Source organism: Armigeres subalbatus, chromosome 1 (assembly GCF_024139115.2).
Source record: "Armigeres subalbatus isolate Guangzhou_Male chromosome 1, GZ_Asu_2, whole genome shotgun sequence".
Lineage (NCBI taxonomy): Eukaryota > Metazoa > Arthropoda > Insecta > Diptera > Culicidae > Armigeres > Armigeres subalbatus.
The window spans coordinates 226,951,469-227,023,557 of NC_085139.1; the positions used below are offsets into that span (position 1 = coordinate 226,951,469).

The window sequence follows — 72,089 nt, forward strand, 5'->3', positions numbered from 1 at the left end:
AGTCCGGTCCAGAATCAGGTTGATCCAGATCCCAGATCCAAGTCCAAGGTCGATCCAGTCAGGTACAGATCGGAGTCTAAAGATCCAGATCAATCCATTCAGTCAGGTCGGTCCAAATCGAAGTCCCATCCAGATCAGGTTCAGGTAATCAGATCCAAATCGAAGGCCAATAGAATTCTGGAAGTCCAAGTGATCATCGAGTCCCTGAAGTTCCAGGATCCATTCCAGGTTCAGTCTGGAAGTCGGTCAGATCCGTGGAGTCACAAATCCAGGTCCTTAGTCGAAGTCGATCGATCCAAGTTTGGGTCCAGATCGAATCAGGGTTCAAATCAGTCCAAAAGAGCCAGTCCAAGTCGGTCAAATTCCAGTCCAGGTCCAGTCAATCCAGGTCAGATCCAGTCCAGTCTAGGATCCGGAAATCCAGTCCAGTCCGATCAAGATCCGGTCAAGTCAGTCCAAGTCAGATCCGATCAGGGAATCAAGGCCTGTCAGAGTGCGGTCCAGATCCAGTCCAAGAGTCTGAATTCCACGTTCAAGCCGGTTGCGTCAGTCAAGTCTCTAGGTCCAAGTGCCAAGATCCAGGTGGATCGTCAGGTTCAAAGATCCAAAGTGCGGATCCAAAGATGGGTCCAGTTGGGTCCAGATCCAGTCCGTCAGGTCCGGAGTCAGTCAGATCAGTCCACGAATCCCAGTTAGAGAATCAGTTGGTGATCAGGTCGAGTCAGGATCCAGAGTAGAGGCCAGTCCCAGATCCCAGATCCGGCCCTGGGCCAATGAAGGAGTCCAGATCAGTTTAAGTGATCCAGTCCAGTGTCCAAGTGCAAGGCAAGTCGATGCGAATGCGGAGCCAAGTACAATCCCAGGATCAGGATCAAGTCCAGTCGGTTCAGAGTCCAGTCCAAGGTCTATGTGTCCAGGTACAGTCAATAGTCCACCGTCGGAAAGTACCAGATTCCCCTGGTTGGATCCAGAGTCAGGTCAAATGGAATCCAGTCCAGATTCCAGGCCAGGAGTCAGTTCAGAATTACCAGATTTCAAGGTCCGGTCCAGGTCAGTCAGGTCAGGCCAGGATCCGGTCCAGGAATTGGAGTCGAGATCGGTTCAAAGTTTGGGTTCAGAATCGATCTGGAAGTCTAATGGCTCACAGCTCCAGATCAGATCCAAATTCAACTTTGAGTCAGGTCAGTCCAGATCGAAGTCCAGATCCAGTTCCAGATCCAAGTCCAGGTCAGTCCCAATCCTCCCAAGTCCAGTCCAGATCCAGTCAGGTCAGGTCCAGGTCAAATGAGTCAGATCCAGATCCAGGTCGAGGTTGCAGGTAAGGTTCTAGCGATCCAGTCTTAATCTGGCGGTCAGATCCAGTCAGGTCCAAATCAGCCCAGAGTCCAGATCCAGGCCTGAGTCCAGATCCAATTCCAGGTCAGTCCAGAGAGTCAGTCAGGTCCAGTCGATCAGTCCAGATCCAGTCAGATCCAGTCCAGGTCAGTCAAAGATCCAGATCCCAAGTCAAGTCAGGTGAATCCCGATCAAGATTTCAGTCCCAGAATACCGAAGTCAGGTCAGATCCAAGTCAGTCAGGAGTCCAGTCCAGTCGAATCCAGATCCAGGCCAGATCCCAGGTCCAGAGTCCAGTCAGATCCAGATCAGTCCAAGATCCAGTCAAGGTCAGATCAGGTCGTTCAGGTCAGTCCCAAGTCAGTCCAAGTCAGTCCCAGTCAGGTCAGTCCAAGGTCAGGTTCAAGATTTCAGTCAGATCCAGATTCCAGGTCCAGAGATCAGGTCCAAATCAGTCCAGATCCAGATCAAGGTCAGGATCCGGGTCAATCAATCCAAGTCAATCCAGATCCAGTCTCAATCCAGTCCAAGATCAATCCACGATCAAGTCAAATCCATTCAAATCCAGGTCCAAATCAGAATCAAAATCAGTTCCAGATCCAAATCCAATCAATCCAGCCTATCAATCAGTCGGGGTCCATTCAAAATCTAATCCAATTCAAAGCCAATTCACATCCAATCTAAATCCAAATGCAAAACCAAATCCAATCCAAATCCAATCGAAATCCAATTAAAATGCAGTCCAAATCCAATCCAAATCCAATCCACATCCAATCAAAATCCAATCCAAATCCAATCCAAATCCAAATCCAACCCAAATCCAAATCCAGCCTAAACCCAATAAAAATCCAATCCAATTTAAAGCCAATCCAAATCCAATCTAGATCCAAATGCGAAACCAAATCCAACCCAAATCCAATAAAAATCTAATCCAATTCAAAGCCAATCCAATCTATATCCAAATGCAAAACCAAATCCTATCCAAATACAATCCAAATCGAATCCAAATCCAATCCAAATCCAATCCAAATCCAATCCAAATCCAATCCAAATCCAATCCAAATCCAATCCAAATCCAATCCAAATCCAATCCAGGTCCAATCCAAAATCCAATCCAAATCCAATCCAAATCCAATCCAAATCCAATCCAAATCCAATCCAAATCCAATCCAAATCCAATCCAAATCCAATCCAAATCCAATCCAAATCCAATCCAAATCCAATCCAAATCCAATTCAAATGCAAATTCAAATCCAATCTAAATCTAACCCAACTCCAATCCAAATCCAAATCCAACCCAAATCCAAATCCAATCCAAATCCAATCCAACTCCAATCCAAATCCAATCCAAATCCATATCCAAATCCAAATCCAATCCAAATCCAAATCCAAATCCAATCCAAATCCTAATCCAATCCAAATCCAATCCTATCCAAATCCAATGGAAGCGCCATCGGTAGCCGGTAGTCGGTAGCCGACCACCTATAAAAGAAAGAACTCACCGTTTAAAAGATGAACAATGGAACATGTACAGAGTGAGACGTCTGTTTCTCTGTGGCCCTAGACTTACCATTTTAAGAGGAATTTCTTTCAAGCCAAAATGAATACAAACTATTGTTTAAGTATTATTCATTGTTTCGAAGTTTATTCATTTTACATTATTTTCAGTCTTTTTACACAATGTACACAAGGATGATTGGTTTTAGTTTTTATTTATATTTTGTTTTCCTATTTTACACTTTTCATTCAACTTTGCCTCCAGTTTCTTTTTTTTTCTTGATTCTCCTAGTAACATTGATAAAACTTCCCTCCACTCTTCCTCGATTCTTTATTTTTTCTCTTTTTCTATCTGCTCTAACTATACAAACACATTTACTTCTAGTTAATAAAGACTCGACATCTTTTCGTTCTCTTTTCTCTTGCGCTCGCCTGACCTCTTATTATCCCTGTCAGTTTTTTTTTTCACATCACAGCACTTCATTCCATTCCTAAACCAGCTTCTTTGAATAGCATTCCCGTCGCACCGCTTTCACTCGTTCCCAAAGCAAACAAAAAGGACTAGTATCATTCTTTAATTTCTGCGATTAGTTTTAGTATTTTTTTCACCGTTTGTTTTCGGATGCCAATGTGACTGCTACTTCCTATTTGGATTATATTTTGTTTTCGTTTGATTCATGTTGTTCCGAGCGCGATAATATAATCAATTAGTTTCAGATGATTTTGTCTCGCCAATAAATTTGTGCCCGAGCGGATAACCTAATCCAGAAATTATCGGAATCGATAAAATCAATAATTTAGACCGTACCTAAGTAGAATAGGGATAGTAAAATGGGTTTTAAATTAGAGAGAAGCTTTCCCATTCTAAGATTTTTTTTTCGTTTCTAAGTAGGAGCATTGAAAAAGGTGAAGAAAGAAGCCTAATAAAAACAGCTATTTACAGAAAACACCCGCTGACTTCGTCGACGTTTTCGTCATCACTGGCGCCATCCGACTGGTCGCCCTATCAAACGTGCAAAATCTTCGGCAGAATTTCGCTCTCGATCAGCAGTTCCCGATCGTCGATTTGGTCGTGCTTCCGCCGGGCGAGAATGACGACCGTCAGCACGATCAGCACGAACGCCAATATCGCGACGAACACTCCGAGGATCAGCACCTCCTTGGAGTTCTCCGGCAAATCAACGGCGGCACTGTAGATCGGCCAGAGGTTGTGACCCGATGGGTTCGACCGGGATTTGGTTTGGTAGCTACGGCCGCCGGCGCTGTAGCTGTCCGCTTCGGCGACGACGTCATCGGTAGCGCTGTCGAATGCGGTTGCCTTCTGGACCACTTCAATTTCCTCGATCACCGAGTTGATCGCCAGTGGGCGGGGCGTCGTGCTGGTGGTGGTCGTGGTGGTGGTAGTAGTTGTACTGGTGGTGGTTGTTGTGCCATGGAGGCTGACCACTAGAGCTTCGCTGGTGTCGATCAGGAGCGGTGCCGAACGTATCAGTTGATCGGATTCCTAGTAATGGGAGAAACAAAAATCATGATTAGGGAAACATAATAAAGTACTTGTCATAACAGGAGTTCGTACAATTCCATTTAATTGAATCCAAAAATTACGCAACGTTTAGAGGGTTAAGTGAAGTGTGACGATCCATATGAAAATTCAACATGTTTTATGTACTGCGAACAAAAATTTAAAAAAACAAAACAATTCAACTTACCTTATTTCGACAGGTCACGTGCACATGGTACTTGGTGTTTGGCCACAGGGAGAGTTCAACTTTGGCGGTTTCGGTCAGCAGATTGCCGGTCAAGCCCCCGCCGGAAATCTCCCACGACACCAGACACTGGTGGAAGCTCTGTTCCGCACTGCCGGTGCTGCTGGTAACCGTTTTTGATTCCGGTCCCATCAGCGACGAGGCCTGACTGAGGGCCTGAATGATCTTCGACACCGACGATGGGGAGGTCCCGTTCGGGCCGCCATCCCGCGCAATCCGACTGAGCCGTTCCACGTTTTCGCTGGCTGCCAGCGGTGACGGAACGCCCGGATGCGGCTGGTGCTCCAACAGTTCCTCCGGCGTGGTCCACTCGATGTCGGCCGTCACTACGGACTCGTTGCGGATCATCCGGCTCAGGCTGAGCAGAAGCCGGTGGGCTAGTTCGTTCTCCTTGCGGATCTGGTGGTTGCGGTTGCACACGTCCCAGCACTCTAGAAAGAAGGACCGGTTAGAGAACTTCTGATGGAATGAGGGGGTGGAAGGAACAAGAGGGGGCGAATGGAGACTATTTTCTCCGAAATGACCAGTCATAAACGGGGAAGGGCAAAACATGGCAAGCGCTAGAAAACGAAACATTCTCAAGAATCATCATCGTCGTTGTCGTTTCCTTATCTGGCAAACGGCAAGACGTTATTTTTATCCATTTCGGCTTCTTCCCTTCGGCGGTGTGTTTCGGTTCCAGCCTCTCGGTCCCGCCCGGTCTCATTTATTTTTATGACATCGACCTAAGGTAGCGCGTGACGCAGTGGTGGACTTTCGAGCAAAATTGTGATCAAAACATGCTTGAGGATGATGAGAGAATTGGTTCTTGGACATCCGAGACCTCGGTTTAAAATCTGTCCTGTGTCATGCAATAACTCTGAGTTGTACAAAATTTGAGATCGATAGACAAACCCATCGTTGAGTTCTGAAATTAATTTGAAATCATTCTGATCGATTTGTTAGACACATCTCAGGTAAACGAAATTCATTGCCAATGTTCGAAGTCAATGTCAATATCGCCGTTCGAATATTCGATCCGGAATTCGAAATTTTCATAACATTCGGACCACTGCACGCCACGCAGTCGTCGTTTGTTTTAAAACAGATCGAGAGGAGGGAAATTCCTCCGGGCTAAGCCCTGCGGAGACATTCGTCTAATAAATTATCAATCCCTCCACTTTGTGTCCGCGGTGGACGGCGGCGGCAGCGCGCGGCATCTCGGTTTCGGTGCGCAGAAGATTTGTTTATTGGCTACCAAAATTAAAATCCAGTTTCGAACCTCGGGATCGGTTGCGTCGGCTGGACCACGGATGAACCCGTGCAGAGAGGGTGCACTATACGGCCGTAAATTACGAGCATGTTGTTTTTTTAGATAAGCAGGGCGCGTAGCAGGTGCACTCTAAATTCCATGAAACGTAGAAAAGAAGGAAAAAAAAGGTTGAGAAAGCGGCAGCTTGGAGATAGGAGGGCATGTCAACGGTTGCTGCTGACGCCATCTCCACCGACATTCCCTTTTGGAAGAAGCGAAGTGGGTTGAGCGTGATATCTAATGAAGCACATGTAACACGTAGTGCTATATTTGAAAATGGGTCAGTGTTGATCTGATGTTATGATTGCTGTTGAACGTGATTTAAAAAACGGCTTTCTCGAAGCAATTTATGAATTGGCCTTTACAAAAGACATTCTGATATCGAGATTCGGATTGTGTGAATCTTCATCAAGGATTCTGTTCTGATTATTGGACTCAAAATTTCGAATCCTGTCTCTAAGAAATTTTTTTCTGTTAAACGGGTTCTGAGGCTCCGATCCTGAGACATTCATTCAAAGCTTTTGGATCTGAAAATGTCATTCAAAGATTCTGACGTTGATATTCTAAGTCTGAGTTGAGGATTCCGAATGGAATCCGTTGAAGATTCCGAATGGAATCCGTTGAGAATTCCGAATGGAATCCGTTGAGGATTCCGAATGGATTCCAATTCCGAGTGAAATCCGTTGGAGATTCCGAGTGGAATCCTTCGAGGATTTCGAATGGATTCCGTTGAGGATTCCGAGTGGAATCCGTTGAGGATTCCGAGTGGAATCAGTTGAGGATTCCGAGTGGAATCCGTTGAGGATTCCGTGTGGAATCCGTTGAGGATTCTGAGTGGAATCCGTTGAGGATTCCGAATGGAATCCTTCGAGGATTCCGAGTGGAATCCTTCGAGGATTCCGAGTGGAATCCTTCGAGGATTCCGAGTGGAATCCTTCGAGGATTCCGAGTGGAATCCTTCGAGGATTCCGAGTGGAATCCTTCGAGGATTCCGAGTGGAATCCTTCGAGGATTCCGAGTGGAATCCTTCGAGGATTCCGAGTGGAATCCTTCGAGGATTCCGAGTGGAATCCTTCGAGGATTCCGAGTGGAATCCTTCGAGGATTCCGAGTGGCATCCTTCGAGGATTCCGAGTGGTATCCTTCGAGGATTCCGAGTGGAATCCTTCGAGGATTCCGAGTGGAATCCTTCGAGGATTCCGAGTGGAATCCGTTGAGGATTCCGAGTGCAATCCGTTGAGGTTTCCAAACGGAATCCGCTGAGGTTTCCGAACGGAATCCGTTGCGGATTCCGAACAAAATCTGATGAGAATTTGGAACAGAATCCTTTTTAGGATTCCGAACGAAATCCGAATCCGTTGAGGATTCCAAACGAAATCCGTTGAGGATTCCAAACGGAATCCGTTGAGGATTCCAAACGGAATCCGTTGAGGATTCCAAACGGAATCCTTTGAGGATTCCAAACGGAATCCGTTGAGGATTCCAAACGGAATCCGTTGAGGATTCCAAACGGAATCCATCGAGAATTTCGAATGGAATCCGTTGAGGATTCCGAATGGAATCTGTTGAGAATTCCGAATGGAATCCGTTGAGGATTCCGAGTGGAATCCGTTGAGGATTCCTAGTGGAATCCGTTGAGGATTCCGAGTGAAATCAGTTGAGGATTCCGAGTGGAATCCGTTGAGGATTCCGAGTGGAATCCGTTGAGGATTCCGAGTGGAATCCGTTGAGGATTCCGAGTGGAATCCGTTGAGGATTCCGAGTGGAATCCGTTGAGGATTCCGAGTGGAATCCGTTCAGGATTCCGTGTGGAATCTGTTGAGGATTCTGAGTGGAATCCGTTGAGGATTCCGAATGGAATCCTTCGAGGATTCCGAGTGGAATCCTTCGAGGATTCCGAGTGGAATCCTTCGAGGATTCCGAGTGGAATCCTTCGAGGATTCCGAGTGGAATCCTTCGAGGATTCTGAGTGGAATCCTTCGAGGATTCCAGTGGAATCCTTCGAGGATTCAGTGGCATCCTTCGAGGATTCCGAGTGGAATCCTTCGAGGATTCCGAGTGGAATCCTTCGAGGATTCCGAGTGGAATCCTTCGAGGATTCCGAGTGGAATCCGTTGAGGATTCCGAGTGCAATCCGTTGAGGTTTCCAAACGGAATCCGCTGAGGTTTCCGAACGGAATCCGTTGCGGATTCCGAACAAAATCTGATGAGAATTTGGAACGGAATCCTTTTTAGGATTCCGAACGAAATCCGAATCCGTTGAGGATTCCAAACGAAATCCGTTGAGGATTCCAAACGGAATCCGTTGAGGATTCCAAACGGAATCCGTTGAGGATTCCAAACGGAATCCGTTGAGGATTCCAAACGGAATCCGTTGAGGATTCCAAACGGAATCCATCGAGAATTTCGAATGGAATCCGTTGAGGATTCCGAATGGAATCCGTTGAGAATTCCGAATGGAATCCGTTGAGGATTTTGAATGGAATCCGTTGAGGATTTTGAATGGAATCCGTTGAGGTTTCCAAACGGAATCCGTTGCGGATTCCGAACGAAATCTGATGAGAATTTGGAACGTGATCCGCTGAGGATTCCAAACAGAATCCGTTGAGGATTCCAAACAGAATCCGTTGAGAATTCCAAACGAAATCCGTTGAGGACTCCAAACGGAATCCGTTGAGGATTCCAAACGGAGTCCGTTGAGGATTCCAAACGGAATCCGTTGAGGATTCCAAACGGAATCCGTTGAGGATTCCAAACGGAATCCGTTGAGGATTCCAAACGGAATCCGTTGATGATTTCAAACGGAATCCATCGAGGATTCCAAACGAAATCCATCGAGGATTCTAAACGGAATCCGTGGAGAATTTCGAATGGAATCCGTGGAGAATTTTGAATGAAATCTGTTGAGAATTCCGAATGGAATCCGTTGAGGATTCCGAATGAAATCAATTGAGGATTTCGAACGAAATCCGTTGAGGATTCCAAATGGAATCCATTGAGCATTCCGAATGGAATACGTTAGAGGATTCCGAATGGAATCCGTTAGAGGATTCCGAATGGAATCCGTTAGAGGATTCCGAATGGAATCCGTTAGAGGATTCCGAATGGAATCCGTTAGAGGATTCCGAATGGAATCCGTTGAGAATTTCGTATGGAATCCGTTGAGAGTTCCGAACGAAGCCTTTTGAGGACTCAGAACGGAATCCGTTGAGGATTTCGAACGGAATCCGATGAGGATTCCAAACGGAATACGTAAAGGATTCCAAACAGAATCCGTAGAGGATTCGAAATGGAATCCGAACGAAATCTGTTGAGCATTCCGAACGGAATCCTTTGCGGATTTCGAACGGAATCCGTGGAGGATTCCAAACGGAATCCGTTGAGGATTCCAAACGGAATCCGTGGAGGATTCCAAACGGAATCCGTGGAGGATTCCAAACGGAATCCGTTGAGGATTCCAAAAGGAATCCGTTGAGGGTCCCAAACGGAATTCGTTGAGGATTCCAAACGGAATCCTTTGAGTATTCCTAAAAAAATCCGTTTAGAATTCCAAGCGGAATTCATTAAGGATTCCAAGCGGATTACATTGAGGATTAAAGCGGAGTTCATTGAGGATTCTAAGCGTAATCCGTTGATGATTACGAATGGAATCCGTTGAGGTATCCGAACAAAATCCGTTGAGGATTTTGAACGGAATCCGTTGAGGCTTCCAAGCGGAATCGGTTGAGGATTCCGAACGGAATCCGTTGAGGATTCTGAAGGGAATCCGTTGAGGATTCCGAACGGAATCCGTTAAGGAATCCGAACGGAATCCGTTAAGGATTTCAAACGGAGTCCATTGAGGATTCCTAATGGAATCCGTTGAGAATTCCAAATGCAATCCGTTGAGGATTTCAAACGGAATCCGTTGAGGATTCCAAACGGAATCCGTTGAGGATTCCAAAGGGAATCCGTTAAGGATTCCAAACGGAATCCGTTAAGGATTCCAAACGGAATCCGTTAAGGATTCCAAACGGAATCCGTTAAGGATTCCAAACGGAATCCGTTAAGGATTCCAAACGGAATCCGTTAAGGATTCCAAACGGAATCCGTTAAGGATTCCAAACGGAATCCGTTAAGGATTCCAAACGGAATCCGTTAAGCATTCCAAACGGAATCCGTTAAGGATTCCAAACGGAATCCGTTAAGGATTCCAAACGGAATCCGTTAAGGATTCCAAACGGAATCCGTTAAGGATTCCAAACGGAATCCGTTAAGGATTCCAAACGGAATCCGTTAAGGATTCCAAACGGAATCCGTTAAGGATTCCAAACGGAATCCGTTAAAGTTAAACGGAATTCCGTTGAGGACTCAAGCGGAGATCCGTTAAGTTCCCGAGCACGGGAGCTTGGTTAAGGATTTCGAAGCAGGATCCCGTTCAAAGTTCCCAAACGGAATCCGTTAAGGATTCCAAACGGAATCCGTTAAGGATTCCAAACGGAATCCGTTAAGGTTCCAAACGGAATCCGTTAAGATTCCAAACGGAATCCGTTAAGGATTCCAAACGGAATCCGTTAAGGATTCAAACGGAATCCGTTAAGGATTCCAAACGGAATCCGTTAAGGATTCCAAACGGAATCCGTTAAGATTCCAAACGGAATCCGTTAAGGATTCCAAACGGAATCCGTTAAGATTCCAAACGGAATCCGTTAAGGATTCCAAACGGAATCCGTTAAGGATTCCAAACGGAATCCGTTAAGGATTCCAAACGGAATCGTTAAGGATTCAAACGAATCCGTTAAGGTTCCCCGAGCGGAATCCGTTAAAGTTGACGGAATCCGTTAAGGATTCCAAACGGAATCCGTTAAGGATTCCAAACGGAATCCGTTAAGGATTCCAAACGGAATCCGTTAAGGATTCCAAACGGAATCCGTTAAGGATTCCAAACGGAATCCGTTAAGGATTCCAAACGGAATCCGTTAAGGTTCGACTGAATCGTTGATCGTTAAGGTTTGAAGGCGGAATCGTTAAGGTTCAAACGGAATCCGTTAAGGATTCCAAACGGAATCCGTTAAGGATTCCAAACGGAATCCGTTAAGGATTCCAAACGGAATCCGTTAGGGATTCCAAACGGAATCCGTTAAGGATTCCAAACGGAATCCGTTGAGGATTACAAACGGAATCCGTTAAAGGATTCCAAACGGAATCCGTTAAGATTCCAAACGGAATCCGTTAAGGATTCCAAACGGAATCCGTTAAAGATTCCAAACGGAATCCGTTAAGGATTTATTCCAAACGGAATCCGTTAAGGATTCCAAACGGAATCCGTTAAGGATTCCAAACGGAATCCGTTAAAGATTCCAAACGGTATCCGTTAAGGATTCCAAACGGAATCCGTTATGATTCCAAACGGAATCCGTTAGGATTCAAACGGAATCCGTTAAGGATTCCAAACGGAATCCGTTAAGGATTCCAAACGGATTCCGTTAAGGATTCCAAGCGGAATCCGTTAGGGATTCCGAACGGAATCCGTTAAGATTTCCAATGGAATCCGTTAAGGATTCCAAACGGAATCCGTTAAGGATTCCAAACGGAATCCGTTAAGGATTCCAAACGGAATCCGTTAAGGATTCCAAACGGAATCCGTTAAGGATTCCAAACGGAATCCGTTAAGGATTCCAAACGGATTCCGTTAAGGATTCCAAGCGGAATCCGTTAGGGATTCCGAACGGAATCCGTTAAGATTTCCAATGGAATCCGTTTAGGATTCCAAACGGAATCCGTTGAGGATTCCAAACGGAATCCGTTGAGGATTCCAAACGGAATCCGTTGAGGATTCCAAACGGAATCCGTTGAGGATTCCAAACGGAATCCGTTGAGGATTCCAAACGGAATCCGTTGAGGATTCCAAACGGAATCCGTTGAGGATTCCAAACGGAATCCGTTGAGGATTCCAAACGGAATCCGTTGAGGATTCCAAACGGAATCCGTTGAGGATTCCAAACGGAATCCGTTGAGGATTCCAGACGGAATTCGTTGAGGATTCCAAGCGGAATCCATCCAGGATTCCAAACGGAATCCATCCAGGATTCCAAACGGAATCCATCCAGGATTCCAAACGGAATCCATCCAGGATTCCAAACGGAATCCATCCAGGATTCCAAACGGAATCCATCCAGGATTCCAAACGGAATCCATCGAGAATTCCAAACAGAATCCGTGGAGAATTTCGAATGGAATCCGTGGAGAATTTTGAATGAAATCTGTTGAGAATTCCGAATGGAATCCGTTGAGGATTCTGAATGGAATCCATCGAGGATTCCGAATAGAATCCGTTAAGGATTCCGAATGGAATTCGTTAAGGATTCCAAATGGAATCCGTTAAGGATTCAAAATGGAATCCGTTGAGGATTCCGAATGGAATCCGTTGAGGATTCTGATTGGAATCCGTTGAGGACTCTGAATAGAATCCGTTGAGGATTCCGAATGGAATCCGTTGAGGATTCCGAATGGAATCCGTTGAAAATTCCAAATGGAATCCGTTGAGGTTTCCGAATGGAATCCGTTGAGGATTCCGAATGGAATCCGTTGAGGATTCCGAATGGAATCCGTTGTGGATTCCGAATGGAATCCGTTGAGGATTCCGAATGGAATTCGTTGAGGATTCGGAATGGAATTCGTTGAGGATTCGGAATGGAATCCGTTGAGGATTCCAAATGGAATCCGTTGAGGATTCCGAATGGAATCCGTTGAGGATTCCGAATGGAATCCGTTGAGGATTTCGAATGGAGGAAGGCTTGATAGAATTGACATTCACATATTTTTTTTATCAATTTTATTGTCTCAGTCGGTTTCTTGTCTTATTGAATGTCAGCTTTCCCAAAGCACTCACATTGTTTGACCCCTCAATTATAAAATCGATATCAAAGTGCTGTAATGTTAACCAATCAGGAGAGTTCTGATGTTGTACCAAAAACGAAGGGTAAAAAAGTGCTCTTTTAGAAAGATGAGCGTGAAAATGGATTGAGCGAATAAAATTATTTAATGGCAGAGTTCAGTTCCAAGAAAAATCATTCTATACACATCCCCAAATATTTACTGAAAAATCCTGAAGTCTTCTGTGGAGCTCCCTGGAAAAAAAAAATCATGCAGACGTTGTGAAGGAATTGAAGAGCAAATTACTCATGAACTGAAATTCTGGTGAGCTGAAATATCAATTTATAGATCATGAAGGCTTGAAACCAATTATTATAATCATATGGAGTCAGTCGATTCTATTGCATTTGAATGTTGAATGAAAATCATTCCTTTAAAAAACACAAATCCAAATGTCGCCATCAATTTTCTAGACTACTAACAATCCATCGTAAATCTGAATGCTGCTAGACATCTGAAACCTTATTCTAACTTAACTGAGCTTCATAAAATTTATGGCTCAAATTCTGTTCCTTCTGATCCATATCTGGACAGAAAAACATTACCTGCCGCCCGTATCGGAAAAGAACCCAACATGTCATGATTACGTCAAACGAATGTACAATAAAAAAAAGTTTCATTTGATATGCCCCTCATTGTCAGCGTACCAAAAAAAAAAAACACACTCAAAAGAGGGCGTACCCGGGCACACGAGAAGCTTAAATGAACTGGAACGCTCTCACGACAGTGGCACCAACAACCGCCGCCGGTTGCCGGCGGCAGCCTTCGATGCGTGTCGCCATTAAGAGCACTAAAATATACGACCTGAAGCTGTTTGCGCGTCGACTGTCATCCCTCTTATTTCGGTCCTCCTTCGGTCCAGCACTGCAGTGATGGCGACAACGTCGCCGTCGACGGCACACACCGGAAGGAAAACTAACACACTTAATTGCTTCCCTCTGGTCCAGAGCGTTTGGATGTGCAGACGACGACACTTTTCTTCGATCCTACACGGGAAGCAGGTTCAGCACCTCGTCTCGGTGGAGAGGAAAATTGTAAAAACACACCAATTTCCGGTCTCGGGTTTTCCCTCCCACACCGAGATCATCGAAAGACGTCTTCTCGTCGCTGCCAGTCCGGCTGTGTGGGTAAATAGTTTGACCGCTCTGCTGCCCGGCGGGGGTTCAAACCGCAAGTGGCGCGGTCACTTATCACCGTCCAATAATCGTTGCCTTTTCCACCGGCATCGATTGCAAGTCGATGTTCCGGAAGTAATCGAGGTTATAGGGCCCGTATAACTGTCACGGTTTCAATTAAACCCGAAGGAATGGACCGTGTGCTGTGTGTCCCGGTGCGGTGGGACCAAGCACGTTGCGGGTTGTAAAAGAACAAATGATTCTTTCCGGGTAGCTTCTAAGGAGCTGACGGGTGACTGGCCATTTCGGAGGGAAGTATGGGAAGGCACACTAACTAGAACGGAAATATAACTTACCATAGCGCATTCGCGTTGCTGGGTGCAGAGAATGTCCTTAATGGAACGCTGAAAGCAAAACAGAACAGAGAAGTGAAAGTTAGTTTTATGTTTATCATATTTTGATGGTTTAGACATTAAAAATACTATTATTAAACATTATTACTCAGCTAATAACGTCTAGCGACGCATCCCTATCCTATGTCCTCCCATGTCCTACGAAAAAAATGCTCCCGCACGTATTCACGTGCGCCCATTTCGATTCCCCTCACGTACCGCGCGACGCAGCGATCAAAACGCTGTCATCGTCATCGTCTCGTCGTCAACATCCGACCGATCCGATTTTGAATGCGTGCAGCTTCTCGAATGTGATTGATTCCCCATTCGCACAGTTCTCCAGAATTCTCTTCTTTTTTTTTGGGAAAAGGAGAAACGTGCCAGCGCTCGAGCATTTCAGTTCGCATCGGATGAGGCCAAATTCCGAAACGTGCCACCGCATAAAAACTCTTCAGCCAGCCAGCCAGCGTGGCGAAGATGGCGCGGCACCTGGTCCGTACCAATAATCGCGTCGAGAAAGGTTCGGAAGGTAAACGAAACGGATTAACCTCTAGCAGCGTCATCGCATTGGTTCGCTTTCTTTTCCTTTCCTTCAGGGGTGGTGTGGTGATGGTACTCGTCGGGCAAATGTTGTTGTACACTTCCGATGGGGGGCAGTGTTGTAACTAGATGACTAAGCGAGGGTAGTGTGTTTTTTATTTTAGAATGCAGTATTACACTGATAGATTGAACAGAACACAAGAATGATTGCGTCCAAATCAATAATGGTCAATATGACACTCGATCGTTGAAAAGAATCAATAATTTAGGACGAGAAAAGTGCAGAGACAATAGACAGACAAGCAAAATATTGAATTTCCTATAATTAAATTTTAAATATTTAGAAACTGTTTTCCTCGCATTATGTACGTGAATAACTAAGCTTTGTATAAATAAACAAAAATAAGACCATCTCCCTCCGAATCGAATTGAATTGCAAAAAATAGAGGAAAGATGCATCTTAAATGTTCAACAATCATAATGGAACGTACACACGGTCAAGTAGTTTGACCAACATTGACTCCACCTCTCGTTTATTCAAACATCCATGAAGTTTCACCAACAGCGACACGAACAATCAATTTATTCGACCAACAATATCACACACGAACGACCGAAGCGCCAACTTGAGCACCAACCATCAAAAAATATATGGGGGTTTGTGCAACTTCACTACAAATGCCCCCCGACAACTCAAACCAAAATCAAACCGTTTTAATTTTTTCCAACCGAGCATCATCTTTTCTACCACTTTCAACCTTGGTACTAAAAACCCTGTTTGCGATTACATCTCGAACTCTGCGTGTCACTTACTCTTCCAAGACGTTTACTGGAGAAATAGAATTCAAGCAATTCCTTTTTATTTGCAGTATTAACAGCATTCACAGCACTATCTGACAGCGGTTTTCAAGGATGTTATCGATCATTTAGTAATCTGCGTTCGATCATTTAGGTAGTAGTTTGTCAATAACCCATTCCAGAGGCTAAATTTCAGAATGGGTGGTATGGTGGACTTCTAGTGCAAAGGTTTATCTACAACTCTACATCACAGCTCGTTGTTTGAATCTTACTAATAACGGAGCTATACTGCTGCTAACCGCAAGCCGAGCACATCTGTATATGGAGGCCCATATACAGATGTGCTCGACTTGCGGTTAGCGGCAGTATTGCACTACAACTTATACAAAATGATTGGATATTTTGATATTATTTAGTACTAGCTTTATGTACCCGGCCTTGCTCGGAATTGCCAGTTTGGTTCGCGGATTTTTTTACAATCGGAAAATGATAAATCCAATTGGTCAACAGGATAATTGTGTTTACTTATTGATACTTCACTATTTGATTAAAAGAAGACTTTTGGAAACATTGATTGATTTTGAAGAAGGGATTTATTTATTTATTTATCATCAGACTAAGGCCGGAGTGGCCTGTGCTGCACATAAAAGACTTCTCCATTCAGCTCGGTTCATGGCTGCACTTCGCCAACCACGCAGTCTGTGGAGGGTCCGCAAGTCGTCCTCCACCTGATCGATCCACCTTGCCCGCTGTGCACCTCGTCTTCTTGTTCCCGTCGGATCGTTGTCGAGAACCATTTTCACCGGATTACTGTCCGACATTCTGGCTACGTGCCCGGCCCACCGCAGTCTTCCGATTTTAGCTGTGTGAACGATGGATGGTTCTCCCAACAGCTGATGCAACTCGTGGTTCATTCGCCTCCTCCACGTACCGTCCGCCATCTGCAACCCACCATAGATGGTACGCAACACTTTCCTTTCGAAAACTCCCAGTGCGCGTTGGTCCTCCACGAGCATCGTCCAGGTCTCGTGTCCGTAGAGAACTACCGGTCTTATAAGCGTTTTGTAGATAGCCAGTTTGGTTCGGCGGCGAACTCTATTCGATCGAAGCGTCTTGCGGAGTCCAAAGCACGTACGATTTCCAGCCACTATGCGTCTCTGAATTTCTCTGCTGGTATCGTTATCGGCGGTCACCAATGAGCCCAAGTACACGAATTCTTCAACCACCTCGATTTCGTCACCACCGATACAAACTCGTGGTGGGTGGCTCACATTGACCTCTCTTGAGCCTCTTCCTATCATGTACTTCGTCTTCGACGTGTTGATGACTAGTCCAATCCGTTTAGCTTCGCTTTTCAGTCTGATGTAGGCTTCCTCCATCCTCTCAAAGTTACGTGCCATGATATCAATGTCGTCGGCGAAACCAAATAACTGGACGGACTTCGTGAAAATCGTACCATCGTAATCGTAATCGTGTCAATCCCTGCCCTTCGTATTACTCCCTCCAAAGCGATGTTGAATAGCAGACACGAAAGACCATCACCTTGCCGTAACCCTCTACGGGTTTCGAAGGGACTCGAGAATGCCCCTGAAACTCGAACTACGCACATCACCCGATCCATCGTCGCCTTGATCAACCGTATCAGTTTATCCGGAAATCCGTTTTCGTGCATTAGCGAAGGGATGGTGGGAAGGGATGGTGAGTTTGAATAGCCTTATTCCGGGCAAACGTCTATTTCTAAAGAAGGAAAAACCAGGGGGGGGGAGTAAGCCTGTCATCCACGAACAAATCAAGCCTACATAAGATGTATTATCCGGGCCTCGCCGCTTGGGAAAGGCGGTCTAACCTGGGCCACCCCGCTTGGCAAGTGTAACATTTTTCGAACTGGAATCTTGTAGGATATTGGTTAACCTACACTACTGCTGACTAACGAAAAAAATGTGGGATTGTTTATTTACATTCGCTTCATACTACATGCAGAGGAGGCGCGATGCACCGCATATTACCCCCATGGGAAAAACATCCATGCCTTATTCTGGGCGAACGCATATTTTTAAAGAAGGGATCACACCCTCCATTGCCTTATTCCGGACAAATGCCCACTTTTGAAGAAGCAATCACATTAATCATTGCTTTTCACTGGGCAAACCATTATTTCGAAGAAGGGTAACAATAATCATTGTTTTATACCCAGCAAATGCTTGCTTTCTATGCAAGATTTTTCTGATGCTGTTCATAATTATCCCAAATGCCCTTCATGTCGAATGAATTTTGGTCAAATAGTGTTATGTTGATGACCTGCTTCATTCAGGGATATGTAATTTTCAGGGAAATGTCATATTCTGGGATATGTGTATCGAGAAGTATTATTTTCGTGATTTATCATTTTAATTAAAGTCATTTTTGGGGAAATGTTATTACCGGGAAATTGTTATTACCGAGGATTTGCCAATTTTAAGGAGCTCGGGCAATTTATTTTCGGAGCATTGTACAATGTCAAAGAACATCGGATGAACTAAATAAGAGGGACTTTAAATTAAGTCGTTATCTAAACAATACCCAGCCCCAATAACCTCTTGCATTCCTCCTAGCCTCTCTATAACAGCTTTATTTGGGTAGAGATACGTGCTAACAATTTGGATTGAATTGACCTCTGCGATAAAAAGGTATGCTAAACTGTTAGTTTAATAAATATATCCTCTGTTTCATTCAGCTATGATACTCCTACCCTGATATAGTCTGATATAGTCTTCTTTAGACAGAGAATATGGGTTCTAAATTTGGTGAACATCGGTAAATGGGTTCAGATGTTATGCTGAACTGCTCGATAACTAAACAATATCCCTCTCACCCACCATCCCTCTTTTAAAATGACCTACCCACATAGCTTCCTTAGGAGAGAAAATATTTGATACAAATTTGGTTCACATCAGTCATAGGGTTCAAGACTTACACTGAGTTGATCGATAACTAAGCAATACCCCTCCCCTCGCACTCTCCCACTTTTCCAAAGAGCATCCTCCATATAGTCGTCTCCTTAAGATAACGAATTTGTATTCCAAATTTGGTTGAAATCGGCCAAGTGGTTCAGAAGTTACTCTGAGTTGATCGATAACTAAGCAATACACCTCCCCCACACCCTCCCCCTTTCCCAAAGAGCATGCCTAACCCCGCTATCGTCGTCTCCTTAAGATGAAGAATGTGTGTTCCAAATTTAGTTGAAATCGGTCAATGGGTTCAGAAGTTATGCTGGAACATACATACAAACATACATACAAACACACACACATTAAGTTTTATATATATAGAGATAGAGATAGATAGATAGATAGGTATAGCAACTCGCACCTGAATCTCTTAAATAGCGGAATTGGAACTGGCGCCTTATGAATCTTCGAGCGATTATTCTAACAACTGTGCTTCTTATACGCAGTTACCTTCTGGAGTATTCAAGCGTTGATGGGCGTGTGGTCTACATACCGGCCTCCCGACCTCGACGTTCATGGTTCGAACCCAGTCTGCCATACTTTACTTTTTTTAAATGAAAATCATCATTCATAAGGCAACATATTGAAATTCATACCGATTCCTTGTGGCAAATTTGATGTGGCAAAGGCGTTTGATTGGAAATCATACCTCCATTTTCCTCAGTGTAGAGCCCGAAACATTCATGGATTTTTCGTGAAAGAAAATTCTACTTGTTATTATAGTTATTCCAAGGGACGGTCTTCCAGGAATGCATCAGAAGGTTCTTTTAGTAATTGTTCAGTATGCTCTTCAAGTAGTTCCTCCATAAAAGCTCCCACAAGTTTATCTTTTCTGTCGTTCATTTAAAAATTATTTGTTTTGGAAATTCATCTTGGCTCCCAGGAAGATTTCTCCGGGAGTTCCCAGCAATCTTTGTGTTCTTTTAAGAATCTTTAGCAGTTCTCCCAGAATAGTTTTAGCCCTATATTTTTTTGTGGTTTCATTTGAAAACTCTCCGGACTCTTTCGGATGTTGTTCCGATTCTTTCGAGACATCCTCAAGAGAAAAAAAAAACTGTGGAAGCATTCCTGCTGGATTTTAACAAAAGATTCCTGTGGGAAAACTGATGGAAATTTCAGGAGGAATTTCTTCGACTGCAAGTATAAATCCCCGAAGGAAATTTTCAGGAGGAAGGAAGTCCAGAAGGAATAGCGGTGAAAATATTTACTACGACGGGTCTCCAGCTAGCCTTGCGATCAAATGCGTAGAATTGCCCTCCGGAGATGGGGCGTTTTATTCCCGATTCGGTCAAGGATGTTTTCCAGTAGGCTCCTTGGGCATAGTTGTCACACAAAATACATACGTATGCAATGGCGGGCACAGAAAAGCTTCAAATTAATAACTGATGAAATGCTATTAGAATACTAAGTTCAGCCACTACCCAAGTTCCAGTTGAAATGTAGAGCCATTGAAGAAGAAGATGACTTTTAGCAACGCCCGGTGAGAACTCAACATGTTTACGAAGTCGTCATACCCAAAACAAAAACCACCTGTGGGAAGATGGGGCGCTATCCTAAAATAGCGCTTTAATGAGAATAGCGATGATGACTCACGTGGAGGTCCTCTAACAACGGACAAGCACTTACACTTTTGGTTTCATCCAGACGTCCGTACAGTACGGATAATTAATACAAAACTCTTCATACAAAGATAATAAAATCTACAGTGAGGTATGAACATATTGGTACGAGCGAACATTCCCCCGCCCGTAAACCAAGTCGAACTTCCATAACAATTAATTGGTACTTTTGCACGAAATTGGTATACTTTGCACGAAAGATCATCCGAAAGCACACCTGGAGACACCCAAATGGTGAAACTTGCAACCAGATAGACCATGTTCTGGTGGATGGGCGCCATTTCTCGGATGTTATCGATGTGCGGACATTCAGAGGTCCGAACATTGACTCTGATCACTACATCGTTGTCAGTAAAATTCGATCACGGTTGTCAACTGTATCGAACGAAAGATCACAGCGAACGATGCGTTACAATATCCAGCGATTGTCGGCGGAAGGAGTATCGGCTGATTACCGCCAAAAGCTCGACGAACGGATAAGTGCAATCAACGTTAGCGACAACATCAACGATCTATGGGAGTCGATCCATGGAGCGTTGAGCACAACAGCACGAGAAGTGGTAGGCACTGCACAGAGGCGACCCAGGACGGGTTGGTTTGATGTGGAGTGTCAGAGAGTGACAGACGAGAAGAACGTTGCCAGAAGCCGGATGTTGGTGTCAGGTACCCGATCGAATAGAGACAAGGAAGCAAGAGCAGCCGAAAAACGAACCCACCGCAGGAAGAAAAAAGAGTACGAAGAACAAGTTATTAGTGAGGCGCAGAAAAAAAATGGAGCAGAACGATATGCGGAGGTTTTATGAGTCTGTCAATGGCGTGCGGAGAAAGACAGCGCCATCTCCCGTCATGTGCAACGACCAACAAGGGAATTTGCTGACAGATAAAACTGAAGTGGCTGACAGGGGGAAGCAACACTTCGAGACTTTGTTGAATGGAGGAAGTGACGGTGCATCGGTGAACAGAATAAATATTAGCGACGATGGACAAGCTGTGGAGTCACCTACACTAGATGAGGTTAAAAAAGCTGTCAAAGAGCTGAAAAACAATAAGGCTGCGGGGAAGGACCAGCTCCCGGCTGAACTTCTCGAACATGGCAGTGAGCAGCTTTATGAATTTCTGCACCATATTATGCCGAAAATATGGGAAGACGAGGAAATACCTGCTAACTGGTTGGACGGCCTCATTTGCCCTCTCTTTAAGAAAGGGCACAGACTGGAGTGCGCCAATTACCGAGGAATAACCCTCCTTAATTCGGCGTACAAAATTATGTCCCGTATTCTGTTCAACAGATTGAGACCGCTTGAAGAGTCCTTCGTCGGCGAATACCAAGCAGGTTTTCGTGAGGGCCGATCAACGATGGATGAAATGTTTACCCTGAGACAAATCCTTGATAAATTCCGGGAGTACAACTTGCACACACATCATCTGTTTATTGATTTCAAGGCGGCGTACGATTCAGTGAAACGGAATGAATTATGGCAAATTATGCTTGAACATGGTTTTCCGGCGAAACTGATACGGCTGATTCGTATAACGTTGGACGGATCGGAATCAAGTGTAAGGGTTGCGGATGAAATATCGACGTCATTTGTTACCTTAGATGGATTAAAGCAGAGTGTTGCACTCTCGAACCTACTGTTCAATATAGCGCTCGAGGAAGCGATTAGGAGAGCTGGTGTGCAAAGAAGCGGTACCATTATCACAAAATCGCATATGCTCCTGGGATTTGCGGACGATATCGATATTATCGGAATTGATCGCCGTGCCGTGGAAGAGGCTTTTGCGCCTTTTAAGAGGGAGACAGCGAGGATTGGACTCACGATCAATACCAGCAAAACGAAGTACATGGTCGCTGGCAATCAACGTGGGTTCATTAGTGGTGGTGGTAGCGAAATAGTGCTGGATGGTGAAAAATTTGAAGTGGTAGAAGAATTTGTGTATCTTGGAACATTAGTGACGTGCGATAATGATGTTACCCGCGAGGTGAAAAGGCGTATTGCAGCTGCAAATAGGGCTTATTACGGACTTCGTAACCAGCTTAAGTCCCGTAGTCTGCAAACGAAAACAAAACTCGCGCTGTATACTACTCTGATTCTTCCGGTGGCTTTATACGGCCATGAGACATGGACGTTAAAGGAGGCTGATCGGAGAGCTCTCGGAGTGTTTGAGCGTAAGGTGCTGCGAACAATACTCGGCGGTAAACAGGAGAACGGTATCTGGCGGCGTCGCATGAATCACGAATTGTACCAGGTGTATAAAGGGCTGGATATTATTAAGCTTATACAACACGGCTGACTACGGTGGGCTGGTCACGTTGTTCGTATGCCGGAAGAACGTCAAGCGAAGATAATATTTAGTAGAGAACCCGGAAGAGGCCGCAGGCTTCGTGGAAGGCCGCATACACGATGGCTTTTTGCAGTTGAAGAGGACCTGAGGGCACTCAATGTTCAGGGCGACTGGAAGCGATTGGCCCAGGATCGAGTCCAGTGGAGAAGGATACTCCATTCGGCGTAGGTTCATCGAAGAGCTGTAGCCCATCAAGTATCAAGTAAGTATATATAATATAAATGGCCACCGAATTGCCTGAAATTTTGCCAGGACTCCTATATTATCAAAATGATGCTAATAGACAAATGGGAGTTGGAATTTCCGAACATTTTTGAAATTTGAACTGCCCTACTGGTCACATTACGCTAATTAGATGTAATATTCCTGCATCATTTGGTCCACTCCAGGGAATCAATTTTTTTTGGAATGCGCCTGCGAAACAAGCGACAAAAGAGAACCAACGACAAAGCTTTGTTTTTGTCGGAGATAATAATGACAAAGATCCGAAAAATTTTGTCAGCAACAAAAAAGAAGACAATCTTGTTGCTAACTTTTCATTCCGTTATTTTACACTATTTCTCGAGCTAATTTCGGTTTTATGCTATCATAGTTTCTGCTTTTATGGAAATATTCGAGAATCGAACAATGATTACAAAATTAGCGGCGTATTTTCGGAAATATCAGAGCAAGCAAGGCAAATGATTCTTGTCATATTGTGTTCAATTTCTGATAAAGGTTTGTCGCTAGGTGCGTTTGTCAGTAACAAACTCTGTTGATGACAAAGAGTATATTGTTTGGCGTTGCTCGAATATTGATTCCCTGGTCCACTCCATCGGTCTGATTGCGATTAATCATTCGGAATATTCACTAGATAGCAGCTCGACTCCGCCGACGCCATCTTCCAGCAATAATTGTCCCAGCTGTTGTCCTCGACGACAAAAGTTTTTGAGAATGTTACAACGGGAATTCATCCCGCCCGTTCGTTTTCCGACGGTGGACAGAAACGTGTTTTCCAGTGTTGCGTTCTGCCAGACACTCGAAATTTTAAACATTTATTCGCAAATCACAATAATTAATTACAAATATAACAACGGACAAGCACTTATACGTCCAGACGTCATGGTTACGGTTTCGTCCAGACGTCAGTACAGTGCGGATAATTAATACAAAATTCTTCATACAAAGATAATCAAATCTACAGTGAGGTCTGAACATATTGGTACGAGCAAACACTCACTATTCTGCATGAACTGTAACTGCTCCGGCATTTTCCACTACGAATGTGGTTTGCACTTTGGTTTATAGGATCTTGGTATAAAGTATACAGAAGATTGAATGCAACTTTATTAAAGAATATAAAAAAATAATTTAAAAAAAATTGGGTGCAAAACGGTGCCAGGAGAATCATTCCCACATCTATATACTAATAATAGTACTGTGTACTGATGTTTAAAAGCAGAATATGCTTTGGGGCTATTCTGGGACTTCTACCATGGAGTTGCTTATACACAAAACGTCACAGCACTTTCCTGCAGTTCATGGAAAAGCTTGCCTCATATTGTTCTTCATAACTTGAGCGGATAAACGTTTATTGTAACTGTTATCCATGGCTGTAGTTTCCGAGGGAACCAGTGCCAACAAATTATTTACAGTTACTTTGAAATAAATGTTTTTTTTACAAATGTTTCGATCGCCCTAGCATTTTATAGCAATAAATCTTTGTGTATTTATTTCTTTGGCATATTGAAACCCGCTGTGTCTCCAGATATGTAGTAAAGGATTTAGTCTGTGGTTTCAAATGATTTGGATTACAAAAAATCTCGCAAATTTCGAGGGTTTGTATTTCACTAAAAACTATTTTTACAGCTTCTATGTATAGGTAAAAAAGATAGTTTTTATAACGCTCTAGTGCAATATTGTACCAAACTGTATTAAACAATCGTACAGCTATAGTAAACATGCATGTTAAATAAAAATTTTGTTATTATAAATGTACGATGGCTACTGAAAAATGCATCTAAAAATTGTCTCGATACCATGGCAATTTTTGTCCATTTGAAGAACAGGCCAAAATAAACAAATGCCGGAAAACTGATCAAACCTTTAAATTATGACCAATATACAAATACAATCATAAGAATTATTTATAAAATGTTTATTATAAAAAAAAATCATGTTTTTGTCTTAATTTAGTTATTTAGCGTTGGTTTCTCATTACTTTTCGAATAAAATCTTAGAAAAAGAGTACATATTCGTTCCTTGAGAGGATTACCTTTGGATGCGTCGCAGAGTCGATTGAGAGAATAAAAAATATTGACCGGAAAAGTGAATCAGTAGTCCGAAAAACTGTTGATGCACATTTGATAGTGCTTCCAGGTCCACTAAATGATTAAGCGGCGTTAAGAAATGTTTCTATCTGCTTTTTTTCTTATGAATATGTTAAGAGTTTTCGAATATTTCTCGCGATACGAGTTTGCACAATGCAATGTACACACCAGTCAATCAGTTTGACGAACATTGACTCCCCCCGCCCCCAAGAAAACGCCTTTTGGTTGCTACTTTGATGCGAATTCTGATCCCTGGACAAACAAACCAACCGGCAACCCCGAATGCGCAACACTGCTGATGCTGAACAAACTTTTCAAATCGGTTTGAAAAAAATCCAAAAACATTGAATTTGTATCGCGTTCAGCAGCCCAAATTGGGTTGTGAATTCACTACAAATAAGTGAAGTTCATTTTCTACCATTCGTTGAGGTCGATTAACCCAAAATCATCAAAAAATAACTAAATAATAATTAAAACATGCCTTTGAAACGGCCTACACCAAATGTTACGCTCGATTTTTTGAAACGGCATGGTCTCTTCTCCAATAGGCCTTTTCACGAGACGTCTAAAATCAGCCAATTTTATCGTCAATTGACAGTTCTTATATGAAAGTGACAGCTTCGGGTTTGCGGGCCTGTTCAGCGGTTGTAAACAATGTGCAGCCTCGGCAGTGTCACATGAAAAGGCCCATTGGAACATTTCCTGTCTTTGTTTATTTTCTTTAGTTCGAACAACCGTTTGATTGTTGGCGGCTCGCGATGGTTGGTGTTCAAATTAGCGCGTCGGTCGTTCGTGTGTGATACTGTTCGTCGAAAAAATTGAGTGTTCGTGTCGCGGTTTGTCGAACATGGCTGATGCTTGACTAAACGAGGGGTGGAGTCAATGTTCGTCGAACTGCTTGACTGGTGTGTACGTTGCATAAGCCATCGGATGAGCCTTTTCTCGTTGCGGTACAGTGAGAATAGAAAAAAAAATGCATGGCGGATCGTGCATTTATATTGCGCGTCGCTTTAGTCGCGCCTAATACAAGGGTAACATTTCGATTCTTCATCAAATAACTCTCATATTCATCCAAGCATAACTGTCAGAAAAATAGAAGACGTTGGTTTAGTTTGATTCCCGTTTGGTTTATTTTTTCAAACATTGTGATGAACTTATACTGCAGCTAATTAACTAACTAAAAAAATAAACTCCGGTTTTACCAGTTCAGAAACGAACGAAAAAAGAAATTCAAAAAGAGATCGCGGCTAAGAACAGGCGTACGTTTCATTCGATGAAACTAGACTGCAAGTGTCGGAAAAAATGTGCCGAAAAAATTGGGAAGGACGACAGAGCGGTAATTCATGATCGTTTCTGGGATATGAACATCGTAGTGCAGCAAACATGCTTTAGAGAAACAGTGCAGATCGTTCCTTTGAAAAAGCGTACCAAAAATCTTTTCATGCTGGAAGAACCAAAAAAGCGTAAAAGCGATTCGTTTCATCTGATAGCTAGTAATACAGACCGTTTGGAAGTTTGCCGGAAATTCTACATGAACACGATCGGCTACAATGAGAATAGCGCGTAAAAAAGGAATGATTCATTAAGTATTTTACTATATTCTGAAAATATAATTACTTTCCAGAAATTTAGTTTACCGTTCCGTCGATGGAAATGCTGAAGGATTCAGTAGATTGTCAAAGAGAGGCAAACATAAGCGTGATACGACCCAGAGAGATGCTGTGAAGGCACACATCAATTCGTTTGGTCCATAGATTTCGCACTATAGACGAGAGCACGCTCCCAACAGACTCTATCTGCCATCGGATTTGACGGAAAAATCCACGTTTGACCACTATAACCAGGATAACCATGTTCCAAAAGTCAGTTATCAGTTTTACTGCCGCGTTTTCAAGGAAATGAATATTTCCATTGTACAACTAGGACACGAAGAATGTGAGTTGTGCACTTCCTCTATCCAACATCAAACTGATCACCTCACGACGGGCACTGGATCATCTGATGAAGCTGAATCGTGTTTTGTCTGTTGCAAATATTCGGATCATTTGCGTTTAAAAGACGATGCAAGAGAAGCTTATCGTATTTACTAAAAGGCAGCTAAAAAAGATTCAAACTGATGGATTCGTTTTGGACGACACATTGATAAGACAGGTATCGCGGTAGAAAGAAAGGCAGCTCCACCGAAAGTTATTCTACCACTTGTCAAGACCGAAAATAAGTTGTATTGGACTGATCTACCACTTAACTAAATGCTTTGAAAAGGCTGTACCCTCAAGCTATTAGATAATTTGTTTAATAAATATATTATAAATTAAAAATTTGTGTGGTTTTGTGGTTTTTGTGAACTTTTTTCTAAATTTAATGTTTAATTTAATTGATTGATAACATCATTCTCAGATCTCAACAATCAAGCTCTCGCGAGCGAGCAAACTAGTTCGCGATCTAAAGGACATAGTTGGAAGAGTACCACGATGGCAGTCAATATGTCACCGGACCTTCCACGGGTGAACCCCACACCTGCCGCCAACCAACATTCGAATGCATCGAACAGCATCGAACAAAAGTTCACCATTCAAATAACTAACCTGTTCGCATTGCTCTACTTTTCCCCCCGTATTCTGATACAGTTTATCCGAATATTTGAATTTTTATCAATTTTGTTTAAGAATGATTTTCAAACTTTTGATCAATTTTCCAAAATATCTTTGAAACTTTCGGGCAGGTTTTGTTTATGTTTAAAGGAATTAAATTGTCAATCCGGCATTTTTTGTAAACCGTTAAGAGAATTAAATTTTCGCTGTTTGAAAATGTCCACTTGCATATGCGCTGCCAAGATATTCAACAAAAAACTTTTTTTTCAAATATTCAATGTTTTTCTGATATCGAAAAGATTTTTCTATTTTTATTATGATTTCGACATTTTTGTGGCTTTAAAAAAAATGATTTTCAACTATTTATTAGCGATAAATGATAAAAAGTTTAAACCACAATTAACCATATGCGTCGCAATCACAGACATCAAAATCAAGCAGCTTGCGATTGCGGGTTTGGATCTAATCCTCAGTTCGAACAAGATTTCAAGCGAAGCGGACACAACAGCACGAAGGTGCTGGTAACATTCTCAACAGAAAACCATCGCATTGCTGGTAGTCGTCGGCGTGTTGCTGTATTCAACCTCAACGAACCAGCATTTTATGTGCAGAAAGGGTTGACTACAAAATAGCACTATTGCGATCCCGCTCCACCAGTAGCCACTGCTGAAAATGCATTCCAAATTGTGGCGTCTTAGCGAAAAGTCATCGAGTAACCGCCGGGTAGTAGCAATACGAAGTGAATTTTCAACGCAAAGATTTCGACAAGCGTTTGGTTCCAGTTAGATATTGGAAAGGCGCATTGAAGCAAGAAAATTGATTCTTCTCAGGACCAGCATTTTCTGGAAAGGAAGGGTTGATTGCAAAAATGGACTGTTTCGGTGGCATCCAATATGGTGGGTGGCATCAACGTTTGGTGTGGTAGCATGGTTGCTGTTAGTCATTCCATCCATTCCAATTTATTGCGTGTGCATCATTTCCATCCAACGCGCGCTTGCGATTCTGTTACCGAGGGCTACTTTTAGTTCAGATGATTTAGTTTTGCACAAATCATCTCGGATCAACCTTTTTTTGTATAAAACGGTGGACCGGAAAGAACCGATTTCATTTACAATGACTGATAGAAACAATACCGAACAATCTTGCCAGAAAAGTTTACCCGACAACTGACAAATCGATGAAGACGCCACATTGAAAGGAATTATTTACAGCAGCCACCCATTGGCGACCGTCGCTCGGATCGACAGACGCCAAGCGAGAATGTTTTGTAATATGAAGAAACTTCGTCTTGGGTCAATTTTCTGATGTTACTCTTCTCAACAATACGAATTTCGAATGATAAACAGCTTATAACCAAATTCAGAATCAGTCCGCTCTCTGCGTAATTCCGAACAAAATGACTGCAAATCAAATTTCTTTTTTTGTTATGCGGCGTTTCTGAAACTGTCTTGGCAGCCTTGATTATTTTTTCCTCACAGTTATGGATGAATTTTTGATTTTAATTGAAACGAAAAGTCGTTTCAGTTTCAATTGTTTATCAAAAATATTATGAAACTCTTTAGACTAATTAACGAACCACCAGAAATAAACTCGTTATTTATTTTGGAGATAGCTTAGAAAATTTAAAAATAACTTTGAAAATTATTTCAATTAGAGTTTCAACAAGTTTTGTTGAAGAGCAGCGTTTTTTGCGAACTACCACATTCTCATGGTCGCAAAAGTGAAATATTTTTATAAACACTAAAAAAGGCCCACAAATCCGTCGTCCCAATCCTAACAACGCCCGCGAGCTATCAGCAAACACAATCCTGGAACACCGTGAGGAATAACTCTCGCGCTAGAAATGCGAAATTCTCGGGATCGTGCGAGTAGAACGTGCTCGGAATACTTTCCCGCTCCCGTTGGCGTTGGCGTTTGCAAAATAAAATGCTTATAAGCAGATTATTAAAACGATTCGCCGAAGAGCTGTCAATCAGCAGCCCGGTGCCACGGTGCCACGCGTTCCACTATAGTGCCAGTCGAGTCGTTGTATTTTACTTTTATTCACATCAATTTCCCAGCGTACGTACGTACGTGCGGAAACGTGGTCGGAATCGCATGAACTGCTTCCATAGAGCCTATCTATCCGACGACGCACGGCGAGGGCGATCGGAAGAATGACTACGCATCCCTAACTTCGAGCCACGTTACAACCGAACTTTCGTGAGTCCAATCCACTGACAGCTAATAAGAAACGATGATTGAGGTTAGGCGTTTGTGGTTTATTGGGTTTCTTCGCGAGTTGTTTCGGTGCGGTATCCGCCCAAATGGGGAGGTCTATTAATTGAACCATCACCATCGGGCCATTGTGCGATAAGCGGGAAAAGGAAATTACCCACAGTCTGGGAAGTCAATCACCACCACCGTTCTCGCATTGTCCGCAGCCTCTGACCGACTTGACTCTGTTGTAGTAGCGATGAGGAGCCATCAGTCATGGGGTCAGTCAGATGCCAATGGATGGGGTCAAGTGGGGGCGAAGCGGAACGTGAAGTGAATGATAGGTGTCGATCGGGGTGAAGTGTTTCCGCTTGCTAATACTGCCATTTGCTTGGGTGATTGCGAAATTAGTGTGGGCCTGAGGGAATTTCCGACGGTTGTAACAATGGTCGTTTATTTAATGCTACGTGCGTGTGTAGCAATCAGAGATAAAAGAATATGATGGTTGTCCATTTCTAAGAACGATTGATGATTCGTTTTCTGGAATTATTTATTTCTTATAGGATTCACTGTGGTTCAAAAAATCAATTATGAGTTCGAAATACGCTCCTGCTGTCGTGTCTAGAAAGACTCCGACATTTCTAAGTGAATTTATCATCCACAAGAAACGAAACATGATGCTACCTTTTAGTGGCAAAACTGTCATTTGAAGCTCACTCCAATTTAGGGCATGCCTAATAACCAACGCACCTGTGTTTCGAAAATTCATTGTAAAATCCGCAACACCAAACGTGGGCACTTCCAAACAAAACCCCATCGGAACTAACCTTTGATTGGACGGCGATGGTTTACAACAGAAACCACCGTCCATTCGGCACCTGCTAGTTTGACCGGTCGCCAAGCATTCACCGGAACTAGTTGGCTCCATTCGGCAGAAGAGCAAACCATCGGCAGAACCACAAACCGAACCTGTGGCAGCTGTCACCGGAACATACGTTCCACATACAAGATGTGTAATTATGCATCTCCACGCTGTAGCCGACGTCGTCGTTGTCGTTCAGGTCCAGCAGTAGCAGCAGGTCAGCCTATCGCATGTACCTATCTGTCACCGGCGCGTCCGGAAAGGATATACGGCGAAGGATGGCACGTTGACGTCGTCGTCGTCGTCGGTCCCTTCCCAGGCAGGGTCCGATTCCGAGAAACGAGAATCGACCATGCGATTTGTCTCTCTCCCAGCTTGTGCGGGATGGGAACAAACCCGAATGTAACCGCAACTGAAAGTATGCCCGGAATTGCAGGTTATGTTGCGGATTTCGATGTTGTCGTCGTCATCGGGAAACTTCGTGTGTATTTGTGCGCGTGTGTGTGTACCCTGTCAGGTCAAACCTACGTTCCAATTTGTTCCGTTCAGCGCTACCACTAATTAATTGGAGTAATTGAAAGCATGCATCTGGTTACGTATGTATCGCTCACCTTGTTCGATTCTTGGAAGCATTGGAATTTGTGATTACGTTCAGCAATTGTACATGGGAAACGATCAGAAACGATTTGGCTTCCAGGCATGGGATGAACAATTCGATTGAATTAGGCAAGTTACTTAAGTTGAAAAGTCCAAGTACCGAAGAGCTCATCCAACGACTTCCTATGAATCATTGAAAGGCAAACAAAATCCAAGTTGGATACAATAGCTCAGCAAAAGAGATTTTGGACGCACTGGCTACGCCCGGAAGACTTCCTGAGACGGTTTGGGAACGATGCCAAATTCAGATAAGCTCCGCCAACCGGCGTATTCAGTTTCATGATTTCGAAATACAGATCGTTAGAGCGCTTTTGGTAGGACAATGACCACTTGCGGAATCTAGCTTGGTCAAGTGACCAGTTTTTGGTTAGTCTCAAATCGAAGTTACAATTATGGTTTCTTCATCTCTACATTCAAATTGGAACTTGGCCTGCCTTTCAACCGGGCCGAGAATCGAACTCGCAATCTCTGGATTGGCAATCACGCCGAATTAATTGCATATTATTCGACAATTCAGCTGTACGGAAAATCATTTTTGTGTTGAATAGCTTGACTGTATGCACAGCGAATGTTTTCGGAATGAAAATGGTGAAAATTGTTCTCGACTACGATCCGACGGGAACAAAAAGGCGAGGTACACAGCGAGCAAGGTTGATCGATCAAGTGGAAGACGATTTGCGGACCCTCCGCAGACTGCGTGGTTGGCAACGGGTAGCCATGGACCGAGCGACTTTTATGCACTGCACAGGCCACTCCAGTTTTAGTCTGATAATAAGTAAATAAATGTTTTCGAAATGGGCAAATTCATATTGACTTTGCGAAAGTGCCTTTGAAGGTACACGAACCCTCAACCTCAATCCCACGCCTTGGCTCGCAAGCCTAACTAGAGACCCCATCGAATTACTTTTACAACACTTGATTAACTCCAAAAGTTGTCTTGAGAAGTATCAGCTTTTGATTGATTCAAGGTCTCTTTTTTTTTTTTTTTTTTTAATCTTTATTAAGGTGTTTTTTTAATCTACATTCAAGGTCTCTTGTTATATTTATGATTCTGAAAGATGTCACAGAAATATCTCTAAAAACCTAGTTCAGTTATAGAACGTTTCCATTAATTTCAAAACCCATCTTGCTGATGTTTTGCAAGTCTATTATTCCACAAGTTCAAAAGGTAGCTCGCTCAAGGTAGTTGCCGATTTTTATAAGTTTTAAAACGCATTTTCTGACATATAAAGATTAATGATTCCCGTAGCGATGTTCGGAAGTCTGCCCAGTACGGAAACAAATTATCTCAGGAAAGCCAGTGAAACCTTTTTTGTAATTGGTTTGCTTGTTAGGCTCAGATGTTTTCGATAAACTTTACGGAGCCGAATACTTCAGTTTCAACAATATCATTTATTGTTCGGACGAAAGCTGTTTCGCCGAGGAACATGTTCGCTAGATCTTGATGAACCACCTTACTTGCCTCTAGCTTCCGTGTCATCTCTTTCATAACGACTCGTTCGACCGCTGGATAAAATCATCATCAATCTCCATCCTTTGCTTTTCAGAATCTTCGAATGTCTGTAATAACAAACATTTCACTCATTTTGAAAGTTGTTTCCTCCTCGCCAGTAGTACAGAAAGCCAAATTGCCAGATCAATAGGCACTGGCAGAGACAATGACACCATTCGAATAATAACACCGCAAATCTGATAATACTCAAAAGTCCCTAGTGGAAGCTTTTCCGTAAAACTGTTTTAAGTTCTGATGTCAGGCTCGCAATGTTTTTAATTTTTTTTTCAAGATCGAACAGCGACCCATGTTTAGATCTGCCGCTACCGACACTTTTGCATAAATAGTCTTTATAAACGTGAAAAATTCGAAGAATTTCAAACGTCTTTTCAGCATAATATTGTAACTTACTAGCTCAATGGGTGGGGAAATCTGAGCACAATGTGTTTAAATGAGTGTTTATACTTTTTAATCCGGAAAATTCCGAATTAGCGAGATGCGGACTAACGAGTCGTCGGATTAGTGAGGTCCGGATAAGCGGGGGGATACTGTAGTGTGCTTACGGAACGCTGGTGGAACGGTTCTTGTCCGCACCTTCAATTATGAAACGAATTGTCGATCAAAGCTCTGGGAGCCGCTGGGACGTCATGGTCCCCTTGAGCGATTCAATCCTACTTGGAAGCCATCTGCATAACTAAACATTAGGTTCCCCAAAACGATTCTATCGCTTAGGAGTGCGATTCTGTCGCCGTTGGCATGCAAGGCTACCCTAGCAGGACAATTTGCAAAGAATTGGTTGCTGCATCTTCAATGGGACCGAATTTGGTTGTATATAGGTTACAGAAATCTGTGTACTACTCAGGCTTGAACGAGAATGTCTACAGGTTCTGCTAGATGACCCTCTGAGGTTCCGAGAGTGGCCAATGAGGCATACCGACACAGCAAAGGGTTATTGGGAGAAACCATGCCTTCGCATGATATGCTTTGGCCTAAAAATGGAAATGTCTCCTTCTACAGTTTTCCCCGAGGTACCCTGTGATGTTCCGAAAATGGCCCATGTGGTCTAATAACCCTTTACGGAGGGTGAACCGTCAGGTTATCGGTCCCACCGACAGTATGGGGGTCAAATAATAAAATCGTCCAAAGAGGTCTCTTATAATTTGATATTCTTGCACCCAAGTGTGTTCAATATACAGTCGACTCTCTACATCTCGTGTTCTGTATCTCGATATTTTTTATAATTCGATAGTCGTGGGTCCTACACAATCTACGTATTAAACGCAGCAACCCATCTAGTCCATCAATTTGTTGACCTGTCATTAGACGAAATAAAAGAAAACAGATTTGAATGTCCCGCAAAATCGGTAAAGTATCATAAAAATACTTATCTTTCTCTTTGCTTTGCACCAATAGTTACGATAGTGTTCACATAGTTGCGAGTTTCATATGAAAACGATGGCAATCGGAACTATAGGGACCAGGACTAAAAATATCGGAACACTGCACTAATAATTGGAGGTACCATTTTAGGTTTCAATGATGGACGTAGTTGCAATCAGAACACTTTTCGGATGAAATATAATTAACAAACTTTCATATGCACTCTCGAGATAAGTGAAATGAAATATTGACTTGGTGTGAACCAATAAATAGTGGTAAAACGTGCTTAGTTCCTCCACTATTGGGGCCTTTACCCTATCTCGATTTTTCTCTAACTCAATGTGTTCTGGCCATATTTTGTTCTGAATTCTCTCTCCCTATGTCGTTATATTCAAATTTTTAGGCTATTAGACCATCTTTGGACAATAACAAATACATCAAAAACAAGACTTGACATTAGTTTTGTTGTCGTTTTTTCATAGTGACGGGCTTTTTTCGATCTATTACCCAGTTTTCCTCTCCTTATCTCGATGGTTCCTTCAATATCAATGGGAAGAGGCGACGCAAATTCGTGGGTTCAATCCCAGGCTTATTAATAAAATATTTTTAAATTTTTTTTGCATATGTAGGCCACTTTACTTTTCACGTTGAAATTTTGCTTGTGCGATCTACAAAAGTTTGAGTCTCGCACGCGTAAGGCAGATATGAATGATTTTTAATTCATTTAGATTTGTGCATTTTCAGTTGTTTGAACAATTTTGCGGATTAGTAATGGGCCATTTGGGAATATTTTGTACCCGGGGCAGGAACTGAAAGTTTCGATTTTTCGATTTCGATTTTTTTTTAATTCATTTAGATTTCTGCATTTTCAGTTGTTTGAACAATTTTGCGGATTAGTAATGGGCTATTTGGGAATATTTTGTACCCGGGGCTGGAACTGAAAGTTTCGATGTCGACGGATCAATTATAGTTACAAATTTTGGTTTTATTGACGACATAGGTTATTAGATTGCTTACGATGGGCTAACGTTTTCTTGTAATAACATGAAACGCGATTCTTATGAAACGTACACACGGTCAAGCAGTTTGAACAACATTGACTCTACCTCTCGTTTATTCAATCATCCATCAAGTTCTATCAACAGTGGCACAAACAATCAATTTATTCGACCAACAATATCACACACGAACGACCGAAGCGCCAACTTGAGCACCAACCATCAAAAAAGATATGGGGGTTTGTGCAACTTCACTACAAATGTTCAAACATGTTCGGCGAACCTTGACTCCACCCCCGACAACTCAAACCAAAATCAAACCGTTTTAATTTTTTACAACCGAGCCGCCAACTGTCAAATGGTTGTTCAAACAACTTCACACACTTTCAAACAAAGCAGCAACCGAAGCGTTTTCTTGGGGCGGAGTCAATGTTCGTCAAACTGCTTGACTGGTGTGTACGTTGCATTAGTGGAATATTTTAAATCTGAGCCAGAGGTATCACAAGTTTTGCATTTTTGTATGAGATCGAAGTACCTATCACTACTGATATTTACTCATGAGAATCTGTAAATGAAATCAACAGAATTTTTTTTTCAATAGTATGAAAAATCTTAATATTTTGAACGCAAAAATACTCAAAAAAATTGAAGAGCGACTTTCTATTTCAAATTTGAAAGCACTCCAAAAAATCAATTTTGTATCAAAATGCAATAACAATTTACAGAGTTTCGCTTATCCGTAGTGCTAAAGTGTTAGATTCTCTGAGAGACTGTGCGAAAACTGCGCAATTTTTTTATATATATTTGCGACATCGGAAAAGAAGAATTGAGAAACAATTCTGCCCAGTCTCCCGTGAAAACGCTTCGAACTAAGCCGGTCGTAATGGAGAAAAAGTGTGTGAGCAGCTTGGACTGTTGTAATGATTACTCATGCAAAGTTTCGTCTACATATGTATGAACAACTCTTGTCCAATTTCCACATTTCATAACCGATTTCACGGGGAACTGCTCTACAGGGCCTCCACATAAATTCATTTAAAAATCATGCCATAGGCTTCCTACACTTTATCACGAGCTATATAATGGAATTCATAAGCTGTAACATGCATTGCTTCATCAACCACACGAACCCGACATTTGAAAATTAATATGAACAGCATCGATTTACTAAATTGTCTGAGTAAAAAAAACTAAAGTGCTTTTATTCAACGATGATGAACTTCTGTGTAGAATGATCGAACATGTTTCAAATTCAGCTCAAAATAACGAAAAGGGATTGATGGACTATATAGTCCATCCTTTAGGAGGCATCAAGGTTAGTTATGCAAAAGATTACTTCAGAAGAACTTCCTAGGAGGAAGTCTAAAGAATTTTGAAAGGTGTTTCACAGACAAAAAATCAAGTTTAAAAAAAGAGTGGAAAGAATAAATAAGGAGAGGAAAATTTAAAAAAGAACTGTAGCGCAATTTCTAGAAGAGTTTCCGATGGAATTATTATAAGAGATTTGAAATAAATTGCGTTACATTTTTTAGAATAAATCTGTATTCAAGCTTTGTGGAAAGGCAGGATCTTTGAAAGGCTTCCGAATAGGATATGATTCGGTTGACTTAGAATCAAAAAATGAATACTCGAATACTTGAGCTCCAAATTTAAGACGTTCATGTTCTTGGGTGATTTGATATGGACCGACAAAGACCAAAACAAAATTCACTCGCATTTTCAAGGGCACACCACTCAATGTGAAAGCATCGCAAAACTGACATTTTCTTTATTCCACGCATGCTGCGACGTAGCAAAGCTGAAATAATAAAAATTAAAAATGCCCGCTGCCTCCGTATTGAAAACGTGAGTGAATTTAGTTTTGGATTCTGTGATGCTTGTCCTTAAGAGCTCCGTGAGAAAAATCTTCTTATTCATAAGATCTACACACTCAGTTTTGATTTCTGCAGCTCGGCAAAAATCCGCACAGCCGTGCGCCAGCAAAATAAAAAAACTGATATTCCGGCAAAAACAGCGTTTGTTAGCTGATTTTCGGCAAATTATTAGCTGATTATCAGCAATTTTGACAGAAATCTCGGCAAAAAACATGCTGGGGCACGTCTGTGCTATTCTCGGTAAAAGTTCAACATTTTGCTGAGATCCCGGTAAAAAAAAATTAAGTGTGTAGAGACAAAATGCTTACACAAACTACTACTGAAGCACATCATCCCCGAGCAAACGTTGTGAGAATTCAAAGGGAAATCCGGACTCAACACTACTGGATTGTAACATAAATAACGATTTTTGGTTAAAGCTCTGTAAGAACTTTGAGTGTAATTTATCATAAAAAATCTTCCACCAATGGAGCTACACTCAAATTAATCGCATGATATAATTTATTTGCAAAACTCGCATAGAAGCCATCAAGAGGGCAAAAATCTTATTTCAAATGCATTTAATGCAATATATGTATTTATAAAACTATTTGAAAACATGAACTCTCGTAATATTTTTTATGTGCAATGACTTTGAAACACGATCTATAAACTCTTGCACATAAAATGTAATAACAAGATGTTAATGGCATATGACTCAGAAAAACAAAAGAAAAATGGAGATAAACAGACACAATTTGCCGACAGAAGCTGCTGTCTCATAATTCGAAAGCAAAACTTAGTTTGGAGAACCGGATTCAAAGTTAAATGCAAGCAACTCCTATTAATTTAACCTTCAATATAAAAATGTGTTGACTCCGTTTTTGCAGAGTATGTGCACAGATAAACAGACATAACACTCGTCAAATTTCCATCGTTCACTGATTTACTGGTCAATTCAAATAATCATTAGTTGGCCAATCGATCACTCGTGGCGCGCGCATCGGATTTGCTGGAGTTTGACGTTTGCTCACTGTCGCCATCTGGTTCGTGCTTTGCCCAACTAACTGTAATCAACAGATGTCGTTAGTGTTTGAACGACGATGAATTTGATAAGTAAATGTTCAATGTGTTATGTCTGTTTGTCTGTGGTATGTGGTAGATTTTCGTAAACCAAACGATGCGGAATTACGGACAAGTACTTTTTCTAGACATGTCGGCAACACTAGTATTCCCTCTAAGGATCCGACCTCCCTTAAAGAATCATGCAAAAACTTCATCGATTTGTGTTTGTTAGTGCCGCTTCCGATATCACACGCCTGAACTTTGAGTTGGAGTCCCTGAGCAAGGATCTGATGGAACCAACCGAGACCAACCACGACTTATTGGAAATAAGCTGCAATCGGGCAAATGCTTATTTAAGATTTCCTGGAGAGCACATCCGACGTTTTGACCTGTTGGATACACCGAAAATTATTCACCCTATCCTGAATATTTAATGACTCCTATGTTTTCTTTCGAATGTGCATAATTAGGTTGAAATAATAAAATGGCTCTAGAACAACAAAAAACAAAAACGAAATTATAATTTCAGTTTGGTTTGTTTTGCAAAACATTAGCAAACATTAGCAAAACTAATAAAATTGCATTGATTCAATCCCATTAATTAGTATGTGCACCCCTAATAGGAGGTAATCCTTTTGCACATACAATTCTTGATGATTGGATCGACAAGATTTTATAAGCACCGCACATATTTTGTAAAAGCAAAACCAACTGGTCATAATTTAAGTGCACGACATTTATAAGCAGTATGCAGTTTGTTCTGAGTGTATGTTGTACAAAAAATCAATTTTATTGCTTTTCTCCGATGGTATACGACACAAGCCAACCAACGTAAAATCGATTGCATCCTACCAGAAGGCGAGTTTGATTACAGCGGCCATTGCAGTTCATAGGCTGCCGGATATAAGACGCTTATGGGCCAAACCAGTGGCGCCGGGAGTGGGTGGGACAAGTAGGACATGTCCTACGCATGAAAATACCTGGGTAGGACAGTCGAAACATTGTCCTACCCATGATTTTGATATAAACATATCATATGAATATCTAAAGGATCTAATTTTATAATTATCAATACAAATATCATTCAAAGGTAATCAGAGATTTGAAACTTTCAAGGTTTCCGTACGGCCGTACTTGTAAAAGAATTTTGACGTAAACTACGTCTAAGGGGAAGACTCGGATACAGGGTGACAAATGAAAATTTCCAAATCCGAGACCGTCACGAAATCATGTAAGATTTTGAACGTTAATAGCGCATTCATCTTTCGATGGATTTTTGAGATTTATATATCAATCGACTCGGAAACTCTCCACGAATTTTCCAGTTATATTGAAACATTTGATTATCAACGCTAAAGTAGGGTATTGGACCATTTTGGCAGCACCTTTTTTTCCCGTTCGCAACGTGAGTCTTATTCGGCCGTCGTTCAGTGTAGTTGGTTTTTGGGCTCTTCTTTTTGTGCGGTGCTTCGCCACCAGTTTGCCACAAAAAGTAGGGCCATAGAGCAGTGACCGAAGTCGGCGATATAGGGTAAGACGGTATAATATGCCCCCCCTAAGGCAACTCCTTGATAACTTTTTACTTTTCAACGCAATTTATGCAAACTTTGGGTTATTTGGTAGTCCAGGAAGTCGCAAATGCATTGCCCGTGAGTAGTCATATAAAAATATTACAGATAACACGTAATAAAGCTTTTTTAAAAAGTCGTGAAAAAATGAATTTTAAAAAGTGCCTGGGCAATACGCCCCACCTCAACCAAAGTCATTTAATAGCCCTTCATTAGTATTTTATCAATCCCATAATAAAAAGGCTACAAATCCGTATGCGCTTGACATTAAAAAACCAACATAGGTCCATTCAAGCATGTATGAATTACATTTCAATATTTTCCATACAATTTGGAAGCAACTGTTGCAGGCTCGCTGCGCTTGTGTCCAGTTGGTAAGGGCATATCGTCCTGCCTACACTGGGGCGTTTTGGCCAGTGATACATGTTTTCGAAAATCGTTACATTTTTGAAGATGGAAGCAATTTCATATCATATTAACCACTGAGAAAAGTGATTTTGTTGCCCAACTGAGTGTTCCAGTGCAAGTTTTGCGGACAGTATGCCAGAGTCGCTCCAGAATGTTCAGCAAACAAACATTAAAAGTTACATCAAAACTGTGACTTTTTGTATTTTGCAAATATTTTCATTATGTAATACAAAAATATTCCCATATTCACATAGGATGATGGTTTTACAAATATTTATAGGTACCAACTGAATTTGACCCTTAGTTAGCTATAGTTTTCTAGAAATCAAAGGGGGGCGTTTTGGCCAGGTGGGGCGCATTATACCGTCTTACCCTACATACAAGCGCATGTTTGTGCAAGGATAGGATGATCGATTGTTAGCAACGGCAATGCAATGTCATAATGCGATAATCGCAATGCAAATGAACAAACATTTTCGATTCAAAAAAAAATCGTGAGCCATTTTATGATAAACTGCAAATTGTTAGTTATATTTTTTTATTATTAAATATGCGCCAAAATCAAAAGAATTCAATTTTAATTCAGGAAGTTTGAATGCACTTCAGATACTCTGTGGGTACAATCATGCTGGGCTTATTGTAAACGGCTATAGCTTTGGAACGCATACTTTATTGAAACGGGCTATAGGTTACAATAGAACTATTACTTTCTAGCTCCCGGATCTAAGATTCTTGCAATTATATTAATAATATGGTTGCACGAGTATGTTATCCATAATGCCACTGCCAGATAGTGGGAGTTAGATTGTAATAAAACAGCACAAATACCCTATTCCGTCCGCAGCGTTTACTACTCTGGCGCATCTCAACCGAATGGCTTGGTTTTTGGTACCGTTCTGACTCAAATCCCGAATATGACTCATATTCCGAACACTGGCCTTTTTGGCGCCCTAAAACTAAAACTGTCATTGGTTTTCCGCACTGAGGATCAAGATAACAAACGAACTCTAACTCCTGTGGAGAAAATTACACGAATAAAGTTAAAATGGGCATTTAAAGCTAAAGTTCGAAATATGAGTCATGTTCGGAATTTGAGTCAAAACGGTACATGGCTAGTATTCGTTGATTTCTAGTTAGCGCAACCGGGTTTTATCGACTCGCGCTTCTTTGTCGGACTCAACAATACGACTATCCCTTTTCTGCTAACTATTCCTCGTCACTCCAAATAACAGAAGGCGGAGATTCTGCCAAAGGTCCAAGGCTCATATTCTTCCACCAGTGATGACTCGATTCTCTGACTACCATTGGACAGAGGCACCTGTTTGTCCGTAGCCAGAGCAGAGATTCTTTGCAAGGTCCAGGGCCGATGCGTATCGTCTCGCATCTGTCGTTAAATCGCTAAATCGTGGTACACGCACTCACCAGTATTCACCCCCAGCAACAAACATATAGCACATCGATCACAGTAACTTATATATGCCCGAATTCTCTCACAATATGGTGAGTTATTTTTATTTCAGAATAGTATTATTTAATAATCATACTCCACTATTTCCACCTATATATTACTACAAATAAACGAAAATTTGGAATGAAACTGAATCCCTACTAATTTTACTCTAAGTCGAATGCAACAGTTGGAATTGCGAAAAGCATTATTACCACTTGGGGTTTTAAAGGTAAAATATTTAGTTATCGACCGTCGTCGGGGAGACAACGGGTCAAATGGGGGTGAGAATGGGTCACTGTTTCAACTACATATAATGCTTGTAGAATAGATTTAATGTATCTGAGAACAATAAAACTGAATTATAAGTGACCTTTTTGAACGGTTTTGTTATCCGACCTCCAGACAGTCGGTGAGGGCTCGGACGTCACCCCTGACTACGGTATCCAACACTTTTTTATATTTTAAGTTATTGTAATTTTGTTCTAACCCAGTGACATAAGTAATCAAATGAATTATCTTAAAATATGACTACATTCCTCAATGCACCAAACTGTTCTACGTAGTTTACGTTGGGCGGTCGTGTCTTGTACATAACCCTTCAGATTTTTTTTTCCAAAAGGCTCCTCAGAGTCTGTGAGGATTTTTGGGTATTCCTTCTATTCCAAAACGCTCAATGATGTATTGAGATTTTCCAAGAAGTCTTGAAGTTTTTTATAGTTTCTGCTTTTCTATAAAATTGTTGACAAATTTCTGCAAGTCAGGGAGCAGGCCAAGTAAATTTATTAAATTTCAAAAGATTTTCCAGAGCGGTAGGTGAATTAACCATAAGTAGAATATCTAAACCATGGCATAGCTTAGCTTAATTCATCCTAGATGGTTGTACTTGTACTCCGGGACACATCAGAACTTGTGTAAATTGCACTACGATCCAAGTTAATAAAAGTTGGGATCTACCATATTCTGTAGGGAAACTTTTCAGCAACGCTAAAATATAGGGCAAGCCAGTCAGTTGGGAAAAAAGAGGAATGTTAGTGTGGAGTTGTTGTTGCTCTTATATACTGACAATACCTGTGCATCCCCACGATATAATATTTCGTTAATTCGGTAGGATAGAGATCGATTATTCACAAAGGAAAGTTATGTATAGTCTATGGCACATTTTTTCAAATAGAGATTGAGCCCACGACCTCCTGTCTGTAGTTGCTAGACTAGTTTTCAAAAGCTCAAAATCTAAACAATCTGCTAGGGCTACGAAATGGTGAGGCGACATCAGATTTGATATTTTTTAGGTTTTCCTGTCTGCTCGGGTAGCTCTGGTCATAACTCACAAGCTCCAATACTCACGCTTCCACCGGTATTTCGATGGCAACTGACTGCCAGCTAAGGGTTGCGTACTTAGCTGGTAGTGTAGCCTGAGCACTTTTGTCCTTCTAACATCAGCTAGATAGAGAGGGTGCAACCTGGGAGCTTGCCTAGGATGTGGTGGGGTTTGACAGTGGGCCCTGTTGAACTTCCATAAAAAGCTACAAGTATCCGTAAGCATGCCCTATCATGCCCTGAGTCTGTTCATCATGGAGGTGCGGCTCCAACAGCGTGCTAATGTGAAGTAGTTTATGATAATTGTAGTACACCCGTATGTGTGGTAGGAAGTCTATGAGAAAAACAGCTCTGGAAACTTCAAATAGTTGATTGAAATCTGTAGGAATCACAAATATACCTACGTTTTCATGAAGTCTTAGAAGTTAGAAGTTTAAAATTAGGAGTAACATAATTCTCGAGATTTCTAAAAATGTACTGAAACCTCTGAATAGTACTAAACACCCTGAAAGATTATTGATCGTTCTTTCCTGGTAGATCGCAGCAATGTTTTTAAGGATATCAATTCCTAGAAGTTAGTAATAATTGCTTAATGATCAAATATTTTACAAAATTTAAAGAAACCACTTCTAGAAGTTTGTTAAGATGCTCGAAGATCTTATTTTATGTAAATGGTCTATAAACTCTGGAAATGTAATGTTGTTTGAATAGCCTTAGAGAGTTTTATAACTTATCTGAGGATGTCCGAAAAATCTCTTGTAATCCAAAAGGATCTCTGGAAAGTCCGTGAAATTTCCTAAAAGTATTTTATAGATTTGATAACCCAGTAATAGCTAAAACTGGAACAGCTTCGCTAGTTACCAGCTAGCAACAGTCTAAAATAATATTTCATCCATATTGAATAAGTTTAGAGTAGTTTCAACGTAACAAAATATTATTTTGACCTAAAAAATGTATCTTCGACATATGACACACGCGAACTTTGTCGTTTCTCTTATTTGATTTTTTTTTGTCCTACCCACGTCTCAGAAGGTGGCCGCGCCTCTGGGCCAAACACAATGAATCGCCTGCTTTGAGCGTGCTTACAGCGGCACACTAGGAGTTAACTTTCTGAAATCAGTATGGCGAAAAGCATCTAAGGTTTGATTTCTCAAAATCAAGCACCTTCATCGAAAAAATATTTGGTAGGCGTAGTAGCGGACACCATCCTTCATAACCGGTACCAAATAGTTTTTCATGAAAAGTTCCTTATTTTGAGAAAACCCACGTTAGATGTCTTTCGCCATACAAATTTCTGGCGGTTAACTCTTGCTGGCTATTTTGCACATATACTATAGCGCCTGGATGTAGCAGCGGCGGGTAGAAAATCAGCCACTGCCAATAATTCATTGATACACGTGCGTTTTGACAGTTTTGCCATAGAGCTTGCCGACGTTTAGTCATCTTTCTCTTGCACGCGCACAAAATGAATGGGTTTTGTGTTTGGCCCATTAGAACAGTTCGGAGTGCAAATGGATAGCACTTAAGGACAACGCTTCCGAAATCCAAAACTAAATGGACTCTCGTTTTCAAGGGCACCCCATTCTATACGGGAGCAAAACACAACTGTCGTTTTTATTATTCCAGCTTTGCTGCGTCGCGGCATGCGTGGAATAATAAAAATTACAGTTGTGCGTGGCTTCCGTATTTAATGAGTTGATCTTAAAAACGCGAGTGCATTTAGTTTTGGATTCCGGAAGGGTTGTCCTTTAGTTGTCTGGAAGGGCTGTAATTAGTTTTGGATTCTGGGACGCTTGGCCTTAAGATAGCAGGCGAATTAGGTTTCATTTTTTTTTCAGAAAACTCAACAATTTATTGATCGTATATACACTTAAAATAAATCGCAGATTTCTGTGAAATTTCACCGAAATCTCAAGAGCAGAACTGTTCGGTAAAATTTTTACAAATTTTTTTTGGTGGATTTGACAGTTGAAATACCGCAGAAAATCATTGAAATAATTACCGAACAAATCTGCTGTTGAGATTTCGGTGAATTGAAGCAAAATTCACCGAAATCTGTGAAATGATTTAAGTGTGATAGGCTTATTCACTGTTCAACAGCTGAATCCGCACTGAAATCGAAGCGTAGCTCAAATATCACACATTGTACTCGAAACAAGTGGGAACCAAAATCTGTACAGCACCAAAATCCATCCACCTCATGAGATATCAAGGAACTAAAAGCCCAGATGATAGACGACCAAAGAATTTGGATTGGAATTGGGACTGGGATTGGATTCAACCAACCGGTGATTGTAAGATTTTCTAACAATTCTGTAAAAGATCCTACCAAAACCTGCATAAGAACTGGGCATATGCGAAAATGCTAGATTCTTATACAAATATTGTGTTAGACAATGTTGCAAGCTTTCTTAATAATATTTGTTTGTGAGCATACATTTGTTGTGTAAGAATCTAAAAATTTTGCATATGCCTAGTTCTTATACAGGTTGTGATAGGTTCTTATACAGAATTGTTAGAGAATCTAACAGCCGCTGGTTGATTATTGGTATTAAAATTGGAATCGTAAGTGAGAATGAAGATGAGGTACCTAGGAATTGGAAACTATTGGGATTAAAAGTGAAATTCAGATTAGGATTGGGATTTAAATTTTGAATAAGATTGGTTGTATGAATTAGAATTTCGATCGAAATTGGAATCTGGATTGGGATGAAAAATGTTGGAGATTAATAGTGGAACTGAATTTTCAATCGGAATTGAGTTAGGGATTTAAATTTGGAATTGACATTCGCATTTGGCTTGCGAGTTAGGATCGAAATTGGAATTGGGGATGGGATTGGGACTGGGATTTGAATTGGGATTGAGGTTGGGATTGAGGTTAGGATTGAGGTAAGGATTGGGATTGGAATAAACATTTGGGACTGGTATTAGAATTGAGATTAGAACTGGGATTGAGATTGAGATTGGAATTGAGATTAGGATTGGGATTGATATCGGAATTGAGAGACTAGCACTGAGATTGTGATGGATTGGAATTGAGATTGGGATTGGGACTGGGATTGGGATTGAGATTGGAATTGGCACTAGCACTGAGATTGTGATGGATTGGAATTGGGATTGAGATTGGGACTGGGATTGGAATTGAGATTAGGATTGGGATTTGAATTTTGATTGGGTCTGGGATTGAAACTAGAACTGTCACTAAGGTTGTGATTGACTAGAATTGGGTTTGGGATTTGGGTTTGGAATTGGCATTCGCATTTGGATTGCGAGTTAAGATCGAAATTGGTATTGGGGATGGGACTGGGATTGAAATTAGGGTTGGAACTGGAATTTGTATTGGGATTTAGGTTTGGATTGAGGTTAGGATTGAGATTGGAATTGACATTTGGGACTGGGATTAGAATTGTGGTTAGGAGTGGGATTGATATTGGAATTGGGAGACTAGCACTGAGATTGTGATGGATTGGAATTGAGATTGGGATTGGAATTGGGATTGAGATTGGGACTGGGATCGGGATTGAGATTAGGATTCGGATTGAAATTTGGATAGGGTCTGGAATTGAAACTAGAACTGTCACTAAGGTTTAGAATTGGGATTGGGATTTAGGTTTGGAATTGGCATTCGTATTTGGACTGCGAGTTAGGGACGAAATTGAGATAGGGATTGGAACTGGGATTATGATTTGCATTGGGTTCAGGACTGCTATTTGGATTGGGATTGAGATTGGAATTGGAATTGAGATTGGGACTGGGATCGGAATTGGAATTGAGACTAGCACTGAGATAGCGATGGATTGGAATTGGGATTGAGATTGAGATTGGAATTGAGATTGGGACTGCGATTGGAGTTGGGAGATTGTGAATGGAACTTTGATTGAGTCTGGGATTGAAAGTAGAACTGTCACTGAGACTAGGATGGATAAGAATTGGGATTGGGACTGGGACTATGATTTGCATTGGGTTTAGGACTGCCATTGAGATTGGAATTGAGATTGGAATTGGAATTGAGATTGGGACTAGGGTTGAGATTGGAATTGGGACTGGCACTGAGATTGTGATGGAATTGGTATTGGGATTGGAATTTTGATTGAGTCTGCGATTGAAACTAGAACTGTCACTGAGATTATGATGGATTAGAATTGGGATTGGGATTGGGACTGGGATTTGGATTGAGGTTGGCATTAGGGTTGAGATTGAGATAAGGAATGGAATTGAAACTGGAACTGGAATTCAAATTAAGATTAGAACTGGGATTGAGATTTGGATTGGAATTGGGATATGGATTGAGATTGAGATTGGAATTGGAATTGGTATTCGGGGAATCGTGATAACAAAAAAATCGAGATTTGATTCAAATTGGAATCGGTATTGGATGAGAAATAAGATTGGGATTGATTTTTTTTTACATTACTGTGATTTTCCAATTGATATTGATTTGGATGAGGATTCGAATTGAGATTTGAAATGAGATTTAAATTGAAATTAGAATCGAGTTTGGTCTAGCAATAAGGATTTTGATTGAAATCGGGGTATGAATTAGGACTGAGATTGAAAATTGAGTTGGGATTGGAGTGACATCAAAAAATCTAAAATAAATTCCCTCCACTGGAGCATTGCCGCCTCGCAGCTTAACATAAATTAAGCACTTCCAGATTTATTGACTGCGAGGTCTCGAAGAAAAGTTACTATTTTCGCATTCGTATATCATGAGGCTAAAATCGCACTGTTTGTTCCAACGTAAATTAGAAGTGTCTAATTGTGCGCAACAACTCAATCATCATGGAGAAGAATTGCGGGAAATGCTCACTATCTATCAACATGTATAGTGATCCGTTTACTGTGTGCGAAGGGGATTGTGGTCATACATTTCACGCTGACTGTGTTTGTACAACCGAAAATGAATTGTGTGCACTATCGAATAAGAACATCATCTGGATCTGCGATGCCTGCATGATATTGTTCTGTAAGTGGAGAGAACGCACGACTATCGATGTTGCTACCACCGCTCGACCTACCCGTTCGATGAAAGATGAGATCGTTGAACTAAAATGCGCTGTAAAAGAAATTGCAGACAAACTCACCAATTTAGTTTTAAAATCAGAACCTGCCGTTCCGTGCCCGCATTCAACACCAATTTCCACATCCGTGCTGCTTGATGGAATTAATGAGACAACGCGTTTTGACAGAATGGAACGGAATTCGTCGCAGATTCCATCGCAAGCGCCAAATCCTGAAACGTTTTCGCTCTATCTGACGAACATTGAAAAAAATACTACCGAGGATGATATTAGTGTGATGGTATCACATTCTTTGAACATTCCATTACCTAGTTGTTTAGATGTGATCAAACTGGTACCGAGACATAGAACTGTCAATACATGGGATTACGTTTCGTTCAAAGTCGTTTTGAATATGAACTTGAAAGCAAAAGCGTTGAACAAAAGATATTTTAGTTACTAGATCAGATTACTTTATCTAGTAACTAAAATATCTTTTCGTTGAACACATTAACATGGCCTAAAGGAGTAAAATTTAGAGAATTCGTACATCGCCATAATGAAACATGGAAACCTCCTTGTAAACTGAAATAGTGTCCTCTAAACTCGTTTTAATGTTTTAGTATTGTGCTGTTACTGTACATGTTATCCCTTAATGATTTATATGTTCATAAGCGAAGATAATAAAAGATGATATGTTGATAATTAATTGCTTGCAGTGTGAAGAAGTTGAGAATAATTGTTTGGATTTAAATGTGTATATTATTGTAGTATGTCAAATTGTAATGCATTTGTAAACTAGCATTAAGTTATTCAATAAGACTATAAAAGTCAGTTGGATGTAAACAAATAAACAAACAAATAAACAAATAAACAAAACGATGATACTTTTATGAAGTCGAGAAAATTGAGAAAATTTCCATCCCGAAAATTTAGTAGACCAGACTGGTAAGCGAACCCAGCCACCTTCAGCAGGGTCTTGCTTTGTAGCCGCGCATCTTATCGCACGCACGGCCAAGGAAGGTCCCCTGTTGACAAATTAGGTAGTTTACGGTTTTATCACAATACATAGAACGCACGGAATGTGCTCCTACATATTCCATGACTAAGACCGATTTTCGAATTATCATTGTCTAAATTTCGGCAGGATAATAAAATCTGAGAATCTCAATTACTAAGCCCATTTTATAAGCCCTTCGAAAAGGTTTCCACCCTCCTCCGTGTAGTTCGCACCCCCTTCTAAGGAATACCGCTTCTACCGATTTCCTTTAATCTCTATCAAACTATCGCCGAATGTCGTATAAACTATTTTAATTCGTGGAAAATTAATTTACCGCCCGGAGAGTGTATTCATCCCGCTGCGAGTGAGTGACAATCCCATCGCCGTCTTCGCCCATTCAAATCTGATTGTTTGACCGGGTGCGCGCACACGCACACACCTGACTGACTGACCCCGACAGGACAGACATGCCTGAACTGAAGACTGAAGCAGGAGGATGCAGAGCTGCGTGGAAAACGGACCCAGACCGGCCAGTCGGTGCGGCGGTGTTGCGAACGGTAATCCACACTCCAATTTCACGGCACATGACAGTGCTAAAAAGCGCAAATGAAGCCTACCGTCGCATCGTTGTTGGGCAACGACGACGCGGCGACCGGCGATGGCCGGAGAGGTAGATTAAATTAGTTTCAGGTCTTGATTGTTCGGTAAGGAAAGCGACGGACGTAGATCTTGAGATGGAAGGAAGGTGAAACGCAGATAGGTTTTGGAATCTGACAATTTTTACCATGTTGAAGTTTTAAAGGATTGTTAAAGATCATTTTTGTTTCAGTACGTTACCTTTGCTCTATTCATTAGCAAAATTATGGAACAAGTTGATCGTATTGTATTTATCTGGACAATCTAAAACAAACGAGAGTAATTGAATAAAATCTTACAAATTATTGACGTAAGAGGTCAATTCGTTGCACCTTCACTCACAAACCTTGGTCAGATGGTTCACCAAATAGACCAATGCAAGATCTTGATCTAACCTCACTTATTTGACAGTTCACAGAGCTTGTTTACAAGGTGTTAGAAGAAAAATCGATGAGGAGAAAATTAAAATTCATATTTTTAGTTTAAAATTGCTGCGATCCGAATATTTCAATGATATTCAGCATGAAATCAATCGCAAAGGACATCTACATGCGAATAAAATGACGAAACAATTTTATCGGAAGCTTCGCCAGAGGCTAAGTCCCGGTGAAAAAGCTCTGTGAACTGTCAACCTACGTCATCATGCACTGGTCTATTGCGAATAATGCGCGCAGTTACACTTTGTGTCTGGACGATGATGCCCGCCCTATAGTCGTGGTATCGTGCTTCTCCAAAATGTATCGAGCTGGAAGTTGGCTGCCGCATGTCCGTCACCGACTGACTGCTGGGGCTTGGTGGACATAAATCATTTTTATTAACCTCAGACCTTGAGCGTGACTCGCACATAATATGCGACATTATATTTTTGCACTGTCACATAATGGCGACTAACGACGGACGGACAACGAGACGAGAGGCGTTTTCGCCTTATCACAAAACAAGAGCAGATTCTACACCTACCACCCGCCATATGCATTTGATATGTGCTGCAGTTGCGTGTAATTTATCTCAATATTTTGCATCCTTATTAGTGCAAATGATCCATCGTCGTCATCGCCGTCGTCGGTCGTCGTGGTCTGATTGACTAAAATTGGTTTCGATTACTGTTACGGACTTGAGGGTCGAAGTGAAAGCGACATCACGGTGTGGTGTCTGACAAATGTGTCACGTACAAACAAACAATCGAACAATGTCGGTGCTGCCATCTGTGCCGGTGCTGCCAAACAACACGTCGAACACATCAATAACAAGTCTTGTTTGATACGGGAACGAATACAGAAGTTAAATCTGAATGGAAGCTGCTGCTGCTGCTGTTACTTCGGTCGTTATCGTGCGAGATGGGGGTAGTTACTTGTGTCACATATTATCCCAATGTAGATTACGTGTTTGCGAATGTCAGTATCAATTAGTCTTTCGAGAGTAAAATCCCACTTTGGTTGCAGCAGTACTGATTTTTTGCTTTTAGTGACACTTATGTTTTGACATCTCTGGACTGCATTCCTACGAAACGGTCCAAAGATTTTTTGAATTTGTGTTTAACTCGTTTATTGACAATAATTGACAACACACATAAGGTTTCGATTAAAAACACAGCATCAGTTTTCAAACATGTGTCAACATTAAAATATCATACATTTGTTTCTACTTGTCTGTATTTCGTTTAAAATTTTAGATTTTGTCTTTCGGACTTACTTTGAGCCGCTTTGAGCTAATGGCAAGACAGTTATTTCATCATATTTATGGCTGTCTGAAACTTACGAACAAATCTGATTCATTCGAATCGTTCCCGTATTGCATTTTATTGTATTGACTGCTGACGGCGGTATTTTTCGGCTCTTTCAGTCTCTATGACAAGCGAAAACGACGTTTTGGTGTTTATTACACCTTCTTCAGGGATTTAGAGGCTGCGTTTTCTAAATCCCTGAAGAAGGTGTAATAAACACCGAAACGTTGGATAGTAGATGCAATACCCGTTTTAACTTGTCATGGAGACTGAAAGAGCCTAAAATTACCGTCGTCAATAATCAATCACAGTCGAACGCAACAATCAATGTATTGACCGCATCTAGACGACATGTATGAGACACATAAATCATTTTGTATCTTTTAAATCGCACGTCGTATTTTTTTTTTCAACGGGTGGATAAACATTGATGAGATGCTCACCAAAGATAGCTACGAGTGTAATGTTTACACTGAAAAAAAAATCCTCGCAATCTGTCTCGTAATTTTGAGATGGCATCACAATAAAAGCAGATCCTTTAAAAAAAATCATAAGTGCCGTGCAAAATTTAACTTCTTCCCATAGCGAATCGGGAAACAAATGGTAAATGATCATTCGACGAAGTCAGCTGACCCGATGAATGACTGGCAAGAATCACTGGGAACAGTTGAGTATGTCCAATCATCAGCTTGGCCAAGAATGACGATGTTTAGATCTGATTTGTCCAAAAATGGGTCTTCGGAACGTCAAACAAAACATGATGACCAAATCCCTTCCATCAGCCTGGAAGCAGTTTTCGTGGCAATGGTTCGACGTTGCCACATCACGGTAAGCCATTTCCACAGGAATAAGGAATCTGTGGACGTGGAAAGATGAACCATTCGTCCATCGCAACGGGTTCCACATCTGCCATCGGGCAACTTTACTGAAATGAGCGGATTCTGGTCACACGGAGTTAAGACGCTGTTATGGAGAAGAGATGTCATGAACCAATAAAGTGAAGCTGAAAATTTGGAGAAAATCCGACTGAAAATAAATTTTTGCCGACAATTTTTGTGCGTCTCACTTTTTGCTCGAATGTGATTATGATCTGCAGAACCCGAGCAAGAATTTTTTTTTCCAAATTTTTGAAATCCTTTTGACAACAATATCCAAAGGATACAAAAACTAATCACAAATAAATAAAAACAACAGACAGCACCTAACCGCACAAGATTCAAAAAGTGAAAGCACATTTTATTTATATGGAAGTTTATTTCTTCAATCGATGAAATTCCAAAGCAGCAAAATTGGCATCAATTGGATAATGTATTTCACTTTATTTCAATTGCAATCCTGAAGAGCGAATATATACCGTTGTTTACAAGTTGAGCTTCGAGAACAAAACACCACAGCTCAGTAGTGAAAAGCGTCTATTTTTCTACAAACTCCGACAAACATGATCGCAAATTATCCACCCTTCGAGAACAACACGCCATCAGAGCGGAGCATCTTAACCAGACATCTTCGTTCCAGCAGATAACCAATCAACGAGACGAAAGCAGCAAAAAAACGCAACGCAACGGCTGTTCACAGACATCAAAAGATGTTTATCTGAGCTAGCCCCTGTCTCCGGTTCCATAATAACAACCAACAAAAGACTGGAGGCAGCCAGCAACCCGAAATCGAGTTTCACGGATTACGGATCACACGGGCACGCCGAAATCCGTTTTGGGAAAAAATAGCAAAATCATGTAGTCTCCTTTAGCCCCGCGTCACCGCGCCCTTCGAGGTCTAGCCCTCTTCCCTTCCCTCCGCCGAGCCCAGTCAGCCAAGTGCACTTCAAAAATCTAGTTTTCTCGCTTCTTGGCATTCGGTTCTTCATGCAAGCCGGGCGCAGCTCTTGAAGCGGTCCCGAAACGCTTACACGACGAAACCCGCCGGCGTCCGTCACCGCCCGCCCTTATTGGGTATAAATCATCTGTCAAGCAGCCGGATTGCGTTTCACTGCATCACCACCTCGCCTCTCGATGCTTAGCCCTTCGAACGGTTCCCAGAATCAGGTTCCGTCTACCTGACGATCATTTTTCATCTTTCTGGGTGTTGCGAGTTTTTTCGTCAGCTCACCGACAGATAAGTCCCTCGTAATCCCAACGTTAGATGCAGATTTCCGAAAAGACCAAAACTGCAATTTGTCGGCAAACAAATGCTTCGAGTTTGGTCTCGTGAATGATCGATTATCTCCTAGCAGGAGCTTGTCACCAGTAAAAACAACTTTCCGTGACCCCAGCTCTCTCTCCCTGCTCCCCCTCATTACTTAATGAGTTTATAATTACCTTTCCCAGGCAACCTTCGCGGCACTGTCGAGTGCGGTTCCTCTGGTTGCTTCCATTGTCGTAGGTGCTGTTATCTACCGCCGCTTTGGAACGACTGCTACTACTACTGCTGCTGCTGCTGCCAGCCAGCATCTTCTCTAACGACAATGGTGATGATTTGAGCTCTGGCATAGCCGCGGCCGCCAACGACCCTTGGAAGATAGCATGGAACCGACGGGGCGGTTCCGAGCCATTCGCTGATGACGTTTTATCACCACTTGTTGGTGCCCCACCGGCCGCAGCTTCTGGGCCGGTGAAGTGCTGCAAACGATGCGCGGCCGCACATGCCAGCACTAGAGCTAGCGTCAGCAGAACCCGGTTCACGGTAGGGACTGCGGACTGCAGGTGGCAGCTCTTTGACGACATCGTTGAACAGTTGCTTACTCGTTAAGTTTCGTTCGTAATGTTAGGAACTTTGCGCCGATTTATCACTTTGGGGTGTGTGTTGAACTTTGTTGAACCCTTCACTCACTCTACACTTGTTTCATACTTTTTGTTGTCGTTAACTCAAACATTACCCGCCCTTCTAAATATGTGGCTTCTACTAGTAGCTTTATTTTATCATACTCCCGATACACTCGCTTCGCTGGCAAGACACAGCCTCTGCTCATCACACACGGACCACGCACCAATCCACCAATAACCCCACGAACAAGTCGCAGCCGTCGTCTTCTCCTTTTTTTCCTCGAGCACTGTTCTCCTCCTCCTTATTATTATTCAACTTCAACTCATAATTTCTTCAATTTCTTCTGTTCTCGAACACAACCAGCGAACGCGGCGAGACCAGTCTTCTTCAGTGCACTGCCCGTCGTCGTAGCCGTACTCGATCCGCTGAATCGCACAAACTTCGCGAGCTTTCAAAAATCCGGACCACTCTCGAAAACCGTTCGAATAGAACTAAACAACCCTCGTCGAGTTCGTTACCAAGTCTACCTCAACGGCACTGGTAAAACCTCTTCAGAGCCGCTGCCTACTCTCTCGCTGTGCTCTCCAATGTGCGCTCTCTTCGCATCCTCTGCTTTGCCTCATCCGCTTCCACCGCACCCACCCACGCCTCGCACCACACGGCGCATAATAATCATAATTTCCTTCGATTCATCCTGTCCTTTCCACAAGCGCTTTTTTGTTCGAGTTTACGTTTCCCATTCTTTGCTATTCTTCGCGAGCGCGTCCCTTGAAGCATTCAGCTCGAATGGTCGATTGCTCTCCCGCTCGCAGCACTGCCTCGAATCGACGACCGATAAATTAGGGGGCTTTGCACTCTGGTTTCTCTCTTCGCTCATTCATTTCTTCGCGATTCTTTCATTACACTGTATTCACACGTTTCCGAAGACACGCTTCAACGCCATTCTCAATGAAACTGCTCGAATCACGTTTGCTCGAATATTTCAGCTAAAAAAAATTATGGCTTGCTATTCTCTCACAAATCCGCTTCCTTTCATTCTCTTTATCCTCCGAAATTCTTTTCTTCGTAAACAAATTTTGACAAATTTTGACAGCTGTCTCGCCCGTGTGCCCCAAAACGCACGGCGTCACATTTCTTATGCCGATGAAGCGAAAATTTATTTCCCGGCCGTAATTTTAATTACGGTCGCGCTGCGTTGTTGGCCCGAAGCATAAATGTCACCAGGAATGTTTACGTTTCGGTGTGGCTTCCCGGCTCCCCATCAAATCGCAGTCATCATCGTCATCAGAAAGCATAATCCATAACGGAACGCGCGATAGTGCGCGCCACAGAATTATGGCTCGTAAAGTTTGCTTCCCCCTCTGTAATGCTGTCCAACCCCCACCTGTGTTTCCCCCTCACATGTTTGGTGCGACGACGACGTTCCGCACTTCGCACCACGTACCGGGAATGGAAACGGTAAGAACATTATGTTTATAGGTTCCATTCCTGTTATATGAGGTCTGTTTTCATCCAAATCGAGAATCTTTCGCTGATGGGTTCCGTTTTCACTTTCTCGCCTTCTCTCTCTCCCTGTCTCTTGGTGGTGCCACACGCGCTCGCCACCAGTGTTTCAAAAGTTCATACACAGGATCGTAAATTTTTTTGCTTCCCGAAGAAAACCCATTAAAAGATGACTTGGACAGAGGCTTTGTTGGCAGCATGTGTGTTTCGTTTCAGAATCATATCTCTGTCCATGCTACATACATATGAACGCCGGTTCGTAAGCCTATGTTTTGCAGTTAACACAATTATGGGATTAATTTCCCATAAATGGAAGCAGTTACGATGGAAAGAAGGTCAGTGGGGTTTCGTTTCAATGTTGTTCGCTCAATTAAGTGCATTAGGCATCCGATATGATTTATGTTGACGATACTTTGCGGTTGGCAGCATAATGTGAAGAGCTATGTGTATAGAATTTTAAATCCACGGTGGAGCCCTCCAGAACTGTTCGCTATTAATAAATGAAGATTAAATTGGTTGCATTATATGAATTAAAATTCATTAGATCAAACTACCAAACGGATGCCTCCCTTAGCCGTCCGATAAGATGCGCAGCTTCTAAGCAAGACCATGCTGTAGACGGCTGGGTTCGATTCCTGGTCCGGTCTAGGAAATTTTTATGTTGGAGATTTTCTCGACTTCTTTGGGCATAAAAGTATCATCGTGTTAGCCTCATAAACCTCGCAGTTAATAACAGTGGAAGTGCTAAGAAAACATGCGAGCTGCGAGGCGGCAATGTCCTTGTGAGGGATGCAATGCAAATAAGACGAAGAACTATCAAGTGGGAAAAAAGGACCCGAAACGCGAAAGAATTCTGTATCTAAGCTCGGAGTGGAACGAATTTTAAAACCAATACATTTTCTCAAGTAAAAATTTCTGTAGAATCGATTGGAGATATTTTCATGCACCACACAAAGCTTTTTGAAGATTATACCTCAATATCTACACTCGGTGCACCTGGAAATTGACCAAGAAAGACTAGTTCGATGTAAAATCTGTCGGACTATCGACGGTATTTGCGGAAACAGCTACGACGATAAGCAGAGCAAACAAAGCACAACGAACTGCGGTCAAACACCAGCGCGTCGGAAGGGAATCGGAATTCAGGTTAAAGAAACATAAATCGCGAGGAAAACTCACTTTCAATGGAACTTTATTTACAACGAATAAAAATCGCGTCCTCGCGGATACAAAAACAATTTTGGTATGAAAAAATAAACATTGTTGCCAGTTTGGCTTACTTGTTCTGAAGCGAGGGGTGATCGGTGATCACGACAAACAAACGAAAAAGGCGTAAGCATTGCTTTTCGTCAAAATCTCTAGAAGAATCGAATGGAGATGGTTTCATGGACCACACGGCCTCGCGGAACATAATATGGCCTATTGTACACAATTTTTCCTCCGTATGAAAGTCCATTTCCAGTTCTAGCGATCGCTAGAACATGAGAAATATAGAGAAAAATACAAAGTGGGATAATGGAACGGACCTGGGATTGAACCCACGACCTCCTGCGTATGAGGCAGAAGCAGTAGCCATATGACTACCAAGCCCGTTCTAATTTGGTAAATTTTTGTTATAACACTAAAAGTAAAGCAATTTTCGAGGATTTCATTAGCTCTAACAGGAGATATATCCCTTACCTTTCTTCGCTGTTGAAACTGATCGACATTTGTAGGAAATTATGCATCTTTTACGGTTGGCCAAATTAGGCACTGAGGTGGCCAAAACCGGTACACCTTCCCCTATCGATTTTTTCCGGGTTACCATCGTTTGGCGACGACAGAAAGTTGCCCTTTGGTAGCACAACCACAAGCGCGCGTCGGAGGGAGATGATGCAATGAGTTTGTTCAAATGGATGGCGTCAGTAGCAGTCAAATGGAATTTCCTCACAAGATTTTGATTTGATGTTGAGGTTGAATGACGACCACCAACGCAGACTTCCACCACCAATTCGATGATTTTCCTTTGAAAATGCTACCAGAGCGCCTTCGTGCTGCTGTGTTCGCTCGGCTGCGTCTGCTCTGCGTACAGCCTTGCTCAACCGCTCTCTGCGGAATCCCGATCAAAATGGCTCACGCGGTGGAAAGCAGCTTTCTAGTATTCAATAAATTAAGCCCGCCCGCCCGTTGGCTCCGCCCTTTTGTGATCTGATATAGGTGTAAATATAATATGCACTCATAACGATTAAGGAAGGACGAGGCTAATGGAATTACTTCATTAGATATAAGAAAGCTGCTTCCCGACGTGCGCGAGCCCCTTCATCGAGACAGCAGCACGTACAGACGTGTTTTTTGCTCGCGCATTTTTTCCAAGTGTTTTTTCTCGTTCGTTCGCTATTTACGTTTTCGCTTCGTTGCGTTGGCGTTATTTTCTCCGGAACCCATCATGGAAGACTCGTTGGCCGATTCGGTCACTGGAAAAGTGCCTAAGCGCACTGCTCTTGGAGGCGCGGGTAACCCCTTCAAGCAGCTTTTGCAGAGCAACGTGTTCTCGCCGTTGCCGCTTGATGACGCCGGTAATCCGCCGAAAAAGAGGAAGAAGCAGCAATCGCAGCTGCCGCAGATGCAACCGAAGCGGAAGGAGAAGTGCCCGCCCGTGTTTGTGAAGGGCGATCCGCCTGATTTACGCCCAAAAATTCGCCAGCTGATCGCTAAGGGGCTGAAATGTACTTTTCGGCTCTGCAGCGAGGGCGTGAAAGTGATGCCGGCAAACAAGGAACATCATCAATCCGTCGTAGAGTTCCTCGAGGTCCACAAGTATGAGTACTACACTCATGACCACCCCGGCACGAAGCCACTCAAGGTTTTGCTGCGAGGACTCCACGACATGAAGGAGGAAGAGCTCCAAACAGTGCTTGAAAGTTGCGGACTGTAGCCAGTAGCCGTGCACAAGATCGCTCGTCGCGACAAGACGAGGAGATATCGCGACCAGCTTTACCTGGTCCATCTGGAGCACGGCTCCACCACGTGGAAGGACCTGAAGGTGGTCGGCGTTATAAATTACACCGTCGTTGACTGGAAGCGATATCGGCCAGTGCACCGCGATGTCACGCAATGTACCAACTGCTTCAATTTCGGGCACGGCACCAGGAACTGCCGCATGAAGCCGCACTGCAACAAGTGTGGCGAACCCCATCCGACTGACGAGTGACAAAATGGAGGTGGCCGATCCCAAGTGCGCCAACTGTGGCGATAAACATCGGGCCACCACAAAGGGCTGCCCAAAGCGAGCCGAGTTCCTGGAAATCCGGAAGAAGGCTTCCACCAGGACTATTCCGAAGAAGAACCGTGTTTCTGTAACCAACGAGGTGAACTTTCCAGTCATCCCGGCTCCCCGTCGTGCGATTCCAATACTCCCACCACTACAGCCGCACAAGCGACTGGCAGCGGCATCGGTTCAAGCTCCAGCATCGTCGGCACCATCCACCAGCGAATGGCCCCCGCTCCCTCCTTTTGGGTTCCGTCGGCAATCGGAGAACGAGACCGTCCCACCGGAAGAATCTGCCCCGCTGTACACTCCGGAGCAACTGATGCCGATCATCGCGCAGCTCCCCACTCAGCTGCGCGGCTGCAAAACCCGCTTCGACCAGGTCCTCACTCTTGGAATGTACATGATTGAAAATGGCTGCTAGGGTGGGCCTGGTCAACTGGAACGCTTGCTCGCTAAAGAGCAAAATAATTGAGCTGAAGGATTTCCTTCAGGAGAAGGAAATAAACGCGACATGAACGCGACATCACCGAAACGCACCTAAAACCGGAGGTGAACGTCAACATCCCGGACTTCCGCATCGTGCGACTTGACCGGCCGACCAGGGGAGGCGGTGTGGCTATCGCTCTTCGCTACAACATCAACTGTCGTCTGCTTCCAAGCTTCCAGCTTAGTGTCATCGAGGCCATCGGTGTCGAAATCACCACTTCGGTCGACACAATTGCGCTCATCGCGGCGTACTGTCCAACACAAGCCAAAGCCGGCGATGGATAATCGGCTGCCCTTCGGAGGGACATCGTCAAGCTTACGCGGAGGCAAGGTCAGTTTATCATTGCCGGCGACCTCAATGCCAAACATCAAGCCTGGGGCAACAATCGCGGCAATCGAAACGGCACCATCTGGAGCGAAACTACCATCGAGTGAACTGGCAGCGGTTCCAGCAGTAAGTCGATAACACCGTCGATTACGAGGTGCATCCAGAGACGCCGGAAAGTATCGACCGCCAGCTTTGCGCTATCGAGGAGGCGATCACGGCGGCCAGGGAGCAACATATACCGACGGCTCGGCAGGTAAGCAACTCCTTAACCATCGATACACTCACCAAAGATTTGATTCGATTTCGGAATGTCACTCGCAGGCAGTTCCAGCGTACTGGACTGCCTGAACTTAAGGTACGCTGCAATCGAATCACAAAAATTATCCAGGCCAGAATTTTGAACCTCAAAAATAACGATTTCTCGAATAAGATCCGCACTCTCCCAGATTATGCTAAGCCGTTCTGGAAAATGACCAAAATACTAAAATCCAAGCCTCGGCCCATTCCACCTTTGATCCCACTAGACAATAATGGCTCTAAGGATCGCTTGATAACTTCTGCAGAGAAGGTCGGTGAAATAGGTCGTCACTTCGTCAGCTCACACAATCTTGGGCAGAACATCGTCAGTCCACACGAAGCAGCCGTCAACGAGCATGCTAACAACATCCATTTGATTCCCAACGACTTCTCGGAGGAGTTGAAGATCTCAGCTGGCGAATTGACGGCCTACATCAAATCATCGAAGAACATGAAGGCCCCACGCTTCGATAGCATCCTGAATCTCGAGCTCAAACACATGAGTGCTCCGTTCTTTGAGCACCTCTCGCTGATCTTTAATCAGTGTCTCCGGCTCAGCTACTTCCCATCGTCCTGGAAGTCAGCGAAAGTCATGTCCATCCGGAAGCCTGGGAAGGATGCTTCCCCCCCAGAAGTTATCGTCCCATCAGCTTTCTCTCAGGGTTATCCAAGCTATTCGAAAAAGCTAGCCCCAGGGCAGTATCCTCGGGCTCCTGCTTTTCAATCTGTTCACCTCCGACATGCCAGAACCTCCAGAAGGCGGCATTCTGTCTCTGTGCAGATGACACCTCCTTCGTCTACAACGGTAGAGTGATCAGAGCGCTAGTGGCAAAACTCCAACGAGGCCTGGATGCCCTGACAGAGTACCTCACCAGCTGGAAGATCTGTATCAATGCGGCGAAGACCCAGGTCATCATTTTCCCTCACTCCAAATCCCCTAAACATGTTCCGCCTGGGGACTGTAAAATCATCCTCAATGGCACGACTGTGGAATGGGCCAATGAGGCCGACTACCTTGGCTTGACCCTCGACAGCAAGCTTATTTTCAGGCAACAGGTTGACAAAACGGTGACAAAGTGTAACGTTTTGTTGAAACTTCTGTACCCTTTGATCAACCGCCGGTCGTCATTGTCACTGAAAAATAAGCTTGCTGTCTATGTACAAGCAAATCATCCTCCCTGTGATCGAATACGGCATGCCGGTCTGGGAGAGCTGCGCTAAAACCCACCACCTCAAACTTCAACGGGTCCAAAACAAATTCCTGAGGATGATCCTCAACACCCCTCCCAGGACAAGAACATCCGAGGTCCACCGTCAGACTGGAATAAAAACCTTACATGAACGCTTTGGTGAATGTAAAGAAAAGTTTAGGGTCCGTTGCTTGCATTCGGAACAGGCTCCAATTAGGGCACTAGTTCCTATCCAGGTTATTAAATTTTTATTGTAAATATTAGTGTACATAGTAGTTAGATTATAAAATTAAAAAAAACACACTAGCGCCTCCTGAAGGCCATCATGATACATTATATTTTAAAAATTAAGTAACAACATAAAAATAATAATAAAATTTTAGTGTGAGGGCCAAGCTGTTGAGTATTCTTTTAAGCTATGTAGGTTTTCTTTTAACCTGCGCTTAATGGGGAAGCGTCATTAACAGTATAATTTTTTCGCAGGATTCTGAATTTGGTTATGAGATGTTGGTTATATAAGATGCGTATTGTTGCGAGGAATAACAACAAAAATTTGACTCAAGGCGAAGTTTCTTCATATTACAAAACATTATCTCTTGGCATCTGTCTGTCCGAGCGACGTTCACCGATGGGTGGTTGCTGTAGATAGTTTCCCCTGAAGTGGCGTCTTCATTGATATCATACAAAAGCCACCATTTTATACAAAAGAAGGTTGATCCGACTATCCGAAATAATATTTCTTCAAAGTGCAAAACTCAATCGTAAATACCGAATTTGATAGCGCGTCGGAGGGAGATGATGCAATAAATTTTAATGGATGGAATCACTAACAGCAACCAAGCCACCACGCCAAACCCGATGCCACCGAAACAGTCCATTTTCGCAATTAACTCTTTCTTTTCATAAAATGTTGGTCCTAAGAAGAACCAATTTTTCTTTTTTCTTTTCCCAATGCTACTAGCTGATATACTACTAGCTGACACCACAATTTGTAACAAATTTTCAGCATCGGCACTGGCGGTGCGGGATCGCCGCAGTGCTGTTTTTATGGTCAACCCTATTTTCATATGAAATGCTGGTTCGTTGAGGTTGAGCGATCTGCAGCAACACATCGAGCACCACCACCAATACGATGGATGAAAATTGAAAATGTTACCAGCGCCTCCGTGATGCTGTGTCCGCTCCGCTGCGATCGCTTTGATGCGTCTGCTCTGCGTGAAACCTTGTTCAAACTGAGGATAAGATCCAAACCAGCAAGTGGTTGATTTTTTATGTCTGTGCTAGTGATGCATGTACGTCATTGGTTGGCTGACCTATTTCCAAACTGTTTATCAGTTATCTATAATAAATAGTTAAAAATCAGTATTTCAAGCGTTGACTCATCCTTGATCGAGTGGTCCAAAAGAATTGAAAACCCATCGAGAAACGACTTAGATATTGAAGTTTAAAGTCTATCATATTTTCGTGACGGTCCCCGATTTTCGCAATCGTAAAGTGTACCCCTATATAGAAAACACAGACGTAGTTCTACGTCAAAAAGTTAGCCTCCCCCCTAGAATTTTACATTAGTTACGCCAATGGCTCGGTTGCTTCGTTGCAAGAGGATTAGAAGCATCCTTCTACGCTTCTCGGAAGCCGTCTTCAAAGAAGCTCGAAGGCCTCCTTTCAAGAAGCCTTCTTCCAAGAGGTACGGAAGCCTCGTTTCAAGAGGCCTAGGAGTCTCCTTCCAAGAGGCCCGGAGACCTCGTTTTAGAAGGATCGAAAGCCTCGTTTTAAAATGGTCAGAAGCCTCCTTTCAAGATGCTCGGAAAGTTATTTTCAAAATGCTCGGAAAGTTCCTTCCAAGAGGCCCGGAAGCCTCGTTTTGAGAGGGTCTGATTATTATTATTTAATCAAACTAAGGCCGAAGTGGCCTGTGCGGTATATAAGAGTCTTCTCCATTCGGCTCGGTCCATGGCTACTCGTCGCCAACCACGCAGTCTACGGAGGGTCCGCAAGTCATCTTCCACCTGATCGATCCACCTTGCCCGCTGCGCACCTCGCCTTCTTGTGCCCGTCGGATCGTTGTCGAGAACCATTTTCACCGGGTTACTGTCCGACATTCTGGCTACGTGCCCGGCCCATCGCAGTCGTCCGATTTTCGCGGTGTGAACGATGGATGGTTCTCCCAACAGCTGATGCAACTCGTGGTTCATTCGCCTCCTCCACGTACCGTCCGCCATCTGCACCCCACCATAGATGGTACGCAGCACTTTCCTTTCGAAAACTCCAAGTGCGCGTTGGTCCTCCACGAGCATCGTCCAGGTCTCGTGTCCGTAGAGGACTACCGGTCTAATTAGCGTTTTGTAGATTGTCAGTTTGGTACGGCGGCGAACTCTATTCGATCTGAGCGTCTTGAGGAGTCCAAAGTACGTACGATTTCCAGCCACTATGCGTCTCCGAATTTCTCTGCTGGTGTCATTTTCGGCAGTCACCAGTGAGCCCAAGTACACAAATTCTTCTACCACCTCGATTTCGTCACCACCGATGCAAACTCGCGGTGGGTGGCTCACATTGTCTTCTCTTGAACCTCTTCCTATCATGTACTTCGTCTTCGACGTGTTGATGACTAGTCCGATCCGCTTAGCTTCCCTCTTCAGTCTGATGTAGGCTTCCTCCATCTTCTCAAAGTTACGTGCCATAATATCTATGTCGTCGGCGAAACCAAATATCTGGACGGACTTATTGAAAATTGTACCACTCGTGTTAATCCCTGCTCTTCGTATTACCCCTTCCAAAGCGATGTTGAATAGCAAACACGAAAGACCATCACCTTGCCGTAACCCTCTGCGGGTTTCGAAGGGACTCGAGAATGCCCCTGAAACTCGAACTACGCACATCACCCGATCCATCGTCGCTTTGATCAACCGTGTCAGTTTATCCGGAAAACCGTGTTCGTGCATTAGCTGTCATAGCTGGTCCCGATCGATTGTATCATATGCGGCTTTGAAGTCGATGAATAGATGATGTGTGGGCACGTTGTATTCGCGGCATTTCTGCAGTACTTGGCGAATGGCGAACACCTGGTCGGTGGTGGAGCGTTCGCCCATAAAACCCGCCTGGTACTGCCCCACGAACTCCCTTGCAGTTGGTGCTAGTCGACGGCATAAAATTTGGGAGAGTACCTTGTAAGCGGCGTTCAGCAATGTGATTGCGCGGTAGTTGCTACAATCCAGCTTATCGCCCTTTTTGTAGATGGGACACACGACACCTTCCATCCACTCCTGCGGCAAAACTTCCTCCTCCCAAATCTTGGTAATGACCCAGTGCAGCGCTCTAGCCAGTGCCTCACCACCGTGTTTAAATAGCTCTCCTGGTAGTTGGTCAACCCCAGGGGCTTTGTTGTTCTTCAGCCGGCCAATCTCCTCCTGGATTTCCTGGAGATCCGGAGCCGGTAGAATTATGTCCTGCGCGCGTTCTCCCAGGTCCATCCCCATACCGCCATCTTCGTCTGCCACATCGCCTTTCAGGTGTTCTTCGTAGTGCTGCCGCCACCTTTGGATCACCTCACGCTCGTTCGTAAGAAGGTTCCCGTTTATGTCCTTACACATATCAGGCTGTGGCACGTGGCCCTTACGTGAACGGTTTAACTTCTCATAGAACTTTCGTGTGTTATTAGCGCGGTACAGTTGCTCCGTTTCTTCACGGTCTCGATCTTCCTGCTGGCGCTTTTTCCTCCGGAAAATCGAGTTTTGTCTGTTCCGCGCCTGTTTATATCGTGCCTCGTTCGCCCTCGTGCGGTGTTGCAGCAATCTCGCCCATGCTGCATTCTTCTCTTCCACTAACTGCTCACATTCGCCGTCATACCAGTCGTTGAGAGGGTCTGAAGCCTTCTTAAAAAAAAAACCAGAATAATCCACCTAGCGGTGATGGTGCCTTTCTCGTGTATTATAAAACAAGAAAACAAGAAAAGCACATAAGAGCACTTAAGCACATAAGAGAGGTCAAAATTGCACTTTAGGGAGATAGATTCAGCTATGTCCAACAATTCACATTTGTTTGTGTTCATTTGAATGTATTGCAACAGTTTTTGAAAAAAAAAATTCGATTTTGAAAAAAAATTCCTAAAAAAACATTGATTTTTTCCCCGTTTTCCCAAGGGTCCCCTTGGGAAAACGGGGAAAAAATCAATGTTTTGACCCTTCCTTCGGAAGTGTCTATAATTTCACTTTGTATGCGTTACGAGGGTGTGTTACGTATTAATCTATCAAGAAATCTCGTGAATTATTAAATAAAATGTATGGTATTTGAAACAAATTCACTTTTACATTGAAAATATAATTATAACAAATGATATGACATGGAGTTATGCCTATTTTTCTGATTTGTTTCAAAGAAACAAATGATTTTAATTGAGGAACATATAGAAGCATGTACAAAAAAATCTTCTCAGAAAAGCAAAAACGTAAAAATTGAAAGGGATTTCAAAAATTTCTTCAGTGGAAGCTAGATAGCAATTGTGAGCATGTTTTGAGACACTGATAGATCACTTGTGTACATGTATGTGTGTGCGTATGTGTGCAAATTCTGAAATTTACTGCCATAAAAATCTCGCTCATTTTTAAGGTATTAAACAAGTTTAGTTTTACCAAATTAGCCATCCATAAGGCGAAATATATGTTATTATTGAACGCTATTGAGTTTCGCTCAGATCAATGACTGATTTAGTTAGTTCTGGATTAATTAATATCGAGGTCTCTGCATATTCCGAGTACAATATACACAACCAGCGTTACGTAAGTTACTAACCATATCACAATAGTTATTCAATCCGACGAGAGCCTTATAGATAGGCAGCATGAAGTACAGTACGTTATCATTCGTTGAGTTGTCACTCAACCCATGACATCCGCCTTTGGGTAGGCAATTATTTTGTCACTTTCACGGTAAATCGCCGTGGGAAGCTGAGAAGTTTTATCTCGTTTTAAATACTGGAGTCTGGAAACAATTTCTTTTTAACTAAGGAAGGGTCAAAATCGCACTGTAGGTGGATTAATCTGGGTTTTTTTTATTAATTCCGGAAGGTAATGGCCGAATGGTCTAATTTTCAATAGCGAAAAATAAGGCAAGATTCTGCGTCAAATGAAACCTGTTGCAAGCAAATCGGATAAGGGTAAGTACAAAAAAATGTGTCTCACATTTTTTGTACACACACACATACATACATACACACATACATACATACACACATACAGACATCTCCAGTCTTCTGCCAACCGGAATCGTTGGACCGACCTCGGCACTCGAATTGCCAACCTGCTGAAGAAAGAAGAAGGAAGTGCTTCGGGTATGTAGGGCACTGCCAGTGCGGACGTCATCCACCACCGGAATTGTCGGACCACCTCTGCAACCCGAAGACGGCGCAATGCGCGAAAGCGTCCCCTGCGATAGCCGCCGGTAGTCGGGACACCATCAGTGCGGAAGTTTCCTTCACCGGAACTGGTGGACCACCCTCGACGCCGGGGGAAGTCAGGAGGATTCGAGTCAGGAAGTTCGGTGCATGACCGTCGAGGGATCGAGACTACGTTGCAGTGGAGCAGTGGATTAGCCAGCCAGTCGGCGAACTAGCCTAAGCTAGGGGCCGGAATTTTAGAAGAAGTGCATGAGCACAGCCCCCCCTCCGAAGTAGTCGCAGCATCCCGTGGTCCCGGGGGGATCGAGGCAAGGAGGATAAGGGACCCGGTTTATCCGGGAGGCACATTTTTAGCAGGTCGGAAGGAGCCCAGCCCTGTTCGCCTTCGAGCATAGTGTGGATGCTCGAGGTGTCGCGCAGATTTTTGATGGCCTTTAACCCTTGTAAAAAAAAAAAAAAAACAGACATCACCAGACAGACGTGAAGTGGAGACGCCCACCGCAGCCGTTCGGCTACGGAAAGGTCCGGCAGGGACGCAGGTAGCATTGGTTCGGCTATCTGCAGCGCACGCCTCCAAGGTAGTCAAGATAGGGAGCGTCAAGGTGGGATGATCGGTGAGCCCTGTGGGCATATACGAGCAACCCGAAGTTTGCTTCAAGTGCCTGGAACCGGGGCTCAAGCAATGGGACTGCAAAGGCCCTGAAAGAAGCAATATCTGCCGACGCTGCGGATTGGAGTGACATAAGGCACAATGCTGCACGAACCCTCCAATCACAAGTGCAGGTAACACAGCTGGCTTGCTGGGCCTCGTGCGCAGGTTTAGAGGAAACGGCGGAACACGTGTTGTTCGTGTGCTCACGTTTTCGCGCGTGACCACATGCTTGCCACATGTGGTCTGGACACTACCCCGGACAACCTAGTTCGGAGGATGTGTAAAGATGAAGTTGGCTGGAACGCCGTTTTATTAGCTATCGCCCAAATCGTCTACACAGCTACACAGAAGGTGGCGCGTGGACTCAAGGATGGCTAGTTCAGGCGCAAATAAGAGGTGGTTCAAGGGATCGGAGTCGGCTTCATGGGTCATACCGGTGGTCATGCTCTGTGGTCGAACTCGATCCTTTTATCGAACAAGTGGCCGCGCGAAGAACAACATGGTATCGTTGCTTTCGCGGCGTCGGTCAACCGGGCGGGTTCCGAGCCCGAGGACGGAAAGGGGTCCTCGTCAAGGCTGGGGCAGGCGTAGGCACCGCACCAGCAATTCCCTCTGTGTGCTGGCGAATAGGCCCTATCGCAGAAAGGTCAATTTGGGGTGCACGCGGCATCGTCATTCTTGATACCAGTCGTGCAGAGGGAAGCAGGCGCGAAGTCGACCCTTCCCACCTTCCGAGGACATAGGGCGTGGTAAGGCCACCTGGAAAGCCGGCAACGTGCTGGCACGATATCATGGCGTTTTTCTTAAAAAAGCGAGTTACGATGCTCGCTGCTGCAAGGACACGCAGCTAACCTCGAGGGTGCGTTGTGCACTGCCCCCCCTTTGAAGCATTACTTTCTGGTTGTACTGAAGGGACTATGGGCTTGGCGGCAATGGAAACGGTTTAGCGGGTCGGGGATGTAGTCCTGCCTTCCTCGGTAATCCCTAACCCCACATTTCCTGGTCAACCCAGGATGTCTGTTGAGCAGATTCCCCCTCCATTGCTTAGGAAGAAAAAAAAACATACAGACATCACCACAATTCGTCGAGCTGAGTCGATTGGTATATAACACTATGGGTCTCCAAGCCTTCTATCAAAAATTCGGTTTTGGAGTGATCCTATAGCCTTTACGTATACTTAGTATACGCGAAAGGCAAAAAAGCTTGGAAGCCTCCTTTCAAGAGGTTCGGAAGCCTCCTTTCAAAAAGCTCGGAAGCCTCCTTTCAAGAGGCTCGGAAGCCTCCTTTCTAGAGATTCAGAAGCTACTTTCAAGAGGCTCCATTCAAAGGGCTTTGAATCATTCTTTCAAAAGGCTTGGAAGCCTACTTTCAAGAGGGGGTACCTCAATTAATGCTTTGAACGTTGCATCAATCATGTGATACAATTGTTCAGTTAGAAAATCATAGTCGGTTGCAGACATGCTTCCTGAATCGGCAGCATGATCGTTGTTTTCCGTTGATGAATGGTCCAGAGTGGGATTTCTTCTTCCGTTTAATTACTTGGACTGGCGCAAATCCAAGCAATTGTGAAATTTCCATCTTGATCTCATCCAGTGATCTATCATCGCTGGCATCTGGAATAAAACCTTGATGAAAATTACTCAAAATCTCATTCCTAAAACCAGAAAACTCGGCAACAGATAGGGGAATGGTTCGCCACTTCATCTTATAGCTCCTATTTCCATCCCATCAAAAACAAAGCAATGGAAATGAATATGGTTTGTTCATTATTTTTGTGATTTTTTCAGCAGTAAGCAAAAAGACAAAAAGAAGCGACGAATTTGGTGCCGTAATTCTTTGTTTAGCGATGAGATTGATAAATGTACAGTGAGATGGCGATCGGAACAGTTCCCCTAGGTACCACAATTGGTGGAATCCTTTGCTTCTTCGCATGAACTGATTGTTTAATTCGATAGGAGAATAATTATTTTCAATGTTAGAGTTAGAAGGAATATCTAAAGTCTACACAGCTTCCTTCTATTTGTCCCGCGCTTTGGCAGGACGTCCTTGAACCCTTGTTCCTTAGAAAGAAGTGAAGAATTCAAAGACTCATCCTTCCTCTTGTTTTTGTTAATGCTCATTGCTTTGCTAAGCGAGGAGACGTGATCTTCTAAGAGTTTTTTTTTTTTCCAGAATGATGTCCTTTTAGGATTACCACTGCTTGTCGGAATTTTACTTCCGGGTCCGGGTCCAACGTAAAACTAAGACACGGGTCCAAGCAAAGATCGTAACGGAACCCCAGTAGGTACAAATAGCGCTGAGGAGCACTGTTGAAATTAAAATAGCTTCGAGTTGTAGTAATCTTATCCAATAACTGAGGCAAAACTGAAAACAAATTCTTCGCACAATACTTTCATAAACACGTTCTTCGCAGTTGTCGACAAACAAAACGCACCTGTACACGAAATGTGTCGACTAAGGAGTGCACGAGATCGTTCGAATGATAAATGAACTCAATGCACGAGATTTTTGGCTCCGCTCGGACAGCGAGGTCAAATTCGAAAATTTATTAATGTCACTCATTACTAATGTATGCACGCTGTGCGGACTGGCGATCGGCAGCAAGGAATAAAGAAACAGCCACTACTGGCGGCAATCTGAATCCGCGGGAGACGTCCAAATTTTGACAGCTGTCCGATCGCATGAAATGGAAGACATTAGGGACGCTGGGCCGAGCTGGGCTGAGAATTGCACCACTCAGTGTGTGTGGGTCAGTAGCGAGCGAGGAAGGCATATGAATGCAAATCCGTCCCATTATGAATCACAGGGATGCCAAAGTTTTGGCGTTTCGCAGCATTTGAAGAACTGGTAACCCTAGTTAGCGTTTCACTTGAAGGAATGCACTCCGCAATGCATGTTTTGACGTTGATCTCCTTTCGGTGGCGACACGAAGGTCAACCAGCGACGTTAAACGTGAATGCATAATTAATAACTGTGATGCGTCGAGATTTTCCGAGCAGGACATCATCGATCGAGTTGGCAGCCGCATGCCGAAAGTCCCTGAATCACAAACAGCAGAAGTCAATTAATTTGCATTCCACCTGTCCGCTTGGCAATTGCGAAGAAGAATACCCGGGAAATGAGGCCACTTTTTATCCCGCCTGAATTGGTGGACGTTGTTCTTTTGAGTTTCTTTCATGGCAGGCAACCGGACCGACTGAGTTATCAAAGGTCTCGACAGCATCAGAAGGGGCAGCGTTTTGTCATCTTATATTCTCGGAATACGCGTAATTCTAGGGCTGCCAAGTTGGCTCGCTTGTTACGAACTAATAAATTCAGTTCACGAACAAAGACCGAACGGGAGGAAGCGCATTTTCCACTGTCCGGATGGATATTATTCAAATCTTCTGTTGAGCGAAATTGCAGGAAAAATTAAACTAATCCACCTAGGAGAACTGTGGCTTTCACTAATCAAATGGCAGAACGGTAATGTGTTATGGTGATTTATAGGAAAGCTATGAGAGTTCGAATCTTTTATGTGGCGAAGATAGCCCAGTTGTTCGAATTATGAGCTCTCTATGATTTTTTTCTTGGTCACACAACCGTTCGCTTCACATAAATGCACAAGAAAAGCGGAAAAAAATGGTAAAACGGTAATTGAATACCGTGCCGTATCCAGCGTGTCACGTGAGGCCAATAAAATTTCCAGGATAAATTTGATCGAGGTCAGAAGCTGTAGAACGAAATTTGATTATTAATATTCCTCCCGACATTCGGACGGGGAGGTCGTGCTATCTATAAATCGCCTCCACATCGCTCCGGTCGCTCTGCCGGTGCTTATTTCATGACGGCCTTTTTTTATCTTTCTATAGCTTAGAGACCCTTTGTGATGTGGACTGGAAGCGGCATCGCGCGCCGGTTCACTCCGCGCCGGCTGTTCAGATTATGCAATGGCATCTCTGTGACGGGTTATCATAAAGTCCGTATCAAAGAAGTGCACGGAAAAGCTTGAGCAGTGGTCAAGCGAGTGGACCTGGGCACGTTCAGCCTATTCTGGCGAGAAAATTAAATCCAATTAATTAGAGAGATGATAATTATATTATACGCTAATTAGCTCTGTGGAAAGACCGACGACGGTGGATGCTGAGCGGGCTTTGCATCGGTGAAGATGCGTTCATTGTTTGACCGCAGAGCAAAAGGATGCCATATGCGATAGTACGGTCACTCCGAGAATGTATGCTGTTCCATTTTAATTAGATTTGTCAAGCGGTAATCTGTGATTAGTTTCTTTTGCAAAATCAAAACATGATAGCTAACAAATTTAATTAATCTGATAAAATTTATTGATGGTTCCTTTGGAACAAAAACCAGAAATACACAAACTAGCTGAATCATCTTTAATTCAAGAAAAAAGGCCAAATCCTCTGATTTGGGAAAATAGTATTATTGTGTTTTTAAAGGGTCTTCTGCTCCAGGGTCTAAAAAAGTAATATACAATAGATATATTTGATATATTTTATTAAAAGTACTTCTTAAAAGTACTTATAGATCAACTACAGCAAACGTTTCAGAATGAAATCTGGAATCTCTTTGAATTTCTTTACCAGCTTAGAAGGTTTTTTTTCGAAACCGTCATAACAGGCATTCACTGATTCCATGGACATGTTTTCGCAAATTTTCTGACTAACTGGCTTAAAATAATCCAAATTTTTGATTTGCTAAACCTTTCGTTTGGATATCAAGAAGAACCGAACAAAAACTGTAATACATTCAGATCAAAAGAGGCCTGAAAAAGAACCGGAGGAACTCCCGGAGGAACTTCCGAAGGAATTCCCGGAGGAACTTCCGGAGGAATTCCCGGAGGAACTTCCGGAGGAATTCCCGGAGGAACTTCCGGAGGAATTCCCGGAGGAACTTCCGGAGGAATTCCCGGAGGAACTTCCGGAGGAATTCCCGGAGGAACTTCCGGAGGAATTCGGAGGAACTTCGTGAGGAATTCCCAGACGAACTACGAGAGGAATTCCCGGAGGAGCTTCCGGAGGCATTCCCGGAGGAACTTCCGGAGGAATTCCCGGATGAACTTCCGGAGGAATTCCCTGAGAAACTTCCGGAGGAATTCCCGGAGGAACTTCCGGAGGTATTCCCGG

The 72,089-nt window shown here is 43.0% G+C and overlaps 1 protein-coding gene across 1 annotated transcript; it reads right to left on the minus strand.

Annotated features, from left to right (window-relative positions):
* Window positions 1-2,949: 2,949 nt before the first annotated feature.
* Window positions 2,950-54,394, minus strand: LOC134205832 (uncharacterized). Its single transcript, XM_062681451.1, has 4 exons — window positions 53,421-54,394; window positions 14,275-14,322; window positions 4,542-5,027; window positions 2,950-4,336 (listed from the first exon to the last, which is right to left on the minus strand). The coding sequence occupies exons 1-4, from the start codon at window positions 53,823-53,825 to the stop codon at window positions 3,839-3,841; spliced, it is 1,437 nt and encodes a 478-aa protein (XP_062537435.1). The 5' UTR covers window positions 53,826-54,394; the 3' UTR covers window positions 2,950-3,838.
* Window positions 54,395-72,089: the final 17,695 nt, after the last annotated feature.

What these genes read in the sequence shown, in the direction of transcription:
- LOC134205832 (XM_062681451.1), bottom strand. Translation starts at nt 53,825, where the DNA reads ATGTCGTCAAAGAGCTGCCACCTGCAGTCCGCAGTCCCTACCGTGAAC. An exon ending in AGCAACGCGAATGCGCTATG is followed by an intron (nt 5,028 to 14,274) that starts GTAAGTTATATT and finishes TTCTTTCTAGAG; the next exon opens with TGCTGGGACGTGTGCAACCG. An exon ending in ACGTGACCTGTCGAAATAAG is followed by an intron (nt 4,337 to 4,541) that starts GTAAGTTGAATT and finishes TCCCATTACTAG; the next exon opens with GAATCCGATCAACTGATACG.